Source organism: Amblyomma mixtum, chromosome 6 (genome assembly GCF_055824585.1).
Source record: "Amblyomma mixtum isolate Tamu chromosome 6, ASM5582458v1, whole genome shotgun sequence".
Lineage (NCBI taxonomy): Eukaryota > Metazoa > Arthropoda > Arachnida > Ixodida > Ixodidae > Amblyomma > Amblyomma mixtum.
Genome location: NC_143017.1, coordinates 102,701,639 through 102,773,727, shown reverse-complemented (window position 1 = coordinate 102,773,727; position 72,089 = coordinate 102,701,639).

Here is a 72,089-nt window from a genome sequence, read left to right as displayed (position 1 = left end):
ACATATATAGTTGAATCCTTCTACTATATTTAATAGAGCAGCGGCTTTCTTGTCTAACTTGTATTGTTCTCTATATTTTTCCGACGTCAGTGACTGTCGATAGTTGAAAAGAACGACTGCATTTGTGCTCTATTATTTGTAATTAATCTTTTTATTGCGCAGCGATTGGCCCTAAAGTGGTTACAGTACGAAGAAATGCAGGAGCTGTGATTATAGAGTGTGCTACGGCTACCGTAAGCATGCACAAATGTACACTGGAGAAGAAATCAGAGTAAACGAACTATTTCGATAATATTAGTAATGCTTTGTAGATGTCGCCTTTACGCCGGTGAACACTGTATTCAGTAGCTTAATGTTCACATGGTTCTCTTGTTTTCCATAGAAACGTGAAGCTCATGCTTATGTATACCCGAGTAGAAGAGCGCATCTCTTTATGGCGCGTTTGACTTTTACGCAGAGGCTTCATAAATTTCAGAAGAAAACAGTTCAAACACCTAGTTAGGGTACCTGGTCATGAAAGGGTGGTGAGGAATGTGTGTGCACGCGCTACCGTCCGAACATTTCCCATCTCAGTTCCTGGATTTCCTGCCGATGAGCAAGAATACAAAAACATGCTCCTAACATAAGTAGACATACTGCAACAGTAAAGACTCAAACGTGAAAGGTGTCCGCTTCAGCTTAAGGGCCTTAGCAAAAAACACGAAGTTTCTTTCGGGCTACTACGAATACTGATCTCCATAGAAATACAAACGCATCATCTTTCAATCAGGAATGCCAGTACAGCGCAGAGGAGGCGGACCTATATCATAGGCTGTGCGCTTGCCAAGAAAATTGGGAAATTCAATCAGAACCTCAGCCGACGGCTCAGGGGTGGAGGCGGCTCTCTCCGACTGAAACCTCCGGGACCAGAAACAAATCATTAAAAGAGCACGAGCAGCAGCGACAGACAACGGGTGCCCAACGGGTCTAGGGTCCCCAGCCACATCAATCCCTCTCCCATAATGTCAAATCAGCATTTCACTAGCCCCAATCTTTGAAGAAAACATAGGTGGTTGTCTCAGTTACATGTTACATGAATGTGCGCATCATATTTCGTATTGCTGTCGAGAATGCTGCATGTGCTTTTGAACTTCGAGAAGAGAAAAGGCGGTGCGATTAAAATCTAAAGCCGGATATTGCTAAATCCACTATCTAAAAATTCAGGGGGCACTTTGGCTCTCTAAAGTGCTGCAAGGCGAAAGCGTTTCCTGGCCACTGTTTGTTTTTATTTACTTTATTATTCTTCATATTTTGTTTCTTTATGTATTTTTGCTCCTTTTCTTAATTTGATTGTTTTTAATTTTTATTTTCACATCTTATCTTTATTTTGTTTTCATTTTTTGTTTTTCTTATTTTTGTTTTTATTTTTTTCCTGACTTTACTCCTTTTATTTTATTTATGAAGCCCATGCATTCACTAGATGCGTCTTTATTCATGCTGGAACCTTGAGTCTTTTAAGCAGTGACGCCGAAAGGCGGACGAATCTGCCGACCCGTCTGTCGACACGGCTGCCGACGCGTCTGTCGACACTCCTGCCGACGCGTCTGTTGACACTCCTGCCGACGCGTCTGTCGACACTTCTGCCGACGCGTCTTTCGACACTTCTGCCGACGCGTCTGTCGACACGGCTGCCGCCGCGTCTGCTAACGACAGTACGTATGAGGCATTACAGGCTTTCGCCTTAATATCCTAAGCACATGGTCATACACAGTTATTAAGGCGAAAGCCTTTAATGGCTCATACTGTCGTTTGTTAACAAAGCGTGTCGCACGCGTTTGACTCGGCAATTAAAAAAAAAGGAAAACCAATAGTTGCTCCAGATAGAGGAGGAAAAAATGAACCTATAAGCCAAATTTGGTGACTGTAGATAAATTAGTTGATTAATTGTAGCCAAAAATGTAAAAATTGCGTCAAAATAGAGCGGACATCGATATAGCCACGGGAACGATGGGACGTCACATCCACCGAAAGTCGTCACAGAATAGTGAAAATTGTCACAGAATGGTCGGAAGAACTTCCAGTTTGCGTCAAATTAGGTTGAAAAACGTGTGATTAAGTGCAATTAACACTTAAGATTCCCAAAGTATGTATAATTTCGGTATCGATACAGACACGGGAACGGTGTGACGTCACATCCACTGAAAGTAGTCACGGCATAGTGTCCTTGGCTTTCGCCTCTCAACACTTTAGTTGCGAAAGTGTCCTCGCAAGTTTTATTTCGGCAGTACTCTTAATACCTGGCAGAGCGCTTAATATCTAGATATAAAGTCGCCTTTTCTTGCATGCTCTCGCCATAATGCAGTTATACTGCGTGAGAATAGCGCATCATGTCTTGCAATATATGCAGAGCTTTTGTAATACATAGTGCGTTTTACTAATGAAACTCGTCTTTAAGAAGGAAAAGCTCACTCAGTCGACAGCTCCACGGTGCGCCGTTCCAGCGCTATAGACAGGTTTGTGGGCGGCTCTATGTGAACTCACGGCTTCATGGTTGGAAAAAAAAAATATTGTGTTAAATAACCTTCCAAAGACCTTCCACTCTGCGCTTGCAACTATTTTTTCGATAAAATTTGTGATCTTGATGCAGCATTGTAAGCGTGGAGATTTAACGTCTGCCGACAATTTTCCAAACGCCAACAGTGTCAATTGCAAGAATTATCACATAACGCGGCTAGTACAATACATAGAAAACGAGATTTGAGGGTTAGTGAGGGTAGAAAAAAGAAAGAAAAAAGTAGGTTTTCGACATGAACCAACAAATCCGTCATCGTGCCCTTTCTTATATCAAGACTCATGCCCCGGAATGCAACACAATGTCGGGACAGCGTCGAGTAATCCGGGCCTTGTGGCGAACATAAGGGGCGTAAGGCCACCCCGTAGCTTTCCTATCCCGGATTATTTCCGCTCTTATGGGGTCGCCACGGTGGCTGAGTGGTTATGGCACTCGGCTGCTGAACCGAAAGACGCGGGTTCATCCCGGCCACGGTTGTCGAACTTCGATGGAGCCGAAATTTTAGAGGCACGTGTTCTGTGCGATGTCAGTGCACATTAAAGAACTCTAAGAGGCCGAAATTTCCGAAGCCCTTCACTACGGCGTTCCTGACAACCTGAGTCGCTTTGGGACCTTAAACCCCCTTAAACCTTACTTCTACTTCTGTTTTATCACGCTCGCGGCGCTATCTGAGAAGAGGCACAGTTTCTTTCCTCCTTTCGAAGGAGTGCTGAACATTAATGGCGTTCGAGAAGAAGTGATATCGTGCTTTTCCGTAGAAGTCAATCAATGATTGTTTTTGTCTATGCTCTCGGCCCAAGACACACAGTACACAATCCATTATTTGACAATTTATAGTGCCCAGGCTTGGGCTTCAACGGGCATGAATTGGATGTATAAATACAACACAATACTTTAAATAAATTTCTTCCTTCAGCGCATTTTATGACCGCGACTTTTTCACAGTTTTCGTCAACACTGCCACAATACATTTGTCTTGACTGCTACCGTTTGCTGCCTTAATAATAGCAATAAAAAAGCGGATTGAACCGGAATGAACTGAATCAGGTATATAAATCTGCTTGCTTTGTGCGCACTTCATGTTCTTAAGAGGAAGATGGGCAGCGGCGGCTGCCGCACCACCCGCGCCTGGCGCGAAATCGTTGCTTTGATGACCTGAGCTCGGACCCCCATTTTGTCGAGCTCGCCTTAGGCTGTCTGCCCTGTAAATCCCGTCATAACTTGGACGAAATATTCGACGCATCGGCAGTATACGCCGCGGTCGCCTGTGTTGTCACGTTCGGTGTGCCACACATTGAGTTTGACTGTCTTCTAAACCACTCCATTTTACCAGCACTGTGTTCTTGGAAGATAAACACTGACTCGTTCCTACTCTAGATTTCATGTTCCTGTGCTTTTACACATTCTGTTTGACGTGTTGCAGGTTCCTCTTTTAACGTATGTCAGCAAACAAAATATTATGGCCCTCTGGCGAGACGAATACGGCGTCGACTATGTGCCTCTATAACAGATCTCTCTTGCCCTAAATGGTGCCCACAGAGCTACTAGCCTTGCCTCTCGGAATATGTGCGTTCAATGGGGAGTCAAAGAAAAATTGGCTGGGGTTCAACCCGGCTGCATTTCGTTTGCAGAGCAGAAGCTCGATTAAATATGGTCAGACATGGTTTGTTGTTGTTTAACCTTACTTCCTATCAATGACTTGGTAGCTGCTTGATTAAAGAGCAGGCTTCATCATAAGAATCATCAGATTCAATCAGCGGACAACGATACACAGCCGAAGCACTGGCAGCAGCGCGAGCCTCCTCCGTGGCCTCCTGCGAACGTGAAGCAACGCTTCGCGCTTTTCCTTGTCTCATCAGATGAAAGGCGACTCACGTGTGTTAGGGAAACTGTGAGGTGAACGTTGAATCACGCTGCTCGACGCAGTTGCGAAGGCAAGCGAACGCCGTCGGCCTCGCGCGTCGCAGCTGTGCCGAGGCGCGGCGAGTCACATGGTATGATGTCACAGCCACGCCCCGCTCCGTGACTTCAAGGTCATTCTAAGGAGCGACATGACCTTGAGGTTTTGCATGGGAGGAGTCGAGCTTCTCCTCTAAAACCAATGGAACAAGTTACCGAGCACCACCTGACCAGCGGTGTGTTATACGGTTGCGCAACGCCCACTATTTATTCTCCCCACCCCCTCCAAGCGTCCTCCTGCCTCCGAGTATCTCAAGTATCAGCGGCATGGCCACGAGCGGCGCTGCAGTTCTGGCAGTACAGCGTAACGACAGCGCGTGATCTTTCCCATTGCTCGCTCTTAGGGGAGCTTCAGCGCGCTGCCGTAATATAGAAAGAATTCTTTTTTTTTTCTTTCCTTTTCACCGCCGCTCTGGTCGTCGCTCTCGTGCTTCTTCCTGCTCTTTTCTTGCTCGTAACTGTGCGTGCAGATTTCCGTGACTGCCGTCCTAGAAGGAACAAGTTAAACAACCTACACTATACTCTCAAATATTCACTGCATTTTATTCAGTTTACGGTGTTAACAGCCCCACGCAGTACTTTGCATCATACTGACGCAGTCATTGTGACCGAGGACTTCGGCCATCCCAATGAAACACTTTTAAAGAGAATGTGTCGCTTGTAGGAATTAGCTGGAAGCCTGAGCCCTGTGTTTCGGGGAAGTCACTGTCTTGTGGATGTTGGTGAGCGGTACAGGTATTCTCATCATTAGTTGGTTTATGGGGTTTAACGACCCAAAGCGAATCAGGCTATGATAGACGCCGTTGTGAAAGGCACCAGAAATTTCTACCACCTGGGGTTCTTTAACGTGCAGTGACATCGCACAGTACACGAGCCTCTAGAATTTCGCCTCCATCGAAATTCGACCACAGTGGCCGGAATCGTACCCGCGTCTTTAGGGCCAGCAGCCGAGCACCATAACCACTGAGCCACCGCGGCGGCCTTATTGTCATTATTATTTCCACCCGTAAAGGGCGAATGGTCTAGGAGCCTTTATGGTACTGGCTTTATAGTGAAGCTTTACCGTGACGTTGGCGACCAGCTCACGCCACATGTCGTAACAATAAGTGTTCATACGTATCCGCATGTCCCTTAGAGTGCCACAAAGGTGAACCAGAAGTTGGGTCCCGTCGGGATGTCAAACTGCGTGCATGCGTCCTGCACTGTGTGGTCCTTGTGCTTTCCCGCTGTGGGTCGGAGGGGGCGATTTTGATTGTGGGCACTGTCGGTCAAGTGATTCAGGAAGCCCAATCCTGTCCCAAAAGAGCTGATAATGGGCTGCGCTACTTTTTACGCCTAGGAAACTGGAGGCTTTTTTTTTTGCATCTGCTTTTTTTTTCATCTACAGCACGTGTTGCGGTATAACTCTAGCAGACGCATGTAAGCCTATTGTTAAAATGGGGCACTTCAAACTGCGGCTAATACACCTTTATACGTTTCATCCGCCATTGAAGATTGCATTGAACACTGCGCAAATGCGCCCTCCCTTGCGGCAGATGGGTCTCTCAGCAAATTGCCAACGGGCAATTTGTGTGTGTCTGTGTGTCTTCGCTCAGGCGCAAGAACAAAGGCGGCCTAGACTCCATGAATGAGCCCGGTCTGAAGACGGGACAAAGCGAGAGCTCCCCAAAGCTCTATCGCAGGTGGCTTCTGCGGCCCACAAAGAGGCAGGCACACAAAGACGGGCCAGGAGGACGGCCACGTGGAACCGCAGAACCAATGCACACGGAGCAGAATGAACGGAGAAGCCTAAAGACCCGGGATCGTGTTTGCCAATGCGCCGCTGACGCCACGTGGGAGGGACTGCACGTGCTGGTTACCGGCGATAATAACACCGACCTCATCTTCAACTTGCGGCTGAGCTCGCGGCTTGAGTCGGAGTCGACGGGTGCTTGCCTGTGACAGCCAGGCGGCGCCAGAAGGACGCTTACTTGTAGAATGGGATAGCACAACTGCCCTTAGCAACTAGAGAATGACGGCAAGGCATGCCAATATAGAAGAATTTTTTTTTCTATTTGTCGTTCTTCATACGTACGAGTACTTTCGATTTTCGGCATGCGCCCCTCATTTAATGTCGCAGCAGATTTCTTTCTGCCAGTATTGTTTGTTAGTTATTCCCATGAGGATCGGCTGCTCTACTTTCGAATTGATGTCAGGGAGACGGATCAGGCCATTGCTACCATCATTTTTCCACGCTTAAATGAAGTGAAGCCGCAGTTTCACTTGCCAGAAGGTGTTTCGTAATTGCTTACAATCGTAGTGTCACTGACCGTGGCGGAAAATGATGACGGCACATGTGACGTATTAGAATTTTCGTGTAGCTATGGACACCCTAGAGAGAACGCAAATGAAAACTTTTAAAATAATTTGTTGGAGCTTTTACTTCTTTAGTAATAGACTTATATTCGGAAACCTGCCACATTTTTAACGGTAATAACATTTCTCCTCCCAGAGCATAAATGTCATTAGCTTGGCGCTGCGCCACGGCGCATGCGGCACCACATTGCCTTCATGCCGTATCTTTAGATAGATTTGTACGGGCATACACCAGACTTATATGTACAGATGCCGGAAAGAGGGCAGCCTATTACTGCACTTATAGCTAGCTTAATTCTCAAGGGCTCAAGTTACATACCAACCAAAATAAATTTACTTCTAAACTTCCGACATTTAGAGAGAATTTGGGGCTGGAAATATTCTCGGGGAGGTTTTAGACAAAGAAGAAATGAGCGCATAATCAAAATTGCGGCAGCATAAACAAATTTCTTTAGGCATAACGCTCAGCTGAGGGAAAGAAAAAATCCGCGCAACTGTAGAGAGTGAAGACGCGATGATGGCGCAAGGGCATCTATAGCCAAAGAGCGCCATGGCCCAAGATACTTTCCTTCTTCTCAAGGTGGGATCAAGGAACCCATTTCCTAAGCATTTCACCCTAAAGAAGCCGAGCACTAGGCCAGGGGAAGGCTTGTACCCATTGTATCACCGGTGGGTACCCTGCGGCACAGGGGATCGAAGCCCGCACCTCCTGCATGCTAGGCGGTGCTCAGACCACTGGGGCATCACTGCGGTTCTAAAGAAGCGTACGTGGACAAAGACCGCACTGCGGAGAAAGTCAATGAGGCCGGACAGAAAGCTACGGCTAAAGAAGTAAATGATGGCAAGCAAGCGCGCCGTGCAAAATGCGGCGACATTAAACATATACCGTGTTCTCCTTGTTGAGGAACGTTGATCATCAGTGATTTTCCTTGCATTAAGCGAAAATTTCGTGAATAAGGAGAGGAAGTTCTTGCTCGGACAGTTCTTCCATGCAGCACTGCCGAAATTCCCTGGTTCCCCCCCCCCCCCCCTTTCACCTCCAGTCAGTTATTTTAGAGTGGCTTTCCGTTAATGGTTGCAGGTGGTTCAGATTCATGATGGCTGCAATTGGCGGGAATTTGAGAAGTACAACTCGTTATGCATATTCGTGTTTTCTTGTCAGCGCTCCATCACGTATCTGGAGCAAGGATGGTCCGTGGGACACACTGCCAGGCATCACCTCCTAAAGCTACTCCTTAAAAGAACACGTAATTATCACTTGACTGAAGCGTCAGTCAAACAAGAGGCATATCTTATTGAAACCAAATGATTCCAGCGTGCAAATTATTAGCAACAATTTTTATCTTGTACATGTTATTACAACTCAGGCTTTATTCTGAGCTAATTACGAATGCTGTATTTCCTGCCAAACCGAACGATCCAGCGTTTTGGGGGCGACCCTGGCTGCTGGAACCGGCCAAAAATAAAGTTGATATTAGAATGTAGGCTACGTCGCTCAAGGAAATTTATGAGCCGCCAAAATGCGATTAACGTGCCCCGAACAGAGCATCGCATATCGCTGCAGCGGGGATGCGGTGAGAAAAAGGACTCTCATATACAGCCGTGTATATGCGCTTAGTGCAATGACCAGCGTAATAATACGATATGTAGGAGAGCGCTACTGAATAGGAAGAATGGAAGCACCTTCTTCCGGCTCCGTAGATGCAACCAACACAGCAGACACTTATATGAACGCGGCAGAGCGCAGGTCGCATTAAGTGTTCTAGAAAAAGAGCGACATTGAGAAGGAAAGCCTTGACTAGTCCTCTGCTCTCCTCCTCTATGTTTCTCACTTTCCGTCAAGAAGGTGACTCAACTCGACAAAAGTCGACTTCGTACAAACGTAGCAATAAACACCCGCAGCGTCAAACCTGTTCGACACTGACGCTAGTAATACTAGATCGAACAACGCAGCAACGATTGTGCGAACGCGCTCTCGGTGAGATGGCGACGCGGCGGGGCTGAGTGCTGATCGTCATACCGACCTTACATCGGAATCATCTTCGCGACTCTTTTGAAAAGAGAGGGCGCATAAAGTTTTGCGAAAGAGCAGTGGTAACAACGGCCATACTTTGAGCAGGCTTAGAGGCTGTCATAAAGAAAAGTTTTTCGCAATGGGGCCCTCACCTTGATTGTTGCCTCTAGTAAACGATATCTACAGGCGAAAAAATTCTCCGAATTTCCCGGATAATTCTTAAAAATCGCTTTGTAGCGGCACTATGTCCATCAGCAGTGCTCCGTCGCCTCGGTTTGTGACATGCGCTCGCGCTGGCTACGTGGGGCCACGTGCGGAGTAGAATAAACACGGTTCATACCCGGTTCCGGCCTTTACGCCTCGTCCGCGTCGCGCTCCGTTTAATTTGTAGGGGACTAAGTCTCTGTCCCTCTAAATCTTAAAAACAATCGAAAATTCCCTTCTTCCTTTAGGCCCAACTTTAGGTCAAGAATTCCCTGAAGAGGGAAAATTTCGTCATTGATGGTGATGACAGAACGCCATGGCACAATGCATTTGCATTAACAAAAGGTGGAATCCAACACCGATTTTCCGAGCACTCAACACCAGACAAGCCGAGCTCTAGGCCAGGGGAAAGCTTGCATCCACTGTGTCTCCGGTAGGTACCCTGCGGCACACGAGGACCGAACCCCTCATCTCCCGCATGCCAGGCGAATGCTCAAACCACTGCGCCACTGCTGCTGTATATTCCCGGATCGGAACATCCCTACTGGTAGGTGATGATAGCAATAAATATTTTATTTATCCAATTTTCTCGACAAATTAATGCTGCAGTGCAATAAAACGTCGAAAACCATCAGCCATACATGCGAACTTACACCAAACACATCTTCATCAGCGTATTCATTCCCCAAAGCAATTATTTTAGGGTATTTCTCTAGTGAAACGCTCTTCGCGTGTCAACAGGAAAGGCCGTTACAATATCGCAAGTAGAAAATAAAGCATAGGACTGAGCCTTCGCTTACATTTTTTTTTTAAATGTGTCTGCTTTCGTCTTCTTAATATCGACTACTAAGAGAGGAATATCACCCCACCCCGCACCCCCTGGCACCTTCTGCCTTGTTTGAAACCGGGCGCCATAATGTTAAACAGCGAAAATCGCCCGGCTCTTTAACAGTGACGTTGAAAAGAACGGATGTGGTGCGCACATTATACTGAAAGAGATAGCAGTACGCAGCTTCCCAAAGGACGTGTGTGATTATATGCTTCTAACGCCGGCGCGCACGAAATTTTGTAGTGCCACTGAACTTGCCCCAAGTCGACGCATCGGCACACCCGGCAGAAAATAGCCGCTAACTACCGTCCCACGTGAAATTTTGTCCACATGAAAAATAAAACAGCGGTGATAATGGCGATGCTTGAACCGATGCCTATGTTCGGGCAATAAAATACCACGGCGCAAAAGTTCGACTTTCCTGCCACACTTCATAGCCGATTCTTGCTACCTACAGGGCTCAACCGTCAAAACTTGAAACAAAGCGGAGTTCACGACAATACTCCGGCAACTAAACGCCAACTCCGGATGGCTAAACGGCAAGAGAGGACCTACATTTGGTAGAAGATGAGCAGTACAGGAAACGCAACGGCTGAAACTTAGTTTTTAAAACTTCTGCGCTCCAAATTCATTGCAGCTTCTCTAGCATCAAGAAAGCATGTATCACAATTGGTGCACCAGGTCGATCCTTCCAAAATGACTTCCGGAAGTTATGGGCGTGGCTTTTCAGACCGCCAAGCAGCTTCGCTTATTGTGCATTCCGTGTGATCTTCTAGTGATCTTCGAAACAAGGCATAAAAGCATGATTATTTCCAATGCAAGCATTCACCTCTTACCATGAGGATATTTTTTTATGTTTAAAACTCTGTGCGACCCCTGCGCAGGATTTCTAGTCTTAACATTTCTCTTCGAATGTTTGTATTTAATGATGGAGGATGATTATTCATAGGCTAACGACAATCCAATACTTAAACTTGTCCTAGTGGTTTCCTAGTGATTTGGTTTCTTTCCAATAACATTCGGTATTCTCCTTCAGGGTTACCCAACCGCCTACTGTATGAAAGCGTCAAGCAAATCTTTCTAGTTTTTGTGTTCCTCTTTCAAATAAATTTCGATAGTTGTACTCCAGTCGGTCGGTGTCTGAGTACAGAAAAACTAGCAACAAAAAAAACAGCGTGTATTAAAACTTTTAAATCCATAACCTTCTGTGAGCAAAACTGTAATAGCATTTTAACTCAGGGAACGAAATCCTCGGTACTCCAGGAGGCAATTTATTTTTTCCGAAGAAAAGAGAAAAGAATCAGGGAACCGTGTTGCTCCAGCCAGGAACCCTGGGGTGAAACGAAATGAAACAGAATGCAATGGAGGCTGACACAGTTCCCGCACCGTAATTTCTTCGCCGGTGCGGCACTTAAGCCTCCGACAGGGATACAGCCACGAATTAATTACACTTGGTTTTGGGAACAGTGATACATCAAAAAGAGGCTGACAGGCAAAGTATAAAACGGTTAGCGTAGAGAGCGAAAGTGCCGGCAGTTTCTTCCGGATCCAATGTTCCCTTACATTCCTTGCCTCGCGAGCCTTTTGAGAAAAACGGATCCCCGGGCGTTGAGAGACACTTCTGCTTGGGCTAGAGTTTACGTTCAGGCGTGTAGCTCATGTTTAATTACTTCCTGACAGGCTTTCTTCTCTTTTTTTTATTTGACGTCTTTTGTTACACCCTCTTCACCGCCAAGAACGGGAGCGTTTACACATGGGCTCCCTTCCTCATATCTGTCGTTTCTTTACTATTGCGCTGTTGTGGCTTTGTTACAATGATGATACGTTGTTATGTTGTGTTGTGTTGTGTTGTGTTGTGTTGTGTTGTGTTGTGTTGTGTTGTGTTGTGTTGTGTTGTGTTGTGTTGTGTTGTGTTGTGTTGTGTTGTGTTGTGTTGTGTTGTGTTGTGTTGTGTTGTGTTGTGTTGTGTTGTGTTGTGTTGTGTTGTGTTGTGTTGTGTTGTGTTGTGTTGTGTTGTGTTGTGTTGTGTTGTGTTGTGTTGTGTTGTGTTGTGTTGTGTTGTGTTGTGTTGTGTTGTGTTGTGTTGTGTTGTGTTGTGTTGTGTTGTGTTGTGCTGTGCTGTGCTGTGCTGTGCTGTGCTGTGTTATGCTACGCTTTGCTATGTTATGTTATGTTTATTATATTGGGGCACTCCGAGGATGCATTGCACTGCTGCAGAATGCAATGGGAAACTGTGGCGTGATGATGATGATGATGATGATGTCCTCAGGCTGAATGGCACATACCCACGGCGGGGGATTGGCATCGTCAGGCCTTCCCGTGCTCGTTTACAGTTTCCTCTTTCATCTCTGAAAGAAATAAAGCTAAACCTCAACCTCAAATTTACAATGCATGTACAGAATAGAAGAAGATCCATTACAGCTGGGGCAGCGCGTCTACACCCCCACTCCCTTCAAAGCGGCGATCACGTAGCTTCTTTCCGAGTACACATGACGAGTTCAAGTCGAGTGGGAGGAAAAATTTTAAATGTCCTTTTCCTTACCGATAAATGCGTCTTCTGCTACCGTGCCAGCATCAACATACCGAGAAAACGCCGCATGTACAATTTTTATTGAGAACGAACATTGGAGTACTGCTTTTTAAGTACTCGCAGATAACCTTGTGACTTCTTTTTTTTTACATAAAACTTGACACCTCGCATAATAAGTCGCCCAGGACAGCTTTCTTCACAGCTCGGGATCTTAAACTTCCTGATTCTCAGCAGTGGTGGTTGGGCATGGCCGAAAACGAAAGTTGCCGCTGAAAGAAAGAAATGAAGAACGCTCATAGGCGTAGAAAGAGATCGAGCAATGATTGTTTCTTGAAGTAATTATTCATGCTCGAATATGCGCATTTCATATTAGATTTATCGATGCCGTCAGAGTTGCAGCATGCAGCAGAGAACTGTATCTAGTGTATCCCGCAGGTTTAATTTGCTAATTGCGTTACTTCGCACCAGAAAGTGTCTCTGGCGTTAGCGTTACGAAGATATTATCAGTGTGTCTTATAATTAGAACTCTGAGGTGGCTTCACATGGAAGCGTACGAACGTCAATGCTAAGCACTTACAGTTATGTCAGGGAATTTTTTTATTCTGTACTAGACCGTGGCATTAAAGAATGCATTGTCCCCGCTCAGAAATTAAAAGTTTTATTTCTGCGAATAAAAGTGCAACACTATCATTTATGCATCGATTACTTCTATAGGTGACACTAAAATAGGTAATGGAATATATCATGCTTCCTGAAGAACACATATTCCAGATATGCTTACAGGATATGTCTTTGTTGTATTCTCTACCCCTTTAGTCTAAGATATTCAGAAACATTACGCAGGCGCCTGTTTTTATGACGCGCTCCCAGCGTCGTAGTTCACTAGTGGGTCATGTCTCGTATGCAAGCAGCGCGGTTAAGAATGCTAAGTCACGCGATAACGCCATGGGATAGCTCGGAAAGTTCAAAGAGCATGGAAAAGGCAGATATGTAATTTCTGTGTTGCTATCTGCTGGTGGCTGAAAAAAGATGAATTGACGAGTAGATAACTGGTGGATCAAGCCGCACCCAAGAAAACTAAACCATGACCCATCGGTTAGCTACCACGCACAGGGATTAGGGCTCTGAAAATCGCTGCCGTGGCTAACATAAGTATATTCAGGCTGCAACCAACGTATGAGTGTTATATTGAAACCAAGGCAAATAGATGACGAGAGTGTATTATTCAACACTTAGTAAATTCAGTATAGTTTCCTCCAAGACACTTTGTACCTTTTGTACTTTGGTACTGAGTGCAACGGATCTCTGGCTTCTTAATCTATTGTGCCTCATGCCAACACAACGCCGATCTTTGAACGTTAACTTTTGTGCCCGTCGATGCTGGTAATTAGACGCACGATTACTGTTTGTAAAAAATATTTCTGAATGTGAGGACGGAACAAAGTAAACAGGAAAATAAAGTTAGAAAACCGGTGTCCAACTTTAGCCACCTCGCGATACAAATACCACAGTTCGCGCCGCCAAAGACATTTCAAACCCCATTCTGGGAAAGAAAAAAAATTCTCATTCAGTGAACCGAGAATTGAACGCCAGTCGAATACCGAAAAAGAAGCAAAAAGCGGTCATTTCGCGAGCGTTCTGTCAAATGTCCCCTAGAATGGGATCAGGAACACGTTCGGATAAGGCTAGCTGCCATTGGTGGGGACGCTTACCTTTCTTGACGTGTAGCCATCGCCTACTACGATTGCGTTCGCCGTGTCAGGTGAAATGACGCTGAACGGATTAGCCTTGACATCGACGACGCCGACATCTGTCGTAGCCGGCTGGGAAGACGGGTCAATACGCAAGGCTTAGCACGGACGGGGTTGAACAGGAGTGGATCACGAAAAGATAATAAACGGCGAGGAAGCGAATGTGAATGACACGGAGGAGTCGTTCAGCGCACCATGAAAACTGACAGTAATTTCAGGAGCGCAGTGCTCTTTACGATAGCAGTCGCTAAGGTATGAACTGTCCTAGTCAGGCGCAAAAGCTGCGCCGGCGCTTACGCTGCCTGATAGTAAAAAAAAAAGAAAAAACGATTTAAAAGCAATACACTCTACACTTGACATTTGAAAGCACTCATAATTGTGAAGGAGTCCGAAGGACAAAAACAGCATATGCCTTTATTGTCTTCCACATGAGGCCTACGTAAACATGATGAAAAAAAAAGTTGTGAAGCCGGCAGCCGCTAGTGCACTCTTAAGTTATGATTGCAGTTGTGTCTTTCTGTGCTTGTAAAGAACATAGCAAGAAGCTCTCTTAGCATTCTCTGGCCAGCAGTGTTATGCCCTAGCTACACGAGTACATTCGAATGGCATCTGAGTCGAATGAGCAGACACGCGAAGGGAAAAGAGGGCTTGTTATGGCATACATTACTAAATCCAACGGTCGCAGAAACCAAGGGGCATAAGGAAGTTTTAAAAATTTGTGGTGTCGATCAGTGGGACATTAACAAGGTGTCACCTTTCGCGCCCTTATGCGTGTACTGCCAGATACCCTTAGAGCGTGTGGGGGTAGCGGTCTTGGTCTCAAAGGACACGCCCTCCACTCATCATGGCAAGCTCAGCCATAAATTAGCTGCCAAGTCACTAGGGGGTGGTCATTTGGTGCCTAGCTTTCGCCGGTCGCAAGCCAGAAAATGGGCTGGAGCCAAAGGTTCACAAACAGAAAGTTTATACAGCAAATAGACGATACAGGAAATTTTATAATTACTCGTGCGACCCCATACAAACTGATCGACAATACAACTCGTGCAAACTAACACTTGAGAGAGAACACACTACAGCAGAGGTCCTTGCACTTTAAGTGCACTGATACACGAGAGAGACAAACAAACAAAACACAACTTGTTCACCGGGCACTGCCACAGTCCGATGACCGCGGAGGATGCCGACGGAGCCGTCCTGCAGGCTGGCGTACGCTACCTTGCTGCTCCGTGGCTGGGCGAGTGATGTTAACCCGTCAGTGATGCGGTCGCGCTTCTCATAAGCTTAAACGGCGGCACAGGCTGACAGACAGCGGTCCACCTAGTTTATACTATACAGGCGCACTCCGCGTCTTTTCGCTTCTTCGCGCCAAGGCAGGCGCGCACATACACACAGTATCAGCTGTGCAGATGCACTCTCATTCTCGCGCCGGGAGCGCGTTCCTACTTTGCGTGCAGACGGCTTGCAGAGTTCTTTCATGCGACCCGTCGCCGCCTGCGCGCGAGTGATGCAGAGAGGGCATCATATTGCACGCTCAAGGCTACGCCCACTACGTCATCAATGAGCAGCATTTACTCCAAACTTCGTGATTGTTCGACGGCGAGTGCGAACATGTTCCTTTGGCGCCGCGCCGGTGAGCGAAGTGGAGAGGGCAGCAAAACACTCAAGGTTAGTCTCTGTCCATGTTTTACTTCCGCGCCGCGCCGTTCTTCGGAATGTGGGCAGAATTTTGTGACCCAGGGCAATTATTTTAAGGACAACTGATTCGATGCTAGGCAAGTGCTAGCCATTATATCAGACCCAACGTGTATACACCAGTATTAAAGTCAAAGTCAAAGTCAAAGTTTATTTCCCATCTAGCACTACAGATGGAGGAATCGTAGTCCCGAAAGAAGTCCCCTTGTTCACATCCCAGCACAACCTCACACACGCTTCCTGACATTACTGAACTTTTGCAAAGATACTATCACTTTAAAACAATTTCCAGTCAGGCATGTCCCGTTTGAAGAGTGCTCTGCAGTAGGATCAAATAACGTCAAGTTTGTACAGTACCCGAGCATCAAGTGCGTCCATTGCTTCGGTCATGTGGACAATTTTATGGATCTATTTATGCAAGCGCAGCAGCACGCGCCTCACCTTTGGTCTCTGGTGAAGAGATCTCATACAAGAGTTATGAGCACTTTTTCATAAGCGCTAGCACGGCTACACATGAACGAATCATGTGGTGAAATCAGGCTCGACAGTAGGCTGATGTTGGGCATCAATCTAACGGCTGTGCTTGATATGAGTTTCTACACAGCACAAACGCGCCAGAAACAGGCACCAATTCTTTTCTTAGTCGCTTAAGTGGGTCGCCGCCTCCATCAAAGGCAGTTCATAAGGTATCTCATAGGTGGTGCATTTTTATCTATCGTTGGCGAATGTTCTTTCATAGTATGCAATTGTTCATTCACTATTACTGCAAGCAGGACGGGTACCACCGTATTAAGCTGCCTTATGGAGCAAGAAAAAATACATCAAAAGTGCCCGAAATAATGCTTTTAATGAATAAAAAACAAAGATTTAACGTCATCACATGATTCAATTGTGGTTCACCACTGGGCAGCACTCTTAAATATACGAAAGTTTCTCTGCAAATAATTTTAACATGTCTGCATTCAATACTTATGTTGATGTAGGAGCTGATGTTTTGACTCCGTAGAGGAAACATCTGTGATTGATTACCATGATAGGTATATTGATATACCATCCTAAACTTTGGGTGGACTGTCAAAAAAAACTGATAAATGCTTTGACCATGCGATTGTATAAGCTTTCGATCACCTATCAAAGACTAATAGGAAAAAAAAACGTGCTCTTAGCGAACAATGGATAGCGTACGTGGCTCGCAAACTGTATTCATTTGGACACATTGAAACACTCTTAACTAACATTGACCACCTTATTTCCGAGTAATACGCATGCATAATCAATGTCCGCGACTAATTGCTGCTCTCGTTGTTGTTTCTATGCAAAAGAAAAAAAAGTAGTAGGTAGTTTTTTCACAAGTATTGCTGCTTTTACACTGTGTCTAGAAACAGAAATTAAGCAGTGACCAAACAGAGCAAAATATTCAGTCATTACGCTCAACAGGGTGACCGTGAAAACCCACCGAAACTTAGACGATCTGGTGGAGCGGCGCCTTCTACGGAAATGGGGTGAGAGCGCAAGGGAAACAGAAGAACACATGAGGTACGGTGCGATCTTCCCACAGGTGACAGCAGAGCGTAAGAAACGCTGAAAAACCAGCGCAACAGCGACGATTACAGATTCCAGTCCATAATCCATTGTTCGCATCACAGTCAACGAAGAACCGATGCCTGCCGCAGTTCTGCAAGCGAATCTCCCGCGGTAAGGCTTTTCGCTGGAGCCGCGAGTGTTGGCTGTCTCTGCTCGCCGGGTCGAAGGCGCTACTCTGAATGGGGTGCTCCCACTGGCGGGCCTGGGGAGGGAGACGGCTCAGCGCTCCTTGTGGCGCCCTCTTGGATCCCCAAGACGACCTACGAAAGCGTATTTGCCTTCCCCTTCGCTGCGGAAGCAGTGTGTACGATGTCTTGAGAAAAAATAAAAACACCTTCCCCCATACTGACCCTGCTCCAACTGTCAGCTGTCAGTTTTAAGCGGACAAAATTAAAAAAAATGGCAATTCGTTTCTTTCAACTCCAGAAGATGACATTATAAAAAAAAACTCCGACCTCTAATCTGCAGATCAAGATATCCTGTATGGAAAATTAGAAACACAAAGGCGCTGAGGCCTAAATAGTCTAAAAAGCGATAATTCAAGCGCTAACTGAAGGTTCTACCTAAAAAGGCTCACATGGTCGTTGGCCAACTGCGCCAAGGTAAAAGAATAAACCTCCTCGGCATCAACTAGAGACTGGTTTCGTGCTCTTCACTGAACTTTGCATGTACGAAACAGCACCCAACAATTACTGCATTCACCACTCTTACCCGGAACCTCTAGCGTGCATGTTTTGAAAGCATGGTTAAATGAATTCTGAATTATCTTTGAAAGTGTATACGCTGCTGATGTGAGCACGATGTTCGCATCATTGGATGATTTTTCTTGAAAATAATTTACCTGCTGAGACAGAATATGTCTGTACTCGTGCGTCAAGAAAAAAAGAGTACGGAATGGACAGTAGTAGGCCGACACCACGGTTGCGCTTTCAAAACAAATGCAACGCCCCAAGCTAGGTGCAATAAAAAAATATGGCTGGCGAGTTAGCACAGAAAAGGAATAATTATCGTGAGCAAGCACAGTTCTTTGCAGGTGGACTCCACCGCCACGTTCCCTAAAGCGCGATTGAGGTATCCACTGACCCAGGGTGCCAGTTATGCGCGTCTTCAACTTTTTCGTCGTCAGTGCCAAGTTATACAATGCAGGTCGGCGTCCTATGCTCCAGTGCCGCGTTTCTGCAGCAGTGTTGTCAACACCATTGTGTGCTTCTCTAGTTGCCGATAACGTTTTCCGCGCCAACGCATGGAGCACACATCTCTCCGTCACTACCGCTCCATGGCTCAAAACGCGAGTATTTGTTTATTAGTTGTATTAGTTAATGAAGACAATGTGCAATGCACAGCGCGAGGATGTGTTACACTTTAACCCGAGGCGTGCTCGGCTGTGGAGATAGTGCTCTCGCGCAGTGACCAGCGAAGATGATAGGTTCGCGCCACCACGGCTTCGAATCCCAGTCGTGGATATTTATTTTGATTTCTTTGTATTTATTTAATTCACTAGACATGAAACCATACACACCACAGCAAACAAACATCTCAAGATATTGCTTACGGTTTTCCCATCGGAGTAGTGCTTTCGCACTAAAACAAACTTTTCTTGGAATATTAATTTTGTTGTTTTTCGGCAAATGCAAGTCGTGTGGTCTTCTTATCTGTGATTCGAATGAAACTTGATCTGCCGGAAGTGGAGAGTAGTTATAAAAATAAACATACACAAATTACGAATCAGTGACATAATTCGCATCGTGCCGATGATGAACTCAGAACTCAGAAGATTTAACGGCTGTCTATAATCGCGTCGGCCACAATTTATCTTCGACGAATCGCCTCAACACAAATATTTCCGAAGTAACCCTCAACGCAAGCAAAGATTTAAATGAATGTGAAGGGGAACCAGCCATATCTTGCTTTATATGGCCATATATGTGTAAGTTGCTAAAATATCCACTTTGCTGAGTTCTGGATGCAGGGTTATGCACAAATGTGTCTCTAAAATGCCAATGCCCAGGATTCCAGGACATCGACAGAATGCGCCATATATCGGTCGCTTGTTGTGCATGGCTATCGGTTTGCTATGGATGGCCTACGTTAAAAATATCTTCTTTGAAACACGGTACTGCACTAAACCCGTTGTAATAAAATATGAAGGAACATCTCACGTTGTCGTTACACAAGACATATCAGCAGAATCGCTGCGATACTTTTAGACTATTAAGCAATTTATCATATTCAGCACTGCGGCAAAGTAACCTCCTGGATGCGATTGATGCGAAGCGCACTCAAGGGGGAAGTTGCTCAGTCTTCGCAGCAACCTAGAGATCGAAATTTTAAGGTGCTTTTCACAAAACTGTGCCCACCTGTGAGGATACAGCCTTCTGACGGAGATCCTTCACCCGATGTCGAAGAAAGCGAAACCCGAGCCGCTCGCATCACCAGATAGTGATGCGATATGACGATTAGGAGCATGCGCGCTCGCGCAGCGCGTGAAGTAAGACAATAGACCCCCGTGTTGGACACAAAGCAAGACCACCTTTCCTTAACCATCCGCCCTTTGTAACGGAAAGTCAAATTTGATTTGTTTTACCTAACAGTTCAGAAGTGAGATTTGAACCCATGATTTCGAAATGAATGTCATCTGGTCCTGGCGCTGTCTGTTTAGCGGAAGAAAGTACTATGCTGATTTCTTGTCGTGTAATTAAACTTTTACATGCTTCACGAGAACTGCCAGTTGTCGACAGTCGTAAATTTTAAAATTATTCTGTATAGTGAGAATATACAGTGAAAAAATGTTCGCTTAAAATATCTGCTTGTTCTTTTATATTTGCCTGATTACGCGGGGCTGTCAGAAAAGCAACCGTGAATGTGAATACGACCATTTAGTATGCTTACCTCCTTCCACATTTTTTTCGTTGTCATATGGCTATTTTTGGAAGAAGCATAACTTTCCCATGACGCTTGTTTGGCTTTGCAATGGACGTACCGAGCTTTAGCTCTCGCTTTCTTAAAGTTTATAAGGTTCTCCTGCGTGGGGTATCTGCAAAATATACCTCAAGCTTTATTTTGTTTTGATTTTTTTTCCTTCCTTGAAATCTCGTGTCCACCGCACTTCATGGTCCCTGTGTCGTAACACTCCTGAAGTCTAAGTGTGTGGGAGCAAGGATAGAATTTGTAGACTTTTCAGTTACTTCATCGACATTAAAATTTTCTAAAAGTATTTTTCTAAAATGGATTCTGCTCTAAAAAATTTCCAGTTTGTTAAATGAAGCTTCAAACGCTGTAGTTTTGGCGGATTGACTGATGGTGGGAATGATAGGCTGATTACGACCGAGAGATTATCGCTTCTATAAGGGTTACCTGAAACATCCAATTTAAAATGGTTAAAAACAAATGGAAAACGAAAAAATAATTGTAGAACACTCATTCCTGGTCAGCTCGCAGAGCAGTCAGTCGGTTAACTGGTGTTCAGTAAACATAGGTTATTAGATAGTAAAAAAACCTCGATAACTTGACCTCTGGTAACTGTTTTCTAGCTTCCTCAAAAAACAAAAATGTGCGTTAATATCGCCAAATGACAGTTTAGGCTCTAGTAGTTCTTCTAAGAGGTTCTTTAAATCATAGAGGGTTATATTTATGTTAGGTTCAATATATACCGCACATAATGTAATTGTTTTGTATGCAATGACACTGGCTGCTACTTCTTCTAATCTATTTTTTAGTTTCAGCTCACAAGCTACTAGCCCTGTTTTCTATCAGTGACAGTTATTTTAGATGCCCATTCGGCAAAGATCAACCGGGAAATCATTAAGGCCAGACATATCATTAGATTAGCGAAAGAATGCGTCAGTGACTCTTTCATTGCTTTAACAGATAATGAGTTTAGATTTCTTGAACAGGGCATGTGTAGGCGGTTGTCATGACATGGTTTTTTTGGTTTTTGATGATTGAGTGCCTTTGGTGCTGCTTGGCTTGAATACTCTTTGTTTTCCTCAATAAACGTTAGTTGCAAGTCTGCGCTTGCCCTGTTTGCTCTTCGTCCTCGTCTTTAGAGCTGCTTATTCATTATGCCAGCGAGCTTCTATGCCATTACTGGCTGCTGACTGGAAAGTCAGTGTAATGCATTGGCTCTAACATTAGATCGGGTAGCGCCCCGGTCGGATGCCAATATAGTTATTTATTGGTGCCAATCTTCACCTATATTTCACCAGTTCCGGGCCATTATTGGCGTGCTGTTTGGGTAGCACCAACTGGCAGCTGAGAATAAAAAAGAAAATTCAGCGCAGTGAGCGAGATTTCGTTGTACTTCCGTAAGGGGCCTCTGCTTGAAAGGGCAGCGGCCGGAAATGATGCTGGAATTCAGCACCTTGCGTTCATTAAGGCTGCAATTGGGGTGAGCTCTCACTAGCTCATTGCTGAGCAGCTTGGGCAGAGGGGACACACGAAAGAAGCGCTTGTGTTGTGTCCCGTCGTCTCGCACTGCTCAACCTTGCTTTCATCTCTGTTTTTGACTCCACAGACGCTATTAAAATAATTGTAGAAAAGTGTCTTGACGCAGGAATGCAATGCCAGTGAGCAAGCGATATTTCAGAAAAAAAAGAGGGCACTTTTTGGTTCGGTGGAATGAAACAGAGATGAGTTTCTGGATGATGCCCTATTCATTTTTTATTTCTTGTTCCCCTCGAAACTCGTCGCGTTTTGCACTAAGAAGTTGTGTTTTAGAAGATGCAACCTTGAGTAAGAGCCATTTTATTTCTGCTTTGATTCAGGTAGTACTGCGGTTCGGTCTGTCGCGGCCGAAACATTGACATTAGGCGAGGTAATGAGAACGGCTGGCCGGAGTTACAAACTCACTTTTCACAACTGCAGAATCTGAAAAGAGGAGTAGGCAAGAGCCAAAGTGAAACAAGATAAAGGAACGGGGGCTACAGACCTCCGCACTGTTTCACTGCTTAGAGAGCAAGCGGGGATAACGGTTAACGTTCACCCTGATGATGACTGTCATTTGCTTATGCAAAGTGAAGTACAGAGTCGAGACAGTATGTCAGGAGAGGGATTCCAAGAAAAGGGAAATGCAAGGCGGTAGTGATAGGGGGTCAGGTGGGGTTGCAAGTTTGCGAACAGGCCGTGCTTGGCGCTGAACAGCATAATTTGCACATTATCAAGAGATTATTTGACCTGCTGGCACGCAGAGAGCCTGACCGGCGATGCTGACGATCTTATTGGCGATGGTAATTGTCATTAGTACGCGTGGGGCACGTCGCAGGATAGAGCAGCTTCTCTGTAGCGTGCGCGGGATGCCGTTGAGCTGTGCGCTGTACCAGTGCATAGACGCAACCAGGCGATTCACCTCGCTTCTTCGGTATGCCATATATGAAATATTCAGCGATATTTCTTCACTGCCGCGAAAATCATCTTACTTTTTTGTTTTCCTTCCCGCAATATGCTGCACTGAGAACTGTAAAGATAAAGAAAGCTTGCCACAGAAACCTATATTGCCTAATCACATATGTCACTTAGTACATTACATTACATATGACAATATATATTACATACGACATGATAAGTGTTTGTTATCATCGGGCAGATCGGTTATGTTTATTGCGTTCAACTAAAGGGCGCTACGAGCGCAGTTACTAGAAGTTTGGAGAGAGAGACAGAAAAACTGTTTTTTCGCCGACACCACGACAGCTGTTGAGAATTCAGGATCGCTCTAACAGGCTTAACCGAAGATTCTTGGTAAAAGCCGAGAGGCGGAAGTAGTGGAATAAGCTTTCTGACTCCGCGGTAGGCTGTCTTCGACCTAGCCTAGTTTTGCATGCTAGGAGTAATTGCATGGAGCAATTTAAAATATGCCGTGCATAGAGCTTCTCCTCCAGCAAAGGCGAAGAAGACGGGACACAACAAAGAAACACACACGACATGCACGGTGCGTAAAGGTGAACCAACTCGCCCAGAGTATTAATTACTTATTACTCCAGTAAAGAGCATAGGAAAATTTTTACTGCGCAAGCAGTTTGAGTGATGACTCCGGCGGCTGCAGCGAGCCAGGTGGGAGAACCCACCCCTGAAGAGAAGCTACAGGTAAAATAGGCATTGACGGGGGTGGAGAGGTGGCAGCGCCACCTCCAAGTGAGCGGCCTGAGCGGAGAGAACGAAAGTTTTGGTTTGTTGGTGTTAACGTCCAAAGGTAATCGCTAATAGACTCAGGACAATCCCAGACATCAATCAACCAAATGATCAGGCAGGCTTTCGGAAAGGATACTCGACAATAGGTCACATTCACGCAATCAATTAGGTATAGAGAAATGCGCAGAATATAACCAACCCTTATATAGAGCCTTCATTAATTACGAGAAAGCATTTGACTCAGTGGAAACCTCAGCTTTCATGCAGGCATTGCGGAATCAGGGTGTAGAAGAGTGTTATGAAAATATTGGAAGATATTTATAATGATTGCACACCTACCATAGTCCTCCATAAAGTCAGCAATAAAATTCCAATAATAAAATGTGTCAGGCAGGGACATTGCCTTGCTAAGTCACTCTGGACATGAACTGCAAAGTTGGGGATAAGAGTTAATGGAGAATACCTAGGTAATTTGCGATTCGCTGATGGCATCGCCTTGCTAAGTCGCTCACAGCATGAACTGGAAAGCATGATCAATGAGTTAGACAGGAAGAGTAGAACGATGGGGTTAAAAATTAACTTGCAGAAAACCAAAGCAATGTTTAACAGTCTAACAAGGGAACAGCAGTTCGCAATTGGTATCGAGGTGCTCGAAGTAGTAAGAGAGTCTGTCTACTTAGGGCAGGTAGTGACCGCTGATCCGGACCATGAGATGGAAGTAACTACAAGAATAAGAATGGGGTGGAGCGCATGTGGTAGGTTCTCTCAGATCATGAACGGCAGTTTCCTAATATCCTACAATAGAAAAGTCTACAACAGCTGTATCTTTCCGGTACTCACCTATGGGGCAGGAACGTGGAGGCTAACACAGAGGGTTCAGCTTAAGTTAAGGAAAACGCAGCTAGCTATGGAAAGAAAGAAGTTAGCTGTAACGTTGAGAGATCGGAAGCGGGTGAAGTGGGTGAGGGAACAAACACAAGTTAATGACATCCTAGTCGCAATGAAGAGGCAGAAATGGCCTTGGGCAGGGCATGTAATGCGAAGGCAAGATAACCGGTGGTCTTTAAGGGTAACGGAGTGGATTGCAAGAGAAGGCAAACGTAGCAGGGGGCGGCAGAAAGTTAGGTGAGCGGATGACATTAAGAAGTTTGCGGGGATACGTTGGCCGACACTGGCAAAGGACAGGGTTATTTGGAGAGACATACAAGAGGTCTTTGCCCTGCAGTAGCAGTAGTCAGGCTGATGATGATGATTGTGATCAACGTCCCAAAGCGACTCAGGCTATGAGGGACGCCGCAGTGAAGGGCTCCGGAAATTTCGACCACTTGGGGTTCCTTAACGTGCCCTGACATCGCACAGTACACAAGTCTCTAGAATTACGCCTCCATCGAAATTCGGTCGCCGTGGCCGGGATCGAACCCGCGTCTTTCGGGTCAGCAGCCGAGCGCCGTAACTACTGAGCCACCTCGGTGGGTCTGAAAGCAGTGCCGAAAGTGAGCACAATTGGCCCAATTTGCAGCCAATGGGGTTCGACGACTTCAAGGAGAACTGACGCAAGGGAGCTCGGGAAAGCACAAAGTACTGGCGCCATCTCCAGATGATAAGCAGACGGCACATGTGGAAGCGATGTGAACCCGATATCGTAGGAATATTAAGGCCTGGGTCACTCACGGCAAAGGTTAAGGCACTCCGTGAGAAGAACCAATAAAGCGCTGTTATCTTTATTCACAGCATTATTTGATAAAGCTCAGAGGCACGTCAGTTAATTCATGGAATTTGCGACAAAATTTCTTCACCACAACGTTCGGGAGGAGGTCAGAATGCACGAAACGGAGAGCAGGGCTCGATGTGAATGAAAGGAAAGAAAAATCATTTTCCAAGAAAATGACAGACCCAGCTCCCGAGGGAACTAGCTTGCAGGCTTCTGCTATTCGTCGAAGTGCTTGCCATCATTGAAATATATTACTCCCACATTACTCAATAGTTTAGAGTCGTCGAATTTCGATCCAGCATACGAACCTAAACATACCATTAGTCTGTTCTGTCGGCAGAAATTATTATAGTTGTCTTAGATCTTGTAATGTGAGACGTTTTCTGCGCTGTAATTATTGTACCCATGTCCCTTGTAGAAATTTACTGTCGCTTCAATTCGTTACATACTATGTCCAGAATGTCCAACACATTGTACTTCATCTATTTTTTTCTTTGTTTTCTTTTTTTTCTGTGTTTTAAGCGTTACAAACTGTTGTTTGCCTTGCAATGTTGAATTTGTATTTATTTGTTGCTCTTGAACTATATTGCCTCTGTAATATGTATCAGTATTTATTTTTCCTTTGTTATGGTGATGTTGTTTCCGACACGCTGCAGTGCCACCATGTAGGGGGCCGGGGCCCCTGTCAAGCTGTTTTTACAGCTTTTAGTCCCGGCTCCTACCTTTTCGAAAGGAAAGGAAATAAAGAGAGAAAGAGAGAGAGAAATATTTCAAATATCGGTTGAATTTTTGAGTCCTGAGAGATCGTTCCTTTTTTCTATTTGCTAGTCGTTTCTAGAGGCACAGTGTACTAGAGATTAATGTTTCGCGGATGGCAACACATTTTCTACAAGTATAGTAGGGTGCGCGAATTCAAAACAAACTTAAGAGTGCGCACATTTCCACCTACTCTCATGTGTTTCGGTGAAAGGCGTACTCTCCAAAAGAAGGATGTCAGGGATACAATTCCAGAAAGTGTCCTCGCCTATTCTCAGTTGTCAGTTTTGAAAAGCCTGCTCTCAAAAGGCCGCAGACTAGAGATCAAATTCACAAACATCTCCACAGCTCTTCTTGTGTAGAATAATTTAGCAATTCGCATTTGGTTATGAAGAGGGAGAGGGAGAGAACAACATTAGAAAAACTGGTTCGTTGGTCTTGTTAACTCTAGTGAATATTCCAGCGCAAGATTGCACTGTACACTCGTAAAAGACGCAATCAGAAACACGTTGGAGATATATGTTTGTCCTGCGTGTATCTCTTTCCTGCGTGCTGTGTAACTTTACACTAGAAAATGCGAGAGAACAAATATACTGAGAACGAATTTTGTCTGTCCTCTTTTCTTCTTGTTTAGAGACTGATGATAAAGAGCACTGGGATCACTGGTACTGTGACTGACGGACCACGAACAGCGACTTTACGCTGGCCAACAGCGAACCGACTATGCACAAGAAAATGCACGCAGAGCTTTCTAATCTTACTCCCAGCCGCAAATGCTAGGCTGCAGGGTCAGACCACCCTCTCATTCACGTCATTCTCATTGAAGCAGCAAATACTGCTTAGTATGGCTCCAGATTAAAAATGAATAGATTTTGAATATGTGTTTCCTGGACACTCTAATTTTAGAGGTGCTACTTTGGCTGTCTTATTTGGCCTCTCGATCACTAATGCCTGCACTTTCCTCCAGATACTTCCGTCACCCAAAACATTCCTGGAATATGTAGGATAGCAAGTACACTATAGACCGAGCGAGCAACCATATGCAAAAAACAAGAGGCCTGTAGGTTCATTAGTGAACGCAGTAGTAAAGCAACAAGTGTAAAGCAGGAACTGTAGCGAATGAGAAACGGCGCACTGAACTACGAATAATAAGGAAATGTTAAATACAGAGCCTGTGAATCGGGTAAAGCCGTATCCAATGGCCTTTGGGGGTGTGATGTTGGCAGGATTAGCCAAGCTTCCGCGAAAGTGCGGCCCAACTGCCCCGCTTGTCGGTTCTTAATGTCCCTTTTTTTCAGAGCTTTATATAAATGAGGACACCGCAACATAGGCAGAAAAAGAGAGCGCTATTTTCTACTCTTTAAAATTTTCATTTCTCTTTCCATCTACGTCGTTTCTAAATGCAAGAAAACAAAACGAGGTCGACGAATCAACCTTCAAAGAAGAAAAAAAAGTGCAAAATTACGAAGGAGAAGGACCCTAAGAAAAGGTTGACCCCAAAATCGTGCAGCAAGTAACTGTAGAAAGGCCTGTACAAAGCTTGATAGAGTGAAATGCGTAGCGTACGATAACAGCGGAAAGAATAGCGAGGAAATCGCCGGCACTGTGTTTGAGGACGAAATAGAACCTCAGGGAAAAGGAATTATTGTTTAGATGCTCATGTAGAGAAAGTAAGAAGGAAAAATAAAGTTTCGAAGCCAAATTACTCTCATCGTGGCTAGCACTTGGAAACAAAGATTAATGATTCGTGGCATGAAGGGCTTCGAAATTCGATTTCTTCTCGCTCGAGTTTCCAACCATGGCTTCCGTCTCTGTCACTGACTTTCTTCGCTTTGGAGCGCATGGAAAAGCATTTTAGCGAGTTACCAGTGGCTTTCAGGCAGCAGAATGAGGGTTGGCATGTGCTCTCTCCGTTTCACGAGCGTGAACAGACGCCACGCTTTGACCTGAGGGCATAAGCCGCTCTTTAAACTGAGAGTGGAGAGCGAGGGGTTTATTTCAGAGAAGTGCAAAGAGGTTCGCCTCAGCAATGGTCCTATGACCTTTTACTAGCAGCTGAACCCGTTACGGCTTACGTCGCTGCTTTCCTTCACCAGTCGACACATTGCGATTTCGGCCAGCATCGATGCTCGACGACCGACTAGTATGCGCAATTATAGATGAATTCCTTCACATTGGCCACATGCGCGAGCAACACTTCGCTTTTTCCAAGACTATAGAGCTTACAAGAGCGTTGGAGGCGGCTCAGGTTGAGATCAGAAAAGAAAAAAAGCGCCGAAACATCAACTTTTGGTATAAGACGACATCGCTCACACTGAGTGCGCCAAGAATCAAGGCAAAAGTGTTTGCTATAGATGTTTTGACTCCCGCTTTTCTGTATCTTTGTTGTGTTGGCACCAACACCACTTCCGTCCCCCAGCAAGACTTATAATGCGAACCACAATAATAAGGACGAATTTAATCTTGCTCCGCTTTATTATGCGAGCCGGCGGATATTTGATTATGCGTATGCTTTTCTTTCTCCGAAGAAATTATTCCTGTATATGCTAGGTCATTTAAATGGATAATGCTATTGTTGTCTATAACATCACTTAAATAAACGAGAGCTCGTCATTGATGTGGCAGCAAAGTGTTTTGTCGTGTTAAGTCTCTCCATTTTTTTTTATACATACAATCTTAGAACTTCCAGTTGGTGTAATTAAGCTAATATCGGCTTTCACTATAAGTGGGGAATGTTATGATAACTTTTCCCGTCACCACGAGATATTTTTTTGTGTTCTCTTAGTACTATGTAACGTGTTTTGCTGAAAGACAGAAGAAATATCTTAATAATTGAAGTTAAAATTGGGTCCTTGAAGATGTTTAGTTTATGGTTTATGGGAGTTTAACGTCCCAAAGCTACTCATGCTATGAGGACACCGTAATGAAGGACTCCAGAAATTTCGACCACCTGGGGTACTTTAACCTGCACTGACATCGCACAGTACACAGGCCTCTAGAATTTTGCCTCCCTCGAAAGTCGACCACCGCAGCCGGGATCGAACCCGCGTTTTTCGGGTCAGCACCCGCGCGCCCAAACCAATGAGCCACCGCGGCGGCTTCTGAAGGTATAACCAACTGCAAACAACACTTTATTTCAAGTACCGATACCTTCATTATTACGTAATACTGAGTACTGAACCTCATGGAAAGTTGGATACAACTGCCAGATTTTTGAGCCATTTCCAACTACTCGACGTTCAAGACGATCAATTTTTTTGTTATTTTTCGCACAGCAGAGCAACCTAAATAATGTGAATCGAGCAACTGAATTATGATTTTGCTGCAAATTTAAACAGAAGCTAAGTGCTGTCGTGTATTCTTGTAGGCAATGTAGACAACCAGCAGACAAATATTTAGATATCAAGTACAGATCTGCTTACCACTTATAAGTCGTATTATTTGCAGCAGTATTGTATACACGGGCTACTATCCCTATAGCCAAGTAGATGAGCCAAGTAGATGAGCCAAGTAGATGAGCCAAGTAGATGAGCCAAGTAGATAAGCTAAAACACGGAGCTTATCTGTCAGTACGATGTCCAGTCGTATGAGATCAAAATCATCGGCTTCAAATTTAGAGCCCTCTCTTCTTTAATACTGTGTCTCTTGGGAAGGATGGGGTGAAGTTTAGGCAGGTTTGCATTAAAGGCAATGTCAGGATGTGATGGATTTCGTCGAGGAAATAGGAACTCATAAAGCCACCCACACCACAGGTCGGGAAAATGACAAAGAAATTAAAATATACGGCGTCATCTAGCTTGAACTTTAAATGTGGTTCTGTACTAATCGACCTTGGCAATAACGAATACGTTATAGCTTCGCTATATGCAACAGTTGATCCAAAATGTGCTGCGCGGTTGCCATTACTTAGCCTCGCCGTCCATTCAGTGCTCTTAGTCTAAGCTTTTCTAGGAACCAAAATATCGTGTTTACCCTTTTTTGGAACAAACTAGGGAACATTGACATGGCTCCTGTAGTCGACTTCCCTGAGTAGATATGACACAGCCTGATACTTAATAACGCCGAAGTACTCGTTTTGACAAAGCGCATACCAGCATACCGCAAACATTTATTACTTTACTGAACTACTTATAGATAAAAGCTGCACCCGTTCTTTCGCAATATCATAATTTTAGAAAAACATAGTTTTAAGTAGAATTGGTAATGCCCCTCTGCACTGTATAAAGAGCCCGTTGTTATGCAGAACCATCGCGTCGCACATGCATAAAAAGAGACATTATGCCCAAATGAGTGAAGCAAGAAGACGCTAGAATATCACAAAAGATGCTGTTGCAGCGAGCAATCGTGGCACTCAGTGGAAGCCAGGTAACCATATTGCGAAAATTACTGTTCAATCCGCAAAAATTGCCTTTGTTTAAGAAACCAAGCCTCGAAAGATGAATCAAAATACAAAGAGAATAAAACACTTCTCCCCACTTTTTTGTCTTGGAGTATTCTCACGTTTGTCACTTGGCCCTGGAGTCTACTCTTTATTAATGGAAGACCTCTTTCCACCCGCGCCTTCCCGTGGGAAATTATTCGCTTTCACTGTCTCTTCGCCACTGATCGTGCATGAGCATCCTATCAACGAAGCCTGCGCGTGCATCGCCTCAGGGCGACAGCCGTTGCCGTGGAGGTAAAAGCAACACGATGTGTTGTACCCAGAAGGCAAGGCTGGCAGTGAAGACAGGCTGTGTAATAGGGCGAACGAAACGGCAGACAGGTGGCCTACTTCTTCACGTCTGCAGCCCGTGAGCTCGGACCGCTATGTAGTCTCAAGGGAGGGTCAAAGCTTTTGCTTCATATTCTGCTAATATGGCCTCCTGCAACATACCGGTCGGTAATATCTTACGTATCTTCCTTTTCTTTTACGTCGCTATCTTTCCTGCCTTCTGCTGTCAACTCTTCTTTCGCATACTCTCCGAAAAAAGCAGCGAAAAAACGAGATAGAATTCAGTAATACGCGCGCTTATATGGAACCCAGCACAGGTCAGCAAATGAACGTACGCACAGAATCACACGTGTAACCACACCAGCACCTAACATGCGAGCTCCCTCATCATTAAGGCGAAAGCCTTTAATATCTCACGAGTGGCGTGGACAGGATGTGTCATGCTTTCATTAGTCCATAGTCATTCAACAAGCCAAACCATAATCCTCAATCCAATTCATAATAAAAAAAAGGCACGAACTGTCAATGAATAATATTTGAATGAAGAAGAATTTCCACACCTACGAGAATGAACATGAAATGAATGTAGTTATAGTGCGTATCTCCGTAAATTCCGGCCGAGAGACAGGACCACCCGCTAAATATTTTCCTTGCAATTCAATCTGGTGCAAGATTCTCGGCTACGATTCCAACATGTCGCAATTTTTCTGTTATTGAGAGCAATGAGCTAAATTATATACTGCAGTAATTATATGCATAAAAAGGCGAAATTATATACCCGCATTCCTCGTTAAAACATATTATAAAGAACAAAAGGTCTAAATGGAAGCAGCGGAGATATAATGCAGTTCTATCTTATAATTTATACCAGCGACATATAAAGTTTGTCAAGTCTTCTGACCTCCTTAGTAACTAGCGCCAACTTTCAATATGTCCAGTCAAGGGCAGATACCGCTTGCATCAAGTTAGTCGCTCAAGGGTGAACTGTGCAAATCTCTGCATGCAGTGTAGAAGGAAGCGCCTTCCCGCGACACACACAGCCTTTTCCGTCCTTCCAGCGCGATGTACCACAGAGGCCTCGTATCAGACGGAAGGCAGCTCTCTCGTCAGTGGCACAGACAAATCGGAAGGAGGCAACGCGTGCGGGGGACAGCCAGGCTTGGTCGCCTTAAGCTCTGCCGCCTGCGTGAACTTGGGCGCTCCAGTCACGTCCCGAGTTTGCGAAAAGGCGACGCGCTTTCCGCCTCGGTCTACGCACTTTTCTCTCCCCCTCTGTCCCCTCAGTGGCCATCGGGAGATAGGCTTCATTTCAGCGCCTTCGTGTGGAAGCGGGGAAAATGGGAGGATGTGAAAGAAACCGGCGACACCAAAAGCTGACGCCTCTCGCCCCTCCCACCACGCACCTTCATGACCAAGCGTGTAGCCAACAGAGATTCAAGGCCCCGGAAGAGGGAATATCATGTGGACATCCGTATACACTATCATGCCTTCGCCTTCATGCATATACGTAGTCGGTACAGCGACTAGTTTTTTTTTTTTTTTACAGGAGAATTGAACCGTGTCGACCCTATCTCGCAGAAACATAGCACTGCGGTGGCTGGCAGCCCATCATTTATGCTCTTGGTATTTTTGATTCGCCGCACTGTGAGAATAACTAGTCCTATGCTCGGGGTATTTATGAGTCGCAGCCCTGTGAGAAAAACTATCTCCACGGCTTACATCTCACATTACGCTAATTTAACGCGTGCATTGCCATTTAATTGTGCTTTGTTATGTCCACGTCATAGTTACGTGAAAACAGATTACCGACTTGCACAACTCGGAGAAGCTGACTTACTGGCTTGAAGATACATGCTTCCTACTTTTCTTCGTAGAAATTTACCACTCTAGCCTGAAAGCTGGTGCATCACGCGACTACTACAGTGGCAGCGTTCAGACTATATAGTGGAGAAGTCCTTTGCATACATTACATTACGCTGCCAATGAAGCTCGAGTGAACACTACCTGAGTAACAATTATTGACTAAATTTTCTTCTCATAGCGAAGTTGAAAGTTACCTTTCTTTCTTCAATTTGCCTACCGATACCTACAGAACAGCAGGTCGACGATCTGAAGTGGAATGAATGCGCTTTGCTGCCGCGGAAACAACCCTTGAACTACGCACAAGGCCGAGGGGAGACGAACAGGACAGCGCATCGTCCCTTCCGCTTCTTAGCGCCTTTGTGCTTGCGTACTTATTTGCTCGGTCGCAAAGTGGGCTCATTCCTGCGCTGTATTATGGATCTCCCCTGGAAACGAAGGCTCGACGCCTTACAGTAACCGCTTCCTTCTCTTGCTTTGCGGCTCCAGCGAGGAAAAAGCTGCAGGGGCTTCCATGCTTGAATTCGAATGTATTGTCAACATGAAAAGCCTCCATGATTCTCAACCTGATCACTTTTCCACGCAGTACGCGAAGGGATGGATGCTTACAGACGGCGCCAAAAGCGACTATCGCCAGTAAACCCATAAGACAAGTTTGAAGCAACGCTCTTGAAATTAACGACACAAACTGCACCCGAAGAACAGCAGTATCGACCAAGGCACGGACGGCGTAAGGCCTGGATGTAACGGCGTGATGCCCGGATGTCATGAACTGGGGAAGGGGGTGTCTACATTCTGCCACGTGATCTGGCAGCCTGCGCGCTAGACTTGAACGGCGTTGGGGAGAACGCTAGGCACTGGCGCGTGCAAAGGTTTGGTTTATTGAGGTTTAACGTCCCAAAGCGACTCAGGCTATGAGGGACGCCGTAGTGGAGAGCTCCGGAAATTTCTAAAACCTGGGGTTCTTTAACCATCACTGACATCGCACAGTACACGGGCCTCTAGAATTTCTCCTCCAAAGAAATTCGGCCACCGAAGCCAGGATCGATCCCGCGTCATTTGGGTCAGCAGCCGAGCGCCGTTACCCCTGAGCCACCGCGGCGGGGCGCGTCCAGAGGGAATAAGCACATATTGTGTAAAAGGAGACTGGGTAGGAAGAAATGGTAGGTTCCTCAGTTCAAGGCTCCAGGAGCTTCCGCTGACGCTTTGAAGATGGGGACTAGCGCCTTCTGGTCTTCCATGGTGCCGCTGGTCAGCGTCACCTCCACTGCTTAAGCACCGCGTTGGACGGCTTTAAGTGGTTGGGTTTAGCTGTGCATGTCCATGTAATGCGTGTAAATGTAGGAATACCACACCAAGAGGTACATATATCTGCATATAATCGTTGGTGAATACGGCTTAAGTGGTGGAGATTGGGGAAAGTTAGTGTCTGGATGCGTCTTTGGTGGTTTGAATCCGCCGAAAACTGTTGCTGTTCCCCGGTGCATAGAGACACAGCTTTAGGCTGAGAGTCTCTAGGGGGTTGAAAAAGATGCTGAGACGGGGTAGAGGGTAGAGTCAGTGTGCCCCGCTCGGTAGGTATAACTTCGGACTAGGTCATCGGGGCTAATATTGCCAACAAGAGCTGCAGGACATGGGACCCAGGTGATGACATGATTATGTTGGAGATGGCCGCCCTATACGCCGAGAACCGCGCGCGGTAGACATCCACTCGTATCGAAGCCGTGTGTTGGGCGTGTTACGACCCATCTTGAGACCCGAGATGAAACAGAGGGAGATTCAACGTAGCGGCAATTTTGACGGGTCGTTTGACTTCAACTTGACCCCTCGATGACCTCACAGAAAAGGGCGACTTTCTGGGAAGTGGCCGACGAGGCTCTTCCCACACTCGGCTCGGCGAAAACGACCTCCCCTTCGAGAAGCAACCGACAACAGGAGAAGAAAGGGTGTCCCTCGTCTTGAAAAAAAAAACCCGGAACGAATCAGAGGAAGCCTGCGCAGCTGCGGCTGTGACGTCAACACGACACAATGCTATAGGAATGCGGACTGCGGACTTAGGAATGCGGACTTGCCAGTTCCCACGTGCGGGCTCTAAACAGGTGTCTTGGCCAGCTGCGTCTGTGACGTGTGGTGGCGATCTTTTGTGCCCCATGAGTTACCGCCTAGTGAGGGGGCTCAACAGGTCTTCGATGGCGGTGCTGGTGCCTATCTTTTGTGTCGCGATGGAATGTCGCCTGGTGCAGGGGCGGAGTCTTGGGCTATATAACCTGCGACCAAAGTGGGCACGAACGCTCTGGACCTTCGGTAATAGGTTCATCCAGTGGCTCTGAGCCTTGAGTATCAGGCTCATCCAGACGCTCGATGCTTTGAACTCTTAAATTTTGATTCCTTGTTCTTCCTTTGTAAATTTTTGTAAATAAGTGTCACAGTTTCTTGCCATTAAATCTGCTTGTTTTTGTAATCGCCAACTGCGAAGATTCAGACGTTCCTCATCCCAGCCACGCTACCTCGAGACGCAACAACTGGTGGCAGCGGTGGGATACGCTACCTTGAGTCGCAACAGGCGTCACTCATTTTGCTGTAAAGGACACTCCAAGACAGAGGACGTTGGAGTATTTGACAGCAGGGCAGGCATATCTGTGGGGCTTTTAGCGTTGCTCGTCTCACGCAAAGTAATTAGTGCGAAATGTTACAAAATCGTTGTTCGCAGTGTTTTTGAGAGACCATAATCAGCTCCTCAGAGGCACTTGAAGTTGAAAAGATGCATCGAAGCGGCACCTTTAATGCAACGCCAGATTTCCTTCAGAGACTCTAATCCGGCGACTTATTAGATGTATATAATTATGTTGATGTATTAAGATTATATTTTAATCGTATGAAGTAGCTTTTTATATATTAATGATCTAATTATGCTGAGCTGCTAATTAGCCAAACAGAGTAAACAAATTGGCTGCTGTGGACAGTGATACATACTCAAGAACACACTATCACTCTGATGCGCTTTACCACACCAAAAAAAAGTATGGTGTGCACACTACACCACCTGGTGTAGTGTGCACACTATGGTGCGAACATCACAACACACTAACACACTAGCATGTGCACACCGGCACACATCAAACCAGTGTGGTATGAACACTAGGACACGCTAAAAATGTCTGCAGGCTGTTTTTACCAGAACCCGTGAGACCATCTGGTGTTCACACTACAGAACACTAGACTACACCAAGCTATCCTCGTGTATTTTCAACTATGCTATCTTTTTGCTGTCCCTTCCAGTTGCACTCGTACGATATTGATGGAGATTGATGTGCGCTAATCCACCAATGCCAGTTTAAAAGCCGCCTATATTGGCTGCCATTTAGGCCTGCTTAGCTGCTTTCTCCACCGCTCCAGTTGCGCTAATGATTCTCACCGGAGCGTCAGGACGCATGGACCGGCATCGGCGCCTCGTCTCGTGCGGAAAATAGCCCGGCTAATTAGAAACTCGTCTTCGCTGGTTGTGAAGCACAAAGGGCGCCAGTGCGAACTATTTACCTCGTCACTGAGTCCCGACCTTTTTGGCTGTGTGCATCGGTTCAGCGGCACCGTTTTCTTCCCGGCACCTGGATTCTGTTGTGAAGCAGTTCTAGCCTGCGGCGGACCCTTGCAGGGCAGCACCACAGGAAGTGCTGAAAGCGCGCATAATTGCGCTTAAGTTGGGCTGACACTAAAGCAAATGCAGCGACTGCTGTCGAAGGGAGTTTCCCCTCTTACAGCACAGCCGCCATGCCGACAGCTCTCTGATTTTTTTCTCAGCAAGTCCTCCGGTACAACGAGCGTTAAGTTGTCTCATTCAAAACACCATTAAAGGTGCGCATTAACTGTAAGCTAATTATTTGGGAATGACGCAAACCACTCATCTTTTTCTGAACTTAATGCGAGCAGAAGGGAGGAGCTCATGCACACAATACTATTTCTAAAGTAAGCCGATGCGAATTTGTGCACATTTACGAGGTAGACAAAAATGTGCAGCGTTATGATCGCCAGAGCTACGTCAGAGATCGATTAAGTAGAGATCGAATTCGAAAGGTGATTTAACCTCGGCATAAAGTAAGATTTGATTACCTATAGAGCTTTAGCCACCGCGCCGACGGTTACAGTCTTTTATCCAACCGCCCATGGCAACTGGTCGAAAGCTTTATTTTGATGCGAAAAGAGTTCGATGTTAAGCCCATGATTAAATATGAAGCAAAGCCCACGCCTCCCATATGATCACCACTTTCACTAATGCTGAATTAAACCACGCCACCGAAATCTGTACCAATATAAGAGATCGTTCGCATGTGCTACGGCACTTTCATAAATGAAGATTATCTAGTTCAATGTCTCCGGACAGCGTGAGGCTATCAATAAAAAATAAATTACTGAAGCATGCTAACGACGTATATTTCCTTGAACTAAGCGTTTCATACACTTTTGCAGCTCCAGGCCGTAAAAAAATTAATCGCTCAGATTTTTCTCATGCGCGTACTAGATTAGTAGGCCTTACTCTTTAAAACAAAATTTGACAAATGCAGTTTTATGTGATACAAAGAAGTATCCACCTAAGTCATCTTTGCTGTCCTTCTTTCCTGAAAAAGAACTATGCATGCCCAACGCACTGACTCATTCAAAAGTGCGCTCGGCTGCGGAGCCGAATATCAAAAAATCCAATCCTGGCGATGAGAGTCACGTTTCAAACGGAAAAATTGTTTGTGCACTATGCGACGTCAATGCACAATCAAGAACCTGAGGTGGTATTAATTAATGCGGACTTCTCTAATACGCCGCCTATCATGGTCCACACTGCAGCTTCGGGATGTTAACATTTCATTGAATTCCTGAGTTGCTGAGTTGCTTCGGGACGTTAAACCACAATAAACCAAACCAAACCAAACCAATCATTGAATTCCATGGCATGTGTACAAAAGGAATTATATAGCTGCCACAACAGAGAAACAATCCATTGAATGGTACGACGAAACGGCGCTGACGGACGGGACGGAAACAATACGTTTTTTTTTTTTTGCGTCATTACTATGCTTTTTTTTTCATTTAGATTAGTAGAACTTTAGCACACCGTTCGAATTCTTCGTTTTTTGCCCTTTTATAATGCATGCTCATCAAAAGCTAGAAGTAAGAAAATTATTGTTTTATCCGAAACTGCGTTTCAAACACCGATAGGGAGGTAGCAATTATTTCTGTTGCGGCTCAGACTAACTATGCTCTGCATGCCACATTGTTCTTCAGTTAAGTGCATAATTCCACTCCGGCCGTATACATATGAACACTAACAAAATTGCCACAACCACATCTGCTATACCGGTAAGCGAGGGGTGCTTCTTATGGGCACCAACTCCGTGTTCAGGGATAAGGAAGCCTGTTCGTGAATTCTGGCTGTGTTTGTTGGCAAAAGAATAGGAAGGCAGGTGCTATCACCTCCTTCGTGGGAAGCAAACGGCACACCGATCGGCCAGCAGAACACCTCGAATTATCCAAATAATTGCCTTGGCATAACAAAAAAGTAATCTACAAAGCCAAACTTTTGAATGCGTGGCAAGAAGAGCACCAGAGATTGGATATTGCGATCACACTGACCGAATTTCCTGTCGACTGCGCCGGTGTATACGCGCGCCTAAACAAAAAAGCTTCAAAATAAAACATGAAACGACACTTACAGGACAGAGGAAACTTTTACCAGCTTGCTTAGCCTTGTGATTTCTATTTATTTATTTCTTTCCTCTCTCGCCCCACTCCCCCTCCCCCCAATTTTTTTTTCTTTTTATATGCGGAATACTTTTTTATGGAGTGCAAAAGAAATATATGTGATGTAAAGTTAGAAATGGCCACAAAAAGACTTGTGGTGCCGACCGTAGCGTGTCAAGGACGAAAAAAACAAAGATAGCGCGTCAGAGCATTCAAATTGAATGAAAATACTGCTGCGCAACGACGACAACAAAACAAAGAAAAAGACAACGGATGCGTCTTGTGTTGTAGTCTTTGAGCCACAGTATTTTCAGTCATGCACGAACCAGCCCCACAGGCCGTCATTCTAGAGCATTCGAATGGCGCTCCCGAGCACGTTCCTGGGCACTTGAAGCGAATAATGTTACCTATAAAACTCAACAAAACGAAAGCGTTCAGTGCCGCGTTGCCCTGAATCTTAATAAAAAAAATCCTCACAATAGGCGAAATCTTTTTGCCGCATAAGAAAAATTTAGGTGACAAAAAATTTTGTCGTGACATTTTACAAGGAAACCTTACAAACTCCCCAAAAAGAAAAAGGGGTTGGGAGTGGCTAAGAGGTGAGCTAAGCAGAAACGTAAAAAAGACTGCATTAACATTGAAAATTATGAACCGTGCTGCTGGCTGTCTTTAAGAAGGCAAGCGGCGTGTCTGAAGCTGTGAGCACTGTAGGAAAAGAAAAACAGTGCGATGAAAAATGCAGAAAAAAAAAGCCTTCAGACTAAGCGAGATACAGATCTTGGCGGGACGCAAGATCGAGCGGGACGCCTATGCATTCTCTGAGCAGGCAACTCCAGCGAAGCCCGGATTATTGGGATTCAGTTAAATAGTTGGGTCATTCCTTTCTTTCTTAATGCTATTTCCTCAAAGATATAATGCTGAGCGAAGGCAGGCAGCACTCGAGCGGTGTCCGGATTGCGAAACTGAAACAAAACGAAGCGACGACGTAGCGCACGAGCCTTGGACCGGAAATGTGGGCGTTGTTCTTTCCTCCACTTCTTGTTCCTGACCTTCCTCTTCACGCGCTGCGACGTGATGGCACTCGCCGTCGTCAGGCGCCCATACGTGACAAGGATGGGGCTCGATACAACCGTGCGTCTTACGTAAGCCGCGCTTTCGTGCTCTGCCTCGCCGAGATGGCGAAAACACGGCAGAAAATACAGAACGAATGCCCCTGCGTAGAACGGATATAAGTCATGCAGCAGGGCGGTGTGGATGCCGCCATTTTTTCACCGGAGACACATATAAAAAATAAATGTCTAGCGAGAAGAGAGGTGCATGCATGCCGTCCTTGTTTTTCTGATGTAGCTAAGGTGGAATGGATGCACCTAATAACGGCAAAAACTACGGAATCATAATATAAAAGAATTTTTTTTTCATACTCATTTGCCTGCCTCTTGTCCAACGGTCGGCCACGCTTTCGACGGCAATGCCGGGACTGACACTCCTTCTTAGCTGTCCGCTCTCCTGTGACAGGCAGCTACCTGCCTGTCACAGCAGGTAAATCGTAGGTTAAATCGTAGAGTAATGAATAAAATAAAAAAAATCTCTGAAAACAGAGACCCTTGGTTATATTTTTTTTCTCCACGGCCGACAACTTGCTCCTCATTGGAATGTGGACGAAGCAACAAAAGCGGGCACACCCTTAACACTGGTGCCTGGAATGTCATAATGATAACCTATACAATATATCAAGCGGAATGATTATGAGAACATTACGGCGCGTATCTGCTTCTTCAAGGAAGTAATTATAGTCAAGATGTTCCTGATTCCAGCCTAACAACTACAAGTGATTTTTTTTTTTTTTGCAGTGTTCTGAAATGTTTGCAGGACAAGTGAAGGTTTTATGCCAATGGGCTCGAGCCCGTGATCTTGCAGTACCAGGACACTATCTAAAAAATAAATTCGCCATACGATCTATGAAATTAGAGGGCATGGCCGGATGTCAGATACGTGAAGCAGGAATAAAATTTGTCTTCGCGGCTAAGGAGCCTCCAAGATGGAGTGTTTTTCAAAAAGCAACTTTCTTAATTAACATCTTTCTGAATACACTATGAAATTCTCCATAATTTTTACTGAATTATTTTATTCGTTCCACCGTTATGCGTATGCGTTCCGCCTTCATTTAAATGTCGCCGCCGTGGTCGGGTTCGAACCCGGGCACTTGAACTGTAGGCTTTTAAGTCTGCTTACGAGGAGTAAAGCGAAAGGATGTGTTTTGAGTAAAGGAAAGGTTTTTGAGTAAAGCAAACCACGCAGTAGCCCTCGAATCTCGACATCTCGGCGGACGCCTCAACGGCGCCTTCAAGCATGCAACTGAATGTGCATGTGTCATCGGTTCGAGCCCCTGTCGCAAGCTAGCCTCCAACGTCACATCTCGACATCTCGGTGGACACCTCAATCACACCTTAAGGGAAAATGTGGTCTAACAAGCCACGCAATCGAAGGTGCACATATCGTTGGTCTGAAACTGTGTGGCAAGTTAGCCTCTAACTTGACAATAACACTTGACTAAGGACTAAAATTAAATGCTTGACTAAAGAAAAACTTGACTAAAGAGAAATGCTATGACACATGCTGAATGTGGTACGACGGATGGTTGCTCTAAATTTTGCGGAATATACACAGGAATACTTCCGCCACCTTGAGGTCAACCAACGATGACATCGCTGGGATTACCCCTGTACCTGCGATATTTGTTACTGCTCAAGTCTCCCTTGCTGGTAATGAGGCGGCTCATAACCTGGCTCGAGAACTGTCCCGCCGAGCTGGGTCGTGCAGCCCGCCTGCCCTATACTCCGGCAAGAACAGATTGTCTTCTTACAGAGAAATCCTGCAGCACTACAGGCTTGTAAGACTCAGATTCCCCCCCCCTCCCCCCCCCCCCCCCCCCCCTAGCAGATAAAACGCTCTCCAAATAGGCCAAAGCCTGGCGTAAACTTCAAACTAACACCTATCCAAATCCTTAATTGGGTAGACTCTACTCAGAAATATGTAAATATTGTGTAAATCATGTGATGTGGAACTACCCGCAGTCCCTACCCGCGAGTCACTTCATTATCGACTATTATCTTTAGGATAAGAGTTGATTCCAAGAGAAAGCAAACGTAGCAGGGGACGGCAGAAAGTTAGGTGGGCGGATGAGATTAAGACGTTTGCGGGGATGCAGTGGCGGCAACTGACAAAGGACAGGGTTAATTGGAGAGACATGGGAGAGGCCTTTGCCCTGCCGTGAGAGTAGTCAGGCTGATGACGGTGACGATGATCTTTAGGAGGCTCTAATGATCAACCCCGACCCGAAGACACAGATCAAGCTCCTCCAGCTGGCTGAAGACGCCGCAGCTGCCCGAGGGACAGCGGCCGTCGTTTGAGCCGAGGGCGGCTTCAGGTCGCTCCTCTATATCTGCTAGAAATAAAGTTTCGCAACCCCCACCACCACTGAAACCAGCGTCGGTGCTTCGGTGGTCGCGGTTTTGCCCCCCGCGTCTCTGTCCGTCATTGCTGGTACGAATCAGCTCTCACTCTGAATTTCGCGTTATCTGGCACTCTGGCGGCCCATGTCGACTGCCACCTATACCCCAATAATCATTACCTTCTATTCAATTTTATTTTCATTCTAATGTCTCATGACGTCATATGATCGAGGACGTCATAGACATAGTGACGTCACAGGGGGCCAACTTCCGGCTACACATTTTGCTGACACTTCCGGCGTCAACATAACCTTCTTATGCTTCCGCATTAATAACGTCCCTAACAATCTTCTACGAATTTTCAGTATGGCGTGTTTAGTAGATTTAAAGGTAGAGGTATGAAGAATAAAACAGAGAGCGAGTTACCAATAGTTAGTGCGAAATGTCAGAACACCGCAGCAAGGATTTTTTCTTTCGTGCGAGCATCCAAACAAACAATTTGTCCTTTCTTCCACTCTCTCGCAGGGCTCAAAATACAAAGTTCACGTACTATCGCGCTCAATATGAGTTGCAACGCGCGGTCATCGACCGGGGCTCGTTCCGTGGTGTGCCTCCTCCAAACAGTCGCTCGGAATTCTGGGAAAAAGTTTTTCCTGGGCGGGGGTGGTGTCGTTTCCTGGAACAGCAGTTTCTCCCAGAATTCCGAGCGACTGTTTGGAGGAGGCACACCACGGAACGAGCCCCGGTCGATGACCGCGCGTTGCAACTCATATTGAGCGCGATAGTACAAAGTACGTGAACTTTGTATTCCGCTATCGCCTTAGGGAGGTGCCTTTAAAAAAAAAATTCGGTGCCTGAATGAATACAAATGAGAACAAGAACATGAGCTTTTTTAAACTGCCCAGCACAGAAACAGTCAGTGAAACGCATTTCTTTAGCAGTAGACATGGGCAAAACTTTGTGTGGGAGGAATACTCCATTCCAGGAAGTTTTATTTTGTTGGTATTTATGAAGACATAACAATCATAAGTAATACTTTTTTCTTCCGAACCGCAAGGCGCCGGTAACAAGCCCATCGGGAGCTGAAAGCATGTGGAGGTACAAACGTGCTTTCAATAACACAATAGACATCAGGTACAAGCAAGTCAGACCCCACCCCCATAGCTGCTAGTAACACGATTTATAAGATGCGCACAGACCGATGCGTTTTTTTTTTTTTTTGCATCAGCGTAATTCTTGCCAAGGTGACAGAAGGTATGGCGACATGTGCAGAATGAACCTGCGCGCATGCCGAAAGGAAGGTTTTTCATGGTGAATTATTTTTTTAATGCCTCTTTGATACTTTGACAGTAAACTGAGTAGTTTATCTGGTGGGCTTGTTCAGAGAAGAAGTAGTGATATGAATATCATATGCGTCCTCCGAAAAAAATGTGGTAGGGGTATAACGGAGTTCAAGCGAGTAAACGTGTGAAAGCAGGCGTTCATTATTGAAAGGCAGGGGACATTTAAGTTCCTCATTAAGGGTATGACGGGATAGGATTAGTTGGGTGCGAATGTATGCAGAATTGGTCATTCTCTACTTAACATCTGTAGGTCGTGGCGAGTCCTCATTCTACTACCAGCGCAGTGGCGGAGCATTGGCGTCATCGTAGAGGATGCGGAGGGCCTCGGAAAGGTCCGTTGTAGCGGCCACAGAATGGCAAGGTCTCGTATTAGCTTATATTTGAAGGGGAACGGAGGAAACTAGTGAAGCGGAAGGCTATTAACGAGTTAGCGTTAAGAGGGAAGGTAGAGGAACTAAGGATACAGATTTTCCGCTTTAACTGAAGGAGACCACAGTAGTGTTGAAACAATGAATGATAAACTCACAGCTACAGTTACAGAGTGCGCCGCACATGTAGGTGGTAGGATGGTTCGACAGGATACCTGCAAGCTACCTCAGGAGACTAAATATCTGATTAAGAAACGCCAAAGCATGAGGACACCTAACTTCACGGACAGGATAGAACTAGAAGAGCTATCGAAGTTAATAAATAAGCGCAAGGTAGTCGACATAAGAGAGTTTAACATGGAGAAAATCAAGCATCCTCTAAAGAACGGAAGTAGCCTAAAAGCAGCGCAGAGAAAACTGGGCATAGGTAAAAACCAGATGTATGCGCTAAAAGACAAACAGGGCAATGTCATCAGCAATATGGATAAGATAGTTGAATTAGCCGAAGAGCCCTACACAAATCTATAGAGTAACGAATCTAATCATCAAGCTACTGAGAGAGGCAGTCGAGCACAACAATGGGACATCCCGCCAGTAACGAAGGAGCAAGTAAAGAAAGCCTTAAGACCAATCCAAAGGAGGAAAGCAGCTGGTGAGGATCAGGTAACAGCAGATTTGTTGAAAGACGCAGGAGATATTGTGCTAGAAAAACTAGCCACCCGGTTTACGCAATGCCTTGTGACTTCGAGACTACCAGAAGCTTGGAAGAACGCTAACATTATTTCAATTGATCACAAAAGGAGATGTCAAGGACTTGAAGAATTACAGACCGATCAGCTTACTGTCCGTTGCCTAGAAGGTATTTGCTAAGGTAATCGCTAACAAAGTCAGGACAGCCTTAGGCTTCAATCAATCAAATTATCAGGCAGGTTTTCCTAAGGATACTCGACAATAAACAATATTCACACTGTCAATCAGGTAATAGAGAAATGCGTAGAATATAACCAACCCCTATATATAATAATTATAATAATGCTTTATTTCCACCAAATCAAATACAATATAGCCTTCATTGATTACAAGAAAGCATTTGACTCAGTGAAATCCTCAGCTGTCATGCAGGCATTGCGGAAACAGGGTGTGGAAGAGTGTTATGCAAAAATATTGGAAGATACCTATACCAACTGCACAGCTACCATAGTCCTCCATAAAGTCAGCAATAAAATTCCAATAAAAAAGGGCGTCAGGCAGGGAGACACGATCTCACCTATGCTATCCACTGCCTGTTTACAAGAGCTATTCCGGGGCCTGAAATGGGAACAGTTGGGGTTAAGAGTTAATGGAGAATACCTAAGTAATTTGCGATTCGATGATGACATTGCCTTGCTAAGCCACTCAGGACATGAACTGCAAAGCATGATGAATCAGTTAGACAAACAGAGCAGAATGGTAGGGCTAAAAATTAACATGCAGAAAACAAAAGTAATGTTCAACAGCCTAGCAAGGGAACAGTAGCGAGGTGCTGGAAGTAGTAAGAGAATATGTCTACTTAGGGCAGGTAGTAACCGCTGATTCGGATCATGAGAGCAAAATAACTAGAAGAATAAGAATGGGGTGGAGCGCATATGTCAGGGTCTCCCAGATCATGAATGGCAGTTTACCAATATCTGTCAAGAGAAAAGTATACAACCGCTGTATCTTACCGTGGCTGACCTATGGGGCAGAAACGTGGAGGCAAACAAAGAGGGTTCAGCTTAAGTTAAGGACAGCCCAGCGAGCTATGGAAAGAAAAATGATACGTGAAACGTTAAGAGATAGGAAGCGAGCGGAGTAGGTGAGGGGAGAAACGCGGGTTAATGACGTCATAGTTTAAGTAAAGAGGAATAAATGGGCTTGGCCAGGGCTTGTAATGCGAGGGCAAGATAACCGCTGATCCTTGAGGGTAACGAAGTGGATTCCAAGAAAAGGCAAATGTAGCAGGGGACAGCAGAAAGCTAGGTAGGCGGATGAGATTAAGAAGTTTGCGGGGATATGGTGGCCGCAACTGGCAACGGACAGGGTTAATTGAAGAGATATAGGAGAGGATTTCGCCCTGCAGTGGGTGTAGACAGGCTGATGATGATGATGTTATTGTTGATGATGATGATGATATTTATACACACGCACACCAGGGTCGATCAGGGTCATCGTTAGTGTATGCGGTGCAGGAAAAACAGCGCTGTTAACCACACATCTACGCGACGCGCCATGAAACATAGGACTAACATATATAGATGAATATTTGAAGCTATTTCTTCAGTAAATCAAAAATAAAATGTAAAATATCGCTATGATATAATAAACAAATAGCCACTCGAAGTGCCGCCGAAACACATATTTTTTACAGCTTGCATAATGCGGGGAGAAAATAGATATAGAGCCTGATAATGTTAGCAATGTAAAAAAAAAATAGGACAAATAATTACCTCTGCATGTCCCCGCCTTTTTTTTTTTTTCATTGGAATCCAAACTCCAATTGAATTTTTAAGATGGCTTGAATGAAAAACGCTGTCGCAAACAGTGTCCATTGAACTGGCAAAGAACTTTTAGAATCAAATTTCGCCAGCCACGTAAGCCCAGAGCTCATACGCATTCCCATGGTGGCGGCTACGTGGCTGGCGGCGTAAGATCTGCTGGCGGCGGAGAGGCCACGCAGCATTTCTATAGTAGGACTGCGTTTCCTCTTTGCAACAACAGAGGGAGTATAGCGGCCCATATACTGGGGCTCGGAAAGTATTCCTGGAATGCGACGGCGCCTGGGGCCCGTTCTTCGCCTGCCTTGCTCTAAGCGCCTCTCTCGGCGCCTCTAGAAAAGCGCTTTGCCCGCTACTCTGGAGCCTGGCCTGGAAAAGTTGTAGTAGCTGCCGTGAGGGTCGCTTCGAGGAATACATTCTTTGCGCGTGGGAGGTGGAAACACTAAAGGTAAAGAGCAATTTCGCTTCACGACGGCGACAGAATGGCATTTTTAAGTGCGACCATAACTCGTTAATGGTCTTGTGTTTCATTGGTTTTGTGGAAGCTGTTGCAATAATGGAGTGCCCAAAAATATCTTTTTGGTATTCGTCACCCGGACGAAAGTGTTTTCCGCTGGGTCAGCCGATATGCCTTTTCTTAGCTTCACAACCTTTTGTCAGTGCTATATTTATGTTTATGGCAGCTATGGCGCGAAAACTAAGCTTTGGTGTACTTTGGTTTGGTTTATAGGGTTTAAAACACCTAAGCGACTAAGGCTATGGGGTTGTTGTATCGGAGGCCTCCGGATAATTTCATCACCTGGGATTCTCCAGCGTGCATTGACACTGCACAGTACATGGGCCTCTAGAATTTCGCTTCTATCAAAATTCGACGCTAGAGAACACAAGATGGCCACTACGGCGTTCCTCGTAGCCCGTGTATAGCTTCGGGGAGTAAAATCCCATAATTTACAATTCATAGTTTGTTTACAAGTGGCTACACAGTATTGCTAATTACTGTTTCAGAGCGAAGCTCTTAGGCGCCCGTTCCTGGCTTCTGAGTCGTAGTCATCGGTGTCAACGTTGTCGGCATGGTCGTCGGTGTAAGCGGCAAAGTAGACGCGCGAAATGTTACTTGTAAGGTGGCTGACACGGGAAGGTCTCGAAGGCTGGCTTACAGCGTAATACACCACCTGTCAGCCATGAGCAGCTGCGCTAAATTTGGCATTACTGGCTATCGTAATCGTCTGTAAACTTTTTCTGTATTATCGGATTGTTAATTATTCATCCTCAAAAAACAACAGACACTGTCATATTGACCGCTAAAGGGATTGAATAATGCATAGTTTATGTACCTGGCTCTGCGCCGCTGGAGGATGTTTTTTTATTTTGTTGTAATGTTCCTTAAGAAGTAAAAGGTGGCTGGAGCCACTAATAGCTACCGCGTAAATAGAGCCCAAAAGAACGAAAGAAGCCAGCAGTGGCGATCTAGAGAGGGAATTAAATAAGCAATGTTTTTTTAACTTCAGTGTCTGTCGCCATTAAAATGAGAATGGCTTCGAAGTGAGGTTGGCAAGCATTCACGCTGAAAACCACTTCAGTCTTGACCATTCAACCATTTAGCGCTGCCCTAAAATGGTAATATGCGCCGTGTTAATCATAGCAAAGGCATCAAATTTAACTAGTGATGCCCTAGGTAATGCAATGGATTAAGTGCTCTTCCCAGCCTATTTTCTTTTATTGAAAGGTGATAGTGAAACAGTAATTAAAGATAAAAAGGAAACCTCGCAAAATTCCTTTCTCGTTATTGTTCTAGAAATGAAAAGTTAGTTTATGTACAGGTAAAATCAAGTACTAAAGTGCATAATTCACAGATTGATTTCAAAAGGCGAACCTAACTTTTTTCTTCGGCCAGGTACGCACCTGCAATTATTGTACTGACGTGAATAGTAAGTATTATTTCAATACTTACTATTCACCTTCAGAATTACGTCATGAACGCTGTGTGTCCTGAAGGGTACTTTTTATATGAGTAGCAAAAGCATGGGCTGTAATTTCTTTCGTCTTGTTTTGAGTAAACACGTATCAAATGTACCCGGCGCCACGTAAACGAAGAGTAATGCTGTATGCCCTACAGTACAATGATCTAGAGTCATAACAATATTTTCCAGGCAGAGTATTTCAAGGAAACTGCACCAGTAAAATTGAGCGCTCTAGTAAGATCCTTTGACTCAGCTTCACAGCTGCGCCAAAGTAAGCAGCAAAATAAGGTATTTTTACTAGGAACGCGAGCAAAAGTATAGCACTCCACTTTTTGTTTTCGCACCCTGGTTATATTCTGTTTCAGGTGAAACTGCGCTGCTTGTAATGCAGTGTATATCGACGCGTTCATTTGTGTCATTCTTCTTTGAAATGATTAATTGATTTATCCATCCCCGCTCCCCTCCAACTGCGTCGCACTCTATTGTCCTGAGGAGAGGTTTCGGGCTACTAAAATAAGTCAATAAATAAAATTTACGCATTGGCACCCAATTCAAGCTTTAGCACCTTCTGCTCCTTTACCATACAAACATAGGAATCAAAAACGTTTGTTCTGTCTGTCTACAGTGCCACTTTAATAGCATTAATGAGGCTTTCCATTTTTCCTTTTGCTTTACCTGTGTTTAAACAAAAAAAATCCGTGGCTTAGCTTGGTTAAGCCCGCTAATTGCGAAAGCAATATCCGTACGTACGCCATGGTACAGCTCGTAGTGTAGCGTGTGGTGGTGCTTGTGGTTAGACTTGTGGTGATGCATCGGTTATACAATCCAATCCCATCCAATCCAATCCAATGCAATCCATTCCAATCCAATCCAATCCCCTACAATCCAATCCAATCCAATTCAATCCACTTCAATCCAATCCAATCCACTCCTATCCAATCCAATCCATTGTAATCTAATCTAATCCAATCCAATCCAGCAAAACACAGCAAAAGTTGGGCGCAACAGTGTTCGCTACATTTTCCGTCGATGCATTTTTGTTTATATCCATAGCCGTGTTCAACTCAATTCAAAGAAAAAGCGGAGTGGGTCAACACCACCTTTCAATCGCTAGCGCCGTATACGGGTGACAGAAGCACTTGCACCCACCGTTGTGACAGAGGACGGGAGAGTGACGCTAATCTTAATAGGGAAGGACAGGTGTTGAGAGGGAACATTAAAATGAAAATTTCTTTTCACAACAGGAAGTGGCGAAGTAATTGTCTCATTTCTCGGCGGACACCTTAACCGCTTCGTGAGGGAAGGCAGAAAGGTGTGAGTGGCAGAAGGAATAGAGAAAGAGCTGCCGAAGTGCAAGGCCCCGGAAAAGCTTCAACCTGCTGGGGATCTAACGTGCACTGACATCGGAGAGCATGCGGGTGCATTTGCGTTTCGCCTCCATCAAAAAAACGGTCGCCACGTCCTGGTTCTAATCCAGGTACAGTCTTTGTCAAAAGTAACCAGGCTGCACGTTTTTCTTCTCAGTCGTATATTAAAGCTATTACGCCAGCCCTCGAGCTCTAAATCTATGTATGGTAAGAAGAACCCCTGTTCTCACCTACAAGGAACTTTTTGTTCTTTAGGGAAGCCGTGAGGGCTCTATCATACGAATGAGAAGCAAACCATGGAGCCTGGTTACTTTTCACAAAGACTGTACGTCGGCTACGGTGGGAGGAAAGTACGCTGCTACTGGCACGTGGCTCGTCGTCCCCTTGGGGTGGGACGCGCTCACTCTGTATCACGTGGTCCCCCCGTTCACCAAGCCCATACCTCGCGCCTGGTGCAAATTCGTCGTCATCGGGATGGACGCGAGGTTGTAAAACGCCGCCAAACGCCCGAGCCACAAAACTTGCGTTTGGTTGAACGCAAAGGAGCATGCGCCCATAATAGTGCCCACAATCGCGCTGCCGGATGATGTCCGCAAATCGACAACCATTTCTACTTAGGGTCTTTAAGCAGTTATAATGAAGGCACGGTAGCAGTTTTATATCTGGTGGATACCTGGACGTAGCCGGGAAGAATAAGATTGAGAATAGAGTGAAAGGGGGAGAGATTAAAAAACCGGCCGTCTTCATCGGCTACTGCATAATTTAGCGACACGGAAACGTTGTCAAATTTTTCTTTTTTTTCTTTTGAAGCGCATGCACATTTGGCGGCAGTATAGCCGCCTCCCGCTAAGATCGTCTAATATCAAGACCAGACGCACTAGGTTGGATTCGAAGGCGCCTTAATGGCCTTCATGTCATTGGCATTGGTAAAATGGCCTGGCAGTTGTTTCCTACGTTGCGAGTTTGTTTCCCTTTAAGTTGCCTTAATAACCCTGTAACGGTCAGTAGAAGGAAAAAATTTGAAAACTTACACTTACATTCAAAAGGCCTGATTTAAGCGGACCTGGCAGACAAAGAACTGCTTTTCAAGAACATTTCTAATAAATTGTTACGTCCGTAAAGCTGGGGTTAGTGAGACGGCAGGGAACAACGAAAAAAATTCGAACAGGCACGAGCTCGAGCTTGTGTCTGCTCGTTCAATCTTTGTTGCAAGATTTCATTTATTCCTATTCCATCTAGCTGCATTCGACACATAATTTGCTTACGCCTACTTAAACCTTCGCATTGGTATTAGTGGCTATATAAAAAGTACCTGGCATATAAATCTTTGTACTTATCTCTAGTGCCCTAGGAGTATGTGCGGTTTATTAGTCAGAGATGCAGTAGACAAAAGAAAGCATGGCAGCCTCATCGATTTCTCCTAATAATTTCTTTCATATTTCAACATCATCGATAACACTTTTGCAATGCTCTATCTGTCTGACGCAGCACTTTTCGCTGCGTGGAATAGAATGCACAAGACAATATTACTCGATGCACAAAACATCACTGCTTCGTTTCAGAGCGTTCCTGGGCGGTTCCCTGGCATAGTTTCTTAGAGACTTAAAAAATTGATGACACAATAAACAGCTTGTCTTAGCCAATTTCTTACGACATCTTATTGTAAATATTTTTACTACCGACTACGTACAGATTTCTCTTAACAGCCATGTGGCCAAGCAGACTTTTGAAGCAGCGGGCTTGGGCATGAAGCAGCATACACCATCTGTGCGTGGTGTCTACAATGCTCTGAGCCCCTGAAACGCTCAGAGTGTGGGGAAATTTACTTGCATTAAGTTCCGTTGTTAATATATTTTTTGCTGATATCATTCCATATCACTCATTTTTTTTTTTGCTTTTTCATAACCGTTCAGAGACTCTCCCGGCCTCTTTGTTAACTTGTCTGTGCCTCCGTTCCGTCTCGTCTTTGTGCGCTGTTTACGCGCTATGAATACGTTCCAACTCGCCCAGAATTCAGCTCTGCTCTCCCGGCGACTCCTCCGGTCTCTTCAACATGCTTCGCATACACAAGTGCCAAGTGGGTGTGGAAAACGAAATCAAGGTTACGAACTCTGTTCCCTAGCTTATCAGGCCGGCCTTCAGACGGTTTTTTCCCTCACAGAGTGGTCCTGGAACAAAGATTCACGCTGTGAGGTCTTTCCACTCACGCGCACAAAAAGCTATAGGGTCTCGCAAAGAATTGCTTGCATTTTATCTCGCTCTGTGCTGCGTGTATGGCGGCAGCATATCCAGATAGAGGGGCCAACAACCACTTTCATTCGTTTGATTTATATTCATTCAAGGCCGTCTCCGACCGATGCTCCTGCCGAAGTGCATCGGCATCATTTTCTTCTCTTCCATTTTCCCTTTCTTCTTTCCCTGTTCGCATAACACGCGACCTTTTGCCTGAAGAGTTTATTTGTCCTAGCTTCACAGAAGAACCAAGAGCGATAACGATGGACCGCGGATAGATACTGCGGAAGCGTCAAAATGCACTTTACCTGGCACCCGCGTTCTCGCCACAAAATATTTTTTTCTCCTCTAGCATCCGTTTTTTTATGAATTTCACTTAGCCACAAAGCGCTTCCATCAACCGCAACTCGTATTCTAACTTCCCGCTTTCATTACTGCATTTCAGTTGGAGGGTGGTCGATTAACTCTGAAGAGCTTCGAACAACGACTGGAAGCTTGACTGTCACGTAGTGCGAGATTATAAGGCGGCCGTCTTTGATCAAAAATGAGGTAAAATGTAACTGGTCTTGGCGCAAAAGGAAATAAGAATGTACAAGTTAACGGCGTGTTTTTCAATGAAATAGTCGTATAGCTCGTTAAGGTTTATCATTTCTTCACAGTTCATAGAACTTACTTATGAGTGCACTCGCTCTCGTACGAGGACCAGCAACCTAGCTGTCGCCAAATAAACGAGCGCCCAGTGGCTAGGTTTTCTTCCACGCCTTATGTCGTCTCCTATTGACGGGACTTCATTTTTCATTTGTCCGTAAATCTTCCTTTTAAATGGAACAAAATTAAACTGCATCATTTATCTCCTAATAGGTAAGTACCCTAGCATCCTGTCAACAAGGATCGCTTGCAGAAGTCTATATGAGTTCTTTCATTAAAGGCCTTTCTACTTTCCTGAAAAAACTCCCACTTCTGGTGATAGGCCTCTGCCTCTGCCTAATTTTGGCGTGCAACACCTGAGCAGCGTAAATATGCGGTGTATTATATTTTTTCAGTTACAAATTAGCCATAATTCTGTTGTCAGGCTACTTTTGAGACTAATCCACATATGGCGTAACTAAAAAAATAGAGCGCCGGTGGACGAAGCACGCCCCTGATTATTAAGAACCCGGCTAATGCTTTCGAAGAACTAAACTAGTACTTTTGGGCGGATGGTGTCAATAGCGAAGAGATATAACGCGGCAGAGAAGGGGCTGGGTCGTATCTGTCACTGCGTTCTGCCTCTCCCGTGCTTCATCACTTCACTCTCGAATGATTTCAGGTCAGATTCGCTCAACTTATCAATTTTTGTTACTCGTACAGAGAAAGCATTTCATCCTTAAAATCGCAGTCTCTTTTACTCAGCATCTTCCATTCCGTCACCCCGTAGCAAGTCTTCGTGTTCACCAAAGGTTTTCATTCAACATTTCATTAAGAACTCTACATTTGCACATCTGCTTCACACATATCATACCGGACCAGGCCCCCCTCTGAAGTTGCACGGACAATGTCCGTACTACCATGTGTTCAACGTCATTCCGTTCTTGGATAGCAGCGAACTACTAGAGTTGCATAAATGGACAAATACAGAACACAAAAAACGTGGACAGGAGGAGAACGATACGAACACGCGCTGCTCGAGTCATTCTGTGCCCGCCTCTCTTTCTTTTTTCTTCCTCACCACATTGCAACAACTTTTTTTTTATTCGAGATGTTTGCCATTAGACATAATGAGAAAAGAAGAGAAAATTAGAAGAAGCAGTGTAAACAAGCCTCGCTTAAGAAGTGGCAAAATTTCTGCGATTGTCATGAGTCCACTTGCGATAGTCGCCTGCAACGTCCCATCGCAGGCCTACCTTCCTTAGGAAGCGGCGTCTTACGGAGGCCTTGACCGGGCAAGTCCACGGCAAGTGTTTTTCGTCGCACTGGTCTGGTGTAGCACCACAAAGGGGAAACTTGGCAGTCACTTCTAAACGTTTGTCACGCCACCGATGACGCATAGAAGAAGTCAGAGCCGCTCCTGCCCGAATCCGGTGCACAGAAACTCCTTCCGAGTGAGACTATACAGGGGAGAGGGTACGAACACGGAGGAATTAGAGCGTGTGGTCGCTGGCGCACAGCCTGTTTCTCGAAAACATGAGACAGGGACGGATCTGGGGGAAGAGGGGAAGGTGGCGGGATGTCTGACGTGTCAAGGTGCGTCATTGTATCCACAAAAATATCATGCGGATCGTGAGCATGGCCGCAAATCCAGTGTATACGCACAGGATAGGGCTATTTTGTTCAAAGTTGGTGAATGGATTGGGTAATTTGGAATGTGCGCGGGACAGTTTTAAGCTGGGCGGCAAGGGAGTCGGTGTAAATGTGAACAATATCGTAAGTGGGTACGAGTGGAAGGGAAGTAATTCCATTGTGTATCGCTTAAAGCTCTAAGGTTATATGTAGCGCGGGAGTTAAGATGAGTTAATAAGAACGGTAAACTGGGCTAGTTGGTAGGAATTCACCACATCGCATTGTCGTGGTTTTGTTTGTGCGCAGTTTTTTGGAAGTGTAATTGACGGTTGCATCACGGTGCACGCGAACGGATAGTGGGTGATTGTGTTTTGGGTTGATTTTCGTGGTTGTTGTGTCTTTGTGCTTGTCTCACTGTGGGCAGAAGATACTTATATAGGCCTCTTCGTGTGAACAAAAATTCAGTTGATAGTCTGCTCCCGTGTCGTGCCTTCTCGTTCTGTGTCTTCGTTTTTTGCGCAGTTTTCAGTATGAGTTAAGATGAGGATGGGAGGGGCTGTAAACTGCGGTAACGCCCTGCAGTGTTGTATGTGATTCACCGGTGTATATATGCACCCTGCGGGTAGCTGCGCGGCATATATCAGCGTCGAAGCAGAGGAGCGATTGTCTGTGAGTTGAAAGTATGGCCACGGAGGAGGAGTCTAAACGACGAAGCTGTAGCGACATCTTGCGTGCTCTGTTTGCCTCACGCTGGTCGATCATTTCACTTCATGTATTAATTTGAGCGCACTCTTGCAGAATGGGTATGGGCGTGATACGAAGAAGGTAAGTTATGGCGCGCATAGCCTCCCGAGTGATTGATTCAACGGAGTCCCACTGTCGACGGATGAAGCGATGAAATTGGGCCTGGTGCACAATCCGCGGCTGGAGGTTGGTGCGCACGAGCTGACTGGCAGTATCAAAACGCGCTCCGCTAGAGCGGATAGCTATGCGTCGAATCAAACTGAAAGTAGCAATCAACTGTCGTTCTGGTTGTCGCGAAATTGTCGCCGCTAATCTCACACAAAATTTTCATCCCTTTCACCTCATATTACGGCACCCCTTACGTAATACCCCTAGGGGGAACTTTAGGTAATAAAACAAATCAACGAATGAACCAACACAGATGCCAGGATATCAGAAAGGTTTAGAGCAGACCCTCATTAGTAGCCATACGAATTGTTAGAATTTAGAAAAGGCGATTCTGTTCGTCCTTGTCATCATCATCATCAGCTCGAGTACGCCCACTCCATCCGTTACGCAAACTCCATCCGTTAATCTGCGCCACTTTCCGCTGAAGCAGTCAAGAAGCTTTCAGACGCTGATACGAAGAAAGCGGGTGCTCGACCGGCTGCCTCCATGTGTTTCTTGCAGCCTTCTCGTAGGGCGCACATAGTCTGACAGCTGCCATTTCTGCTGCCGGAAAGGAGTAGTTCGACCAGTTCTGACTTTCAACTAATGATTGCAATAACTGTTCTTGCGGATCGTAACTTTAACCACTGATTTCATATTTCTTCGGTAAAACTCGTTTTTACAGCTGGAGCTGTTTATGCTGGCCTCTCGCCGCCGAAACACGCGTAAGGCCGGCAAGAACTTTATTGTCGCGACTCACCTATAGATGGCGCTGCCTCTATCGCGACGGAGTTAAGTGTCCTTGCAGCGCGGATTACATAACGGGAGGGCGCTTTGCGCCGCCCGTCCTCTTCGGTCATCGCGTAACCAGACTGCGTGTCACAGGTGAATGAAGACGAGCGCAACACAACGAGGAACGAGGCAGCGAGTACCATGGCGAAAACGATGCACATTAGAAGCTGCGCAGCACCTGGTGGCTGAGGCCAACTATCCGCGCGGCTGAGGCAAGCCGGCCACATCTACGGTCATGGAACTTGATATACTATGCTCGGATGACGGTGAAGCACAGCAGACGCTACCGTTCATGCCGGAGGACTAACCTATGCAACTCTAAACCTTCCTTGAAGCCCGCATTCGCGCTGAGTTATCTGATTTATTTAATATCGCATAAACATTGCATGATATTGTTACATTAGGCGGTGCATGCATAAGCAAGGAAGAAGAAGAAGCTCTTGAGTTTTTGTGAAGAAGACGACGGTCGAGCAGTGTCGGCTGGTGCCTGCAGTAAACGCCTGTGGTTTTAAAGCCCTGTTTTCCGTGTCCGCTCTCTGCAATCCCAAGCGGAACTACCCCGTAACATCTTGGTGGAGGTGCGGGGTTGTTCCCCGCCAACTGCTCACCGACCGTGGCCGTTGCTTTCTTGCGCGTATAGTCGACGAGATCCTACGGTTGTGCAACGTTCGTCATTCTTTCACGACTGCCTACCATCCACAGACGAACGGGCTTACCGAACGCCTTAACCGGACATTGACTGATATGCTGTCTATGTACGTGTCTGATGACCACCGCGACTGGGACATCACGCTGCCATTTGTGACATTTGCATACAATTCGTCGCGTCACAACACTTCCGGCTACTCCCCCTTCTATCTTCTATACGGCCGTGACCCTCTGCTTCCATTCGACAGCCTGCTCCCTCCAGTCGCCACTGCCAGCTCATATGCCCGTGACGCCATAGCCCGAGCTGACGTTGCCCGCGTTGTTGCTCGCAACCGCCTATGCCAGCCGACTCCTCTCTAAGGCCGAACAGAATTATTCCATCACTGAACGTGAGTGCTTAGCCCTCGTCTGGGCCATTACGAAGTTCCGCCCTTACTTGTATGGGCGGCCATTCACAGTAGTCACTGACCACCACGCCTTGTGTTGGCTTTCTACACTCAAAGACCCTACTGGCCGCCTTGGACGTTGGGCCTTGCGCCTTCAGGAGTACAATTTTTCAGTAGTTTATAAGTCTGGCCAGTTGCATCGAGACGCTGATTGCCTGTCCCGTCATCCAGTCGACCCGCCAAGCCAACCTGAATGTGACAATGACGATTTCGTGCTCTCTATTTCTGACTTTTCCAACATTTACCGTGAGCAACGCCAGGACCCTCAGCTTCGCGAAATTATCAGTCGCCTCTGCGCCGATCGCCATGACCCTGCCCTTCGTTTGTTTGTGCTTCGCGACGGCACCTTATACCGGCACAATATGCGACCTGATGGCCCTGACCTTCTACTAGTCGTCCCTCAGCACCTACGCAAAGCCGTCCTTGAACAGCTTCACGACGTTCCGACAGCGGGTCATCTAGGCGTCTCTCGCACATATGACAGTGTGCGCCGTCGGTTTTTTTGGCCAGGCCTCTACCGCACAGTCCGCCGATACGTGGCTGCTTGTGACCGCTGTCAACGCCGGAAAAAGCCATTAGTTTTACCAGCTGGACTTCTGCAGTCGATCGACATCCCTATAGACCCATTTTCTCGCGTGGGTCTGGACCTTCTAGGGCCTTTTCCACTCTCCGCATCGGGGAACAAATGGATTGCGGTGGCCACTGATTACACCACACGCTACGCGGTCACACGAGCAATACCAACCAGTTGTGCAACCGATGTCGCTGCTTTCCTCCTCAACGACGTTATACTCGTCCATGGAGCTCGCCGCGTTGGCCTCTCGGAAAAACTTTTGCCACGATATACAGGCCCCTACCGTATTCTACGACAAGTGACTCCAGTGACCTACGACATTGTGCCCTTGCATCTCGCACGCCATACCTCCACACCTCGCACTGAGACGGTCCATGTTGCACGCCTCAAGCCGTACTACACGGACCCTGGTTTGGACGCTAGTACGCACCGGGACGATGCTTTTCAGCCGGCGGGGTAGTGTTACATTAGGCGGTGCATGCATAAGCAAGGAAGAAGAAGAAGCTCTTGAGTTTTTGTGAAGAAGACGACGGTCGAGCAGTGTCGGCTGGTGCCTGCAGTAAACGCCTGTGGTTTTAAAGCCCTGTTTTCCGTGTCCGCTCTCTGCAATCCCAAGTGGAACTACCCCGTAACAATATTAAAGGGCCCCAATTTAATGGTCACTTTTCTTACAGTCACCTCTTTGCTTAATGCTTCGCTTTTGCTAATTCCATTCCCGTAAGCTGAGAGCAATCGGTAAATTTCCAGCATATATGCCCATGACTTACAGCCTGTGTCACTGCCGCCAAAAACACTAGAAATCAGTGTACTGTTGTCGCCGCAAAGTCAGCTAAATGCGCCTGGAGACAAGTGATGTATGGCAGTGGTAGTCCCACCAGTCCTCTTATCGTTCTCTTCACAGAGTTTGTCATGCATTCCCGCTGAGTGTTTCTATCCCGAGATCCCTTTTTTCTCTCTATTTCTCGCATGTTGCCTTTCTCAGCAACCCAACTGAAGAACCTTTCGTCGTGTCTGTGCGCTGTAACCCCCTTGTTTTTAGTACCGGGCAGCGTAATGCCTCGCAATTGAAATCCGATTCCCAATTATGCTGATGTTTTTTGTGCATGAACGACTGTTGCGACTTCCTGTTCTCTGTTAGCCAGTTTACGTTCGGTTCCCGTCATTATTTTCTTTGGTTACCACTCTATGCGTCTTTGTTTATTTTTTACGACCCGCTTCCTCGAAGAGTTTTAGGCCGGACTGTCGAAAGGCCCGCAAAAACAATATGCAGTTCTAATAACTCCGCCACGCTTTCGCTTAACACTCTTAGTGTAATTATGCTTATTTTTTTTTCTTTACAGCATAGGGAAAATGTAATATGGTGCAGTCTTATGGCTGCGTTCGTTCATTTGAATATCTTTTCGTGTCACAGCATTTCATTTTTTTTTCCACTTCCTCCGCCTCTGAGTTTCATCCCCCAGTTTGCTTTTCGAGCGTCGCAACTGCGTGCATCGAAACAAAACTACTGAAAATACAGCGCCTGAACGAAAACCAATACGCTAATCCTTAAAATTTTCTTATGCGATACAATGCTGGCACAGAAGTCGAACACGTTCTAGCAACACAGGCGTAGTGAATGTTTGTCTTTAATGTCCTCTTAAACGGTGGTTTCGTCACGTCCCACACAATGCGGTTTCGAAAAGCTTACATTTACGTATTTTGTCAGAATATTAATCAAGCTCCAAGATTTTTTTCTTGCTTCAGCGACGAACAAGTTAGCCTAATTTTTGGCAGAGAATATTTTGCTGCGTCTTATCTTGGTTTGGTTTGGTTTGTTGGGGTTTAACGTCCCAAAGCGACTCAGGCTATGAGAGACGCCGTAGTGAAGGGCTCCGGAAATTTGGACCACCTGGGGTTCTTTAACGTGCACCGACATCGCACAGTAGACGGGCCTCTAGAATTCCGCCTTCATCGAAATTCAGCCGCCGCAGCCGGAATCGCGTCTTATCTTACCACACTTCGTACAAGGTCGCGCTTGTATGGAAACGGATAACCTGAAGGAAAAATACTAACAGAAAAGATGACCAGGTTATCAAGAGTGTAATTTGAAGCGCCATTCACATGATGAGTAAGCGGTAAATCAGTGCGAGAGAACAGTTGAAACATCGAGAACCAACAGAGGATATACGTTTACAAGTGGGGCTGCAAAACTCTGGAGGCAACCTTTGCTCATAAGGCGCTAAAGTGTTGGATATCTCATTCAATGTTTTTTTTTAACAGGGGAAGATAACGCTTTGCCCATATGCGGGAGGGCAAAGCCCGAGGCAATTAGTTGTACAGCAAAATGAAAGCTGCAGTTGTGGCACAGCGCTCGCGGTCGAGAATGCATTCTTTTCTGGAGACGTTAAGTCAGTATGCATTGACACGGAGGTCGTTGCAAACCGAAGGGCGGACGAGACAGCGGATTCCTTAGCGCACACCGGAATATTTACTAAAATGGGCTACCCTCCACGAAAAAAGAACATAATCCCATTCAGCCTCTCAACCCACGCTTCACCTCATATTGCATGCGGAAGCATGCTCGGCGTTCTTGAAAGGATACGTGACGCGGATTTTCGCGCGTGGTAGCCCGAGAAAAACCGCCATGTTCCACGCGTCTCATGCGTGCTTATCCTGTTCCCGGAGCGGTAGGCAGCAATTCATGGCAGAAACCGAAGCAACCCAAGAATGTGCGGACCGTGGCGTGTGCTGGCAGAGTGTTGGCTGCGTAGGCAACGAGAGCGTTAGGTGAACCGAGGCACGTGCCACAGAAGCCAGCGTCCACTCCGCTGCTGTGCGGGTGAGAGCCTAGATACCGTTGTGCAGGGACTAGCGACGCTGACACCGGCTGCATGGAATACTGAGAGATTTTTTCATATCATTTTGTTAGCGCCGCGGCAATGGTATCACGTCTATTTTTACCTTTACTTACTCGTAAATTCTGCCGTTGCTGTGTAAAATAGGGAGCTACGTCCAACCTTGCTTCTGAGTCCGTAGCAAACCTCGTAAGTAGCATTGCGAAGTATTGGTCGAATGCATGTCGCCTTCATTGGCGTGGAAATGTGGCTTCTGTTTACTTAAGGCCTCATTATAATGAAATAGTAGTGCACATGTATGCATGTTGGGCGCGTTTCTATCTGTGTACGTGCCCGCTGGCGTCCCCGAAGAGCTGTAGGTAGTCTACATCAATGTCTTGTATGTCAGTTGGTGGAATAAATTATGAAAATATGAACCCTTGAACAACCGAGATTATATGATCTAGCCAGTTCGACAGGGCATAACAAAACTGCGCACCCTGTGAATACTTGACTATCGTTGCGCATGTTACTGGAAATTCATTTTCATCTTCGACAGCCTCACCCGCCTTTTCCGCCGCTCTCCGGCGCAGGTGTCCCCATTGAGCTGTTTCTTTCTAGCGATTAAGTTCGTGCTTTTTTTTGCATCTTTTAGTCATGTCTTTGTTTGCTTGCCGTGGTTGACATCAACAGCTGATTGATGAGGTGCTCAAAATTTTTCGGGTGCATTGAGGGTTAACATTTTTCGATGTTTTTGTTTTTTAACCTGTAGCAAGCATAAAGATTAAATTAAGCAGTGAGAATTGGTAGCGGTGTTAAGCTCACAGTTCCTCCCCTTAGAGCTCCTTCTATCCATATTACAGAAGACAAGGGAATGAGGGAGGGGCTTAGCTAGAAAGATTTGAGAGTAGCGGCCGCTATAAGGGATTGATGTGAACCAGAGAGAGGACGTGCACTGTATACAACCTTTCGTCACACTCTTCTGCGTGCTGTTAGAAGCGCGCATATTGGCTCCTGGAACACAGGAATATGGCGATAATAAGGTATTCCTTTCTCTACATTATAGGTTACGACATCTCCTGCCTGGTGTGACGTGAGAATCCTTTTACCAGTTCTTGGCCGATTCATGTCGGTGCATTTGCGGCCTAGAAGTGCGCCAGCTAGGTAGCTGAAGTTCGCATTTTTCCTCCATAGGAACTCAAAATTTTTGGATTATTTTTACACATTCATATCGGACTGAATTCTTTGAATATGAGATAAAAATACAAGCTCCAGAAATACTCGAGCCGCCTAGCAAAGCAGCCAAGGGCGTACTGAGTTCACAGCACCGCAGCTGTGCCACAAAAACCAGAAGCCTGCCGAAAAACAAGTACAGAGAGAGTACAGCGTGCGGGAAACATTCCTAATTAGTCTAAAAGAGCAAGTAAGCCGCACTGGGAATATGCTACGAACAGACAATCAGAATATCTGGAATGCGCTTTCCCTAACTCTTCAGTGTAATATCTGCGAGTATCCCAACAGCCCTGTAAGTTAGATTATATGGTCTCGTGTTGGCATATTTAAACATAAACTCTAGGATCGCGCCATTAATGAACAAGTCACAGCGTTTCGCATCAAGAAAAAAGCATATGACATCAAGAGCTTTCGTTCAGTTTCCTGCATTAAGAAAGGTGGGGATGCCTAAGGCAAAATAGCGTACAGTTTTAGATGGGGTGCCTTTCAGTTTCTTCTGTTTACACAGGTGTCTGTACTCTCCTCCTGCGGTCGTGTTTGCGTCACATTACCTGCCCTTGTGTTAGAATTTTTCCACCTCTTTTTCTGATGATGAGTACAAATTAAAGCGCGACAAAATAAAAGGAAGGAAACTAATGGCCAGCTTGCAACCACCGATCAAGTTTAGGCAGGCGCCTAATGTTTATCCATCAATCTTCGTTATTTAGACCTGAAGGGTTGAACCGCGGAAGGCGACGCAAACATCATTCTGTGTTTATTAGTTGTGCAAGGATTGGTCTAAAGGGGTGTTAGCTTGTTCAGTACATTTACAATCCTGACACACCTTTTTTCATCTTGACAAGTCATCTGTTTTCAAAGGCATTACAACTTTGTGATTCCCTTGAATAGAGCAGGAATGGACCACTGAATTCGGAACTGCAAAATGATGAAGCATGGAGTTAATCCCAACAATTTCAGTAGAAAAACTACAGCAGCCGCCGAGTCTCTAGTAACCACTGGCGCTTAGCTCTTTGGTCGGAATGGAGGGTGGTTTTAAAACACGTCATGTGACTAGTCAATATTCTTGGTAGACCCTCAGTCATCTGTCTCTTCTAGACTACACCTGTTTTAAACCCCCATGCCGACACAAGCCTCGCACAAATTAAAAAAAAAAAAAACACTGTTGAGGTGCTTGGCAGAATGGTTATGTACTGACTCTCCCAGAGCATAACCACAGCGTTGATGAGCCATTAGGAGTTTGAAGCTGTCATTATTGCACTTCTGTCAATAGTGTACAGTGGAAGGTGCCTCTCTGCACTATTGAATCAGGGCCTAAAAACTGCTCAAGAAAGAAGCAGAATATTTATATTGCGAAGCCGCAAGAAGGAGTGCCTGTGCAAATAACATGACGTTCTTGAATAATTCATCGGCACTGTTTACGCATGTCCACGAGAAAGGCGCATTTGCATCATAAATGGCCAATACTTTCTTTGCAGCGTTAGCTCTAAATTGCGTTTTGTTGTTTCCATCCATCGCGCTCTCTTTATTGGCGCTCCTGGCACGTAAGTGCAGCGTCGGCGTCAACGCACGCACAGTCAGCAGTAATGCGTAGACCAAACGCGCCATTTATTCTTTCCAGGGCTAGGATCAGACCGCGTGTACAATTTACGACGCGTAAGCAGTGTCCCCGAAGCGTTAGGATAGAAAAGGTCAGCGTAAACGCCACGAACGGTCATCAAGTAGCGCACCAGGCACCAACTGAATTTTGTTTGTTTGTTTTTTAATTGTGTAGTTCTTCCAAGCGGCTTGTGAGTGCCGGAATGAAAGCTCACAACGGCGAAAAGCTATGAGGGAGCGAGCACGGCGTCTCCTCCCACGATGGTGATTAAATGTTCCCGCAGGCGTCGAGTGGTATGCGCTGTGAGGCGGGAACCGAAGCGGCCGCGCGAAAACGTCTTGAGCGTCGCCGACACTTCAAGCATTTTGGCAAGACCCCTTCTGATGCTGCGAATTTCATGGACCCGCATTGAAAAAGTTAAGAGAATGGGGTTAAAGGAGTGTGATGTGGTTAATAAAAAAGGACATCAGTTACTTTTTTTGTGTGTGTGGGCTACGATGACTGCAGATGGGAATGAAAAATATACCGCGAATGAAAATAGTCATGATTATGTTTGAGGACAAATAAAATAATAGAGACTTTTAGCGCAGCACAGACGAGTTAGCGTAGACGTATACCGCTTTACCCGGTAGACTCGCAGGCTCACTGGCCCTACCTGGTCGCGCCCCAAGCTGTGCGCGTGTGAAGGCGGTATCCAGTAAACAGGTATAAGTCTACGCTGATATGTCTCCACTACGCTAAATGTCTCTAACGCCGTCACGTGAAGTCATGTGAACAGGCTAAAGTTAGGAGCGAACACGTCGCCGGTGTGAATGCTCTGCTGCGAAAATACGAAATTAAGGCTTTCGACAGACATTTCTGAAGAAAGCTTGATACTTGATATGGAGGAGCGTGCAAGTATCAAGCGTCTCACCCGACAGCGCCATCTACCGAAGAAGAAAGGGATAATGATGATGATCCGGTTTTAATGATGCAAGAGCACCTGAGGCCAAAGAGCGACATGGCACAGTGTATTTCGGTGTAATCGAGGTGGTGTCCGAGATCCATTATCCGAACTTTTCACAACAAAGATGCGCAGCGCCAGGCCACAGCAAAGCTTGCACCCATTTAAAACCGGTATGTACCGGGCGGCACAGTTTATTCTATTTTATTTATTACAATCTCAAAGGCCCCATTAGAGGGGTATTAAAGGGGTTGACCGAACTCCTTACAAGACCCGCCATTGACCGTGAAGCGCTCAGTGCCTTTACGTTAGTTCTGTTACGCCTTCATATTAGAAATTACCGCACAAAATCCTAACAGTGCCTGTGGAGACGAAGTAGCAGGACACTGGAGAGCCTGCCGCCGGTCGCTGCATTTTTAATTGCAACGTATAGGCCGTTTCCATGGCTGAGCAGAAAAGAAGCTGCGCGTCTGGGGAGGAGCCTTCGCTCCTATTCCTAGGGCGCCTGCAAACAGCTAGCACCATCTAGGCACCCTACCTCTTTCTAGAATCTGCTGGGGCAGAGCGGGGGACTAAAAAGTAATTTTCTTTCACGTTTAGTGTACCTTAGCTAAACACGATTGTTTGGTAGCATACAGGGCCTCCAGGTGAGTCTTTCGGAAGGGCATGACGGCCCATTCGAATTTCAAGAAAAGAAGAATCAAAAAGAAAAAATGCGCACGACACTAGTTACCGGGCCCTTATAGTTAAATAAAGAGTTCCCTCCTCCTCCTTTACACTCCTTTGCTTAGGCACCAGTGAAAGAAGCATCAGAAAACAGTCATTGGAGGGAGTCGCCAGACTACCAACCAAATGTTTGAGATAACTAATACGAGGTCTGTTAGAAAAGTATCCGACCTTTTGCCGAAGAAAAAAAACTGGCATAACTGGAGCGTTGGAAACCTAATCACCTTCAAAGTAGTCTTCTTGGGACTCCACATACTTCTACCAGCGGTGCTGCCATTGTTGGAAGTATTCCGAAAAGACCCTTTTCGGAATGGAGTTTAGCTCAGCTGTCGTTCCAGCCATAATGTCCTCTCTTGTCTGAAATCGCGCTCCTTTCAATGGCCTCTTGATTTTGGGAAACATTCAGAAGTCATAGGAGGCCATATCAGGAGAGTAAGGAGTCTGCTGAACTACAGCAGTCTGGTTTTTCGCGAAAAAAGTGTTAATTTAGTGCGAGGAATGTGCAGGAGCAAGGTCGTGATTGATGCGCCAATTTCCTGTTGACCTCAACTCCGGTCTCTTGCGCTGCACGGCACCACGCAGGCGACGGAGGACATCCCTGTAGTGCTCTTTGGTCATTGTTTGACCCTGTGGGGTACGTACGCGTGGTGTACCACACAGAGGGAGTCAAAGAAAGCAGCCAGCATCACTTTCACATTGCTGCGCACTTGGCGGGCCTTCTTTGGTCTTGGTGACGTGGACTGCTTCCATTGTGACGACTGGGATTTGGTTTCCGGGTCGTACCTGAGCACCCAAGACTCTTCACCAGTTATTATTGTGTTGATGAAGTCGGGGTCGCTGTCTGTGGAATCCAGCATATCTTGTGAGACTTCAACACGAAGCTGCTTTTGCTTCACCGTGGGCAGCTTCGGCACGAATTTCGCCGCATCTCTCTCCATCGCCAAGTCTTCGGTGATAATGGAATGTGCAGAAATATTGATGATGTCCACCTCTTCCGCAATTTCTCGGATAGTCACACGACGGTCCCGCATCACCACAGCGTTCACTTCTGCAGTGACCTGGTCATTTCGGCATGTTGATGGCCGACCGGAGTGTGGCTCTCACTCCACCGATGTGCGGCCATCTTTAAACCAATTGTACCTCTGCTTAATCTGTGTGCTGCTCATATCATTGTTACCGAAAGCCGTCTGAATATTCCGAATGGTTTCCACTTGGCTGTCGCCCAGTTTCTGGCAAAATTTGATGCAGTAGCGCTGTTCCTGTCGCTCCGCCATTTTCCTTGCAATAAAAACCGACGAGAGCACTGCGCACTGCCTCACCCAAACGCGGCGTGTCAGTGACTGACGCTATCGGCAGGCGGGAAAAAATTTGTGCATGCGCACGAAGGTTCAAGGTAGGCTGGTTCAGGCGTGCTTGTTTCAAATCAATCAGGTGTTCGCAAAGAAAAAATAAAGTCGGATACTTTTCTAACAGACCTCGTATATACTAGAACTTGCCGCCTAGAGGAAGCGCATTTTATGCACGTGCGTATATTGCCACTGTTGCTTCATTGTTTATTTATGCCACCGTTTCTTGGCAGACACAGAATGGGGATGCGCACAGACACGCCATTCCAGCGACGACAATGCAATAAAAGGGCTTAAATTTTTCATAGTGTAAAAGCGCGAAAGACGACAGATCATCGCGTTTTAACAGTATATAAAATTGAAATGATCTCGTCCGGTTTTCCGCCCTCTGAAAAGGCTTACAGCAGCGCCGAATAGCATGTGCAACCAATAGACTTCTGAAGACAAGAAATCCTTATGCACAAAATCTCAAAATAACACGACTACACAACGCAGCCAACGGCTCCTGCCAGAGAGCCAGATGCCGCTGCGGTTGGCTGCCGAAGCTAATGGGACATTCGTTACCGTGCCAGTACCTAGATGGTGCTACTTCTACAATATGGCGGCGCCCACATGAGAAAGCTCTGTAGATATCCGTAAACCCCGAAGGGTTGCCAGGCAATGGTCCGCCTCCTTACAACGTCGTACTGGTGCGGAAAGTGTAGTATGCCGCAGGCCTGGCCTCTCACCGACGTCATTGACGTAACACATGCTTCTGTTTTCTTTTACTTTGTAATTATTTCAGGCAACCGCCAGTGGAAAGTGTATAACCAAGATAGCCGCCCTGGTGGCTCAGTGGTTATAACGCTCGGCTGATGACCGGAAAGACGCGGGTTCGATGTCAGCCGCGGTGATTGAATTTCGGTAGAGTTTAAATTCTTGAGGCCCGTGCACTGTGCAATGTAAGTGAACGTTAAAGAACCTCATGTGGTCGAAATTCCCGGAGCCCTTCACTACGGCGTCCCTCATAGCCTGAGTCACTTTGGGACGTTAAACTCCCATAAACCAATCCTCCTCTCTTTATCCCCGCTGCCTCTCTTTCTCTACTCTTTTTTTACTAGAGAGAGAAAATGGGAAAGGGAAGTTGAGTTTGTCATGCGAACATAAACTGGAAACGGTCGCTGGTGCTTTTGGGTCTGTGGAAGCAAAGAATACACAGTATGTTTACAGCTTGGTGCTTAAGCTGGTTTCCCTTTATATTTCCACGCTTATCTGAGGAAAGTTAAGGCTGACGTCCAGCATAATGTATTGACGTCCAGCATTACATTATCGTATTGCTACTTGATATGGGGCACAACAACGTACACAAACTTGTCCAAAATCTATCGACTGCAGAAAAAAGCTGTAAGAATTATTTCGAATGAACCCAATCACGCACACACAAAACCTCTTTTTGATGACCTTAGATTACAACCATTACCGAACCTGTTCAATGCTCTTCTGTTAAAACGTCATCATGCCTTTCATCTAAATAATGACCCTTTCCTTGAAAACCTTGCGTCCCTAACTCCATTTGCGAAAGCATATACCACACGAAGCAGTCAGACATGGAAGATTCCTCACACCCGTACTAACTATGGCCGCCAAATGCTGATGTACACAATACCACACGCTCTTAACTTTTCTGATAACACGTCCAAGTGATCTATCAATCAGTGTATGTGTAATTACTCAAGACATTAACACTCGCAATTATGAACCCGCAATGTAAGCCCGATCACTTAACATGTTTTTATGATTATGTAAAGCCGTCGCCATATATATATATATATATATATATATATATATATATATATATATATATATATATATATATATATATACATATATATATCTTTTCTTTATATCGTTATCTCTTTTTGTCCACTGCTGTATTGCTCTGTGAACGGGGTGCTGGCCTTTGTCAAGCCGTTACAGGCTTTTTGCTAGCACCCCGTAGCATCACGAGTTTTGTAACATCATTGCTGATGCTAAATAAATTCGAATTTGAATTTGAATTTGAAATCCCTTTTCACCCTCCCTGTGGCAAGGGTAGCCAACCAGGCTCGTTAACATGCCAACTTTTTTTTTCGTTTCTCCCTAACGAACAAAAAATCCCTCGAGATCGCTGTGGCGATCCGCATTGGAGGAATTCGAAAGCATTGACGCCTCTTGCACACTTTTCGCCTCTCTCACAACGAGATACTGCACTATTTGACTCATACGAGAGGAACGTGTGCACTCAGCGGCAAGACAGCGACTTACGCAAGCCGGAAGCGTCGAAGCGGAGGCGACGCGCACGAGCTTTCTAGAAGATTCTTCCATCGCGCCATTGCTCACTCCGTCGTGCCGCCATCCTCTCCTGTGACGTCATGGTGACCCCATTTCAACGAGACTGCATGACGTCAAGTGTTGCCATGACAACCCCTTGGTTCGCCACCCCCACATGTACAGCCATTGTATCATTAGGTTCTAATTACCTCTCCCTAATTACTCCACATCAAGCAAAGCAATTTTGTTTGAGGCTAATCAATCACTTCTTAATCTATTTCAAACCTTCTTCCGGCTTGTTTGCGTATTGTTTCCACAATTTCAACGTCCACGGCTGTTTTGACGTCCACCGACTACATCAACGCCCCGGACTATTTCGACGTCTAAGTGACTCTTTCGCCTCTAATTAATCCACTAGCTACTCCACATCAACCAAATTTGACGCGCAGCAACAATTTATAATGCTCTATTTTATGTAAACATTATTTTACTCCAACTCTTCCTAGAGTGACGCAAGAGCTGCGGACATGTTTTGCGTCCACTTTCTGCGGACACGAAACCGCAAACATAACCTAAAAATGCTTTCCCATTTAAAAAAGTCAGTCTGTTTTAACCAGACTCTCATATTAGCACACGAATGTCCAATGTAACCGTCGGTGATCAATTAAATCATTGCTGTTGAAAAACAGAATGTTTGTTTTTACCTATCAAAGCAGCGTTTTGAGACTCAAGAAATTTTTATTGGAGGTCTCTGGATCTATTTAGAACCGACAGAGTTATTTGACGTGCGTTGCAATCTCCCTATTCAAACGTCTTCTTATTTTCCTACTATCGAAATGCTGTCGCCACTGCTAGTTTCGAGCCATCGATTGAAATATTGCGAGAAAATTACCTCTAGCACCCTTCCGCACAGTTGTTTGCAACCGGATAAAAATCTAGAAGATAGCAGCACTGAAGCCGCAATTTTCCTACAACAACTGCTTGGTTGAGCTTCCTCTCAAACGCGCGTTTGCAAAAAATGTAATAAAATCGGCCCTTCTCAACTCTGCGTAATTGCAGAGCTTATAAGAGGAATACAGAAAGTACTTTTTCTGAGCGAAAGCATCAAGCATCAAGTCAAAAGCAGCAAAAGCAAACAAAAGTCAAAAGCAAAGAAGTCAAAAGCTTCATCATATGGGTCTACAATGACATGAATAGTGCTGAAAAGGCGCCAAAAAAATCATCGATCGACAACAGTCTTCTCCCCTCCCCATCCTGAGGCATTTGCGGCAATAGTGCTCTTTCTAAGCGATCAATGTCGAACAACAGTAACAGCTGCTGTAGACGCATCTCGGCACGCCATGAGACTAGACTGTGTTTTGAAATATTTCGTTGTTAGCCAAGCACAGCCATGCTGCGCTCACATGCCAGGCTGGTCGGTTCTATATATAGAGTACGCGACAATTTATCGCCGCGAATAGGTGGTTGCCTTGAAAGATTTAAGACAGGCTGAATTCTGAAAAAAAAAAAAGTTCTTATTCTCCGAAAAAACAACGATTTGAAAACCGGCATTACAGACCTGAGCACACGTTCAAGTACAAAACTACACATACAGGTTAGTGTTTTCTAGGCCTTAACTTCAGTCACAGATTTCCCACGGGGCCTTAGAGCGAAGTTTATATTGCTCATGGGATACGAGGTATTATTTACGGAAAATCAAAATGTCAGTTTTTGATTTGCAGTGCATTTTTCTTGTTTTTTAGAGATTATTTACAGATTTTTAGGCTGTAAGTAAACAAAGGTATTTTCAGCATGAGATGAAGATGATGAATAACTACTGTGTAAATCGTAAATATTAAAGGGAAACGTTTGCGCGCATAGCAATTCTCTTTAGTTATTTAGGACGAGAGTACAGTGGAAAATTGTTTCTTCGCCTGGCACCTGTCTCGTTTGTTTTTCTTCAATAGTACAGACTGTACTGAGCACTTTAGCCTTGCTCCTAAGTAAAACGGCTTCTTTCTGTTTTCTTTTCTCCTTAGCAGAGATTTAATTGAAAGCCATTGGTGTGGCTAAACCTATGCACTTGGTGCGATAATACTTCACTCCGCGCTGTCAGGAGCACGACAAGAGTCAGGAAGAACTTTCCACTTTAAAACAGGATCCACGTCACTTTCACAAAAAGGTGAAAGGAAGAGCTTGAATTAAACTTGTAAAACTTGAAGAAACTTCTTGAATTTTATTGTAAATAGACGTCATGAACATGACATCATCAATGAGAAAAAGTGACTTTTCTTAAAACATCATTTGCCTAAGAAGCTATGCACTTGGTTTAAAATTTTTGGAAGTGAACTGCATTGAAAAAAGAAAGCAAGTTCTTCTGTGCAAGATTTACAGAGGGAGGAAGGCAATCATTCATAGAGTTGAAAGGAAAATAATTATTCATTCTTAAAAAGAAAGCAAGGTTTACAGCTCGCAGAATAGCAAGAAACTTCGAAAGGTTGCTAATAAAATTAGGTGTTTTACGTGCAAGGTAAATTTAATGTCATAGCCCACTTTTTCCCACTGTGTTGCAGAAAAGAACCAGGGTGACTTTAAAGCCGCCACATTTCAGCTTGCCTTGTACTTAAGTGAAACTCTTGGCCATTCATTCAAAAACAGAAGCAAGAGAAACCGGGAAAATGAGGAACAGTCACGCTTGATATTGAACAGTGGCACCGATATCGAACAAAGAGTTTCAGAAAAGTACTGGGATAGCGTGATCGAGGCACACGGAGCGCTGGTATTCGGAGACATGTTAGTCCTGGGATGAACTCAACCCGGTTTGTGATGAATATACAACACTAAACCAGTGGCAATTCAAAGCTGCAAAATACTGCGTCCATGAGCCGCATGCCAGTGCTTGCACCTCACTTCTTGGCCGGACGACAGAGCAAAGCAAACAGTCAAGCCGTTTCTATTTACGGTTGGGAAGTACCAATCACAGGTCTGTTTTTTTTTTTTATCATTCCGGTAGTGGAAGTTTGTCCTTTTTCGTTCTTGGCCTTCAGTGCACACTTTCGTTATAGTCTACAGGAAGTTATTAATTTAAACTCGACACATTACAGCCTGGTATATGCTTTAGGTCATGACCGCCATAGAAATATAACCCTGTGACAACGGGTTCCTAATATGAAATTTCTTAAAAACCAACGCTTTTGTGTACTCTCTACGCCTCTTATATTGATAATTAGCGTTATATCGTGAGAGAAATACCTTCTAGTCTTCCTTTTAACACGCCACACTTCAGTCAGTATTTCGAAACCAAACAGGACAAAGCTTGCCACCAGCTTTAATCGACTTAACCGAGCTTCGCCTTGGGAGAGTCCCGTAGCGTAGGGACGTGAGCAGCGCATGCAGTCCCGCCTCCCTTGATGCTGTGTGGCCCGCAGGATGCGGATTTGGGGCGGCTGTGGCCGCAGATGTTTCTAGTAACATCGGTTGTCAACATATATACTTTATTTTGTCGCAGGAGGCAGCTCATTGCAGTCTGACTGACATTGAAGCGACCTAGCAAAAAAGTCCGATTCTTTGTAAATGTTCGCTACCTGCCACAAAATTCGGCTGAAATGAATTCTGGGTGAAACAACAGGTTCAACGTTACGGTCCTCATGCGCGTTTTCCAAAGGCTATGAAGTCGAGTCAGAAGAATCATATCTTAGAGTTTCGAGCCAGATTGGGAAACAGCAAGGTAGCGCACACTGTAGGAATTTATAAGAAAATCTTTCTGTAGCGTCCTCTGCAACTGAGACTGCAAATACGCGATTTTGTTATGGGATCGTCGCAGCACAACATGCCTCATGTTAAGGTGTAGCACACACTCGCGCTGTGCATTGCACACCGTCATCTTCATTAACTTCCATGTGCTGCGCGAACAGATCACAGGCAGAGAATTCTTTGTCTTTATGTTCTTCATTGGCGTTC